Source organism: Anopheles coustani, chromosome X (genome assembly GCF_943734705.1).
Source record: "Anopheles coustani chromosome X, idAnoCousDA_361_x.2, whole genome shotgun sequence".
Lineage (NCBI taxonomy): Eukaryota > Metazoa > Arthropoda > Insecta > Diptera > Culicidae > Anopheles > Anopheles coustani.
Genome location: NC_071290.1, coordinates 4,502,417 through 4,572,600, shown reverse-complemented (window position 1 = coordinate 4,572,600; position 70,184 = coordinate 4,502,417). Strand labels below are relative to the sequence as shown.

Here is a 70,184-nt window from a genome sequence, read left to right as displayed (position 1 = left end):
AATTAGCTTTGTTCAGCAACGATGTAAAGCATGTGTAAGACAATATTTCATATATATATCAAATTATTATTTTTTTAAAACGAGGCAAATATTGGAAAGATCACCACATTGTTATCCTCTTTGTGCAATTCTCAAGGACGATAGCTCACGCAAATGTACTTGTTTTTATGTTGTTGTAATTGTTTTATGAAATATCAAAGCAAACGAACGGACTCTAAGCCACTGTGCGTCGTGGAGTTGGGCACAAATTGATGAAACGTCAAATTAACTGCAAAACACTAGCGACTCACGCAAAAACGACATAAAATTCGTCATATCTGGAACCGGCGAGCGGTTCGGACATCTGTTGCTGCACATCAGCTGCGCGCTGCAGGTCACCACCTCGCGACAGAGACGGTGCAATAACAATGATCTCATCATCTCGGTCGCAACCCCGCACCGTCCTCTCTACCGCCAGGGAGATTCGCTTCGATTACGAATTCTAGTAACGTTTACTTCCACTCTGCACGCGAAAGGGGAGCACGTAGTGGGTAGGCTGTTGTGTCACAGCTGTCGTACCGACCTGCCGTGGACGTGCACGGGGGGACACAAGTGGAAACCGAGTCGCGGGCGGCGAGGGCAGTGCTTCTCAAACGCTGACCCGCGCCAACGTTACCGGCTGCATACAGGTTGGCATCAGGGAGGTAACAAATGATCGCTATCAGCACGCTTCGTGCGTGGTCCGCCCGGGTGCATACTGTTCGCCGAACCCTGAAGGTGCTACACTGCTGACAGCCGGTCACGACACTGATGGATGACGCGGCGACCATCTTGGAGCCGTCGGCGATGTGGCGTAGGTCGAAGCTGTCAGAAGAAAGCGGTGCATTTTTATTTGCATTTTCTCCTCCCGGGAGGTGTTCTGCCTGAGGAGGGCTGTGTTGTTTTCTGTCCCTCTGGCAAACCGACTCTTCCAAGTGCCTTCAGTAATTATGGGTACGACTTTCCCGTGTTTGCTCCTTTATTTCACCGTTGGTTTGGTTTGTCAAATCGGGAGTGTATAATTTTTGTTTCTTCAAATATATTTATATTTTCCGCTGAACAACCACGGATGGAAAGCGGGACGCAGGTTGGAGGAGCATCACGCAGACTCACACCTGCCACGCCACGGTGCCACTTGAGATCGTCGGGGGCACTCGCTCGGATCGGATCGGATTACTTGCGCACACCTCGAGCCAGTTCGCTCACACAGAACCAACGCACCAACCAACCAATCAGACAGACAGACAGACAGACAGACAGACAGACAGGCGGGCAGACGGGTGCGGGGGGTCACTGTGTGCAATTTAGGCAGCTGGTAGGGAGCGCCACCACCCGCCGCAACCACCGTGGTGTCATCGCCAACACGAGAGAGCGAGAGTCTATAAATACTATTAATTGTTGCTGACATGTCAAACATAACGCAAACAATCTTTTCAAACTTATGAGCAATTGGTAATGCAGGTTGGTTTTCGGAGCGCTTAGGGGGGAGGGGGGAGCGGCAACAACGATGAAGCTCCACTTCCGTCGCGCCAAGAGCTACAGCAACCACGGATTCAACCATATGTGCCAGGGTAAGCAAAGCAGTCTGGGGAGTCTACGGCTCCATCTCTGCTGAGGAGCTCCAGCGGTGCCATAGGTGGGACCGACTGCCGGCTAGGTTCGACACCTCCATTACCATTGATGTGTTCCACAACTTCTCTGCTGTAGGGGAGCGTGGGGCAAGATGCATCGATGCAAATTTGACAACTTCACAAGTTCACTACAACGCTGTTCTAGGGCAGATTTTGAGTTAAACCATTTGATTACCAAATTTATTGAACCAACGATTTTCTAAAATTAATAAAAAAAAACTAGGATATCTAACTACTAAAAACACAAAGGACACATGCTAGTAACTATTACAGCCTACAGCTTTATAAGTCCACTACTCTATTGATTTAATGGCCTTATTAATATTGTTGCTGTCACCCGCTTTTTCGGCGACACGTCAGTAGACATTTTAATGAAGTTGTTATCTTATTTCAGCTACAATTGTTTACCTCAAGAGATTTAAGAGAGAATTTAATGTAAGAAGAATTGTGGTGACTACTTTGCGTCAATGGGCTCCGTGGGAAATCAATGTTTTACCCCATCTTACCTTATATAGGAGTGAAGGTAGCTGACTCTTGGGAAGACGCCACCGTCAACATGTTGTTGCTTGGTTTTGGTTGCTTTTACTCGCTCAACATTGTTTGGAATAGAACCAAAGAAGGTGCTTAGAGGTTCAATGCGCCTATTTGTAAGCCTTTAGAACTACTGACTGCCGTGATACAAGTCATGATGACAGCGTCTCCAGATTTTGGGATCGTAGTGGGATCACCAGCGACGCCTTATCCAACGCTCGGCGCTTCCTAATCCATCACCAAAAGGATGGAGTGGTACTACGTAAAACCAAGAAGTATAGTTGCTAGACAACGCGAAGGTAAAGCAAAAAGAAAAGCGGGATGATTTTCTCGGTTTTCGAAAATAGAATCACCACGCACCTAACACACACACTCACATACACACGCACACACAACGTGATGCAAAACACGATCGACGCGATGACCGAACTCCCGAGTGGGGTACCTTCGTTATACCTCATCTGCCTTCAGACCACTTTCTCTTTCCTTCGTTCTCGCTCACTCACTCGCTCTGTCTCTTTCTCTTCAACCGCACACCGCCAACCAGCCCGCCAGTAATCCCTCTTGTTAAGCGCTCATCAAGCTCTAAGTGGTGCGCTGTGGTGCTAAATTTTGTTTTATGGCTAACATATTTGGCCTTAGTGGCCGTCACATACATTCTCCCACCACCTTCTCTGCTCCGCCTTCTTTCTCTCTCCCCCCGCGATCCCCTTTTACCTTAATGGTATCGGAAGTTCTGGAAGAATCGCTGCACCATAAATGGCTTTTGTAGGAAACAAACAAAGTTGATTAATAAACAACCATCGATTTATTCGTGTCTAACTTTTACTTTTCACACTTCATTTGCAACATTTAGTGAATGCCAAAAAACCACCTGCAATCGGAAATGTTTCGTTTGTGCAACTCCCCGACTTTGGTTAATTATTACGTTGCATTTTTTTCTCTTTTGGCAGCTCTCACGAACCAATCGATGCGACGTTATTTGTTTATATTGCTTGTAGAAGTCTTTTGTACTGCTTGCTTGCTTTGTTTGGGTTGAAACGAAGCAAGTTTCTTCTTATGCATGATTTCTTCGTTATTTTCTCCACTTGTTTCGTTCGTATATTAATTTTTCTTCTTGAACGAATCATTTTCACTCGTATTCAACTGTTTGTAGGAACTCGAAGCTAATACTTTTCCTGCAGTTAAACAAAACGGCGCATGAGCGACCAGGCGCCTCCATCGTAGGTAAGGCAAGCTAGGATCCAGGTGGAAAACCATCTTTCGGTGCCGCGATAGGGACTGTTCCAAAGAAGACTTCGTTTGTGATTGTTAGAGAGTGAGAAGTAGGCTTTGACAATTGAAATTTCCCTGAACAAGTAAAGCTTTCGTCCGTAAAATAACCCCTTCGCTTTGGTACAAGGATAAACTTCCGGTTTGAGGTTGACTAACCTTAAATAAAAAAACAAAAAAAAACACAACTCAAGCTGAGTTCTATTTGGTATGAAATGACTCTTTGACGTTTCGCTCAACGCTGTGTATTTGTTTAAGTATCGGAGCAATTGTCTCTTGGCGGCCATTATCGAATCAATTAGAACCGCGCGTGCCTCATACCCTCCCCGTCCCCCGTCCCCCCCCCTAGCCGGGCGTTTCCACACGCGTACGGGAACAATCGTGATCACCGAGGCGGATCTGTTGACAGCTGTCATAATTCGCTTGACGGGTGGCGCGTGGTTAGGAAAAAAAACACACACACACACACTCACACACACAAAACCTCCCAAATTGCAGCCCTGCAGGAACGATGATCATTAACCGTGGGGTGGGGGTTGGAAGAGGAAGGGAAGGTGGAGTAGTCTGTCATCTAGAACCGCCCTCCACCCCCACCTGCCTCCCCAATCCTGTGCCAAAAGTCAACGCCAAGCCGGAGTAAGGCCAGGTGCAGCAAACGGCTGCCATCGCCACGCAGCAATCTCCTGGGGTCGGCAACGTCTGCACATTCGATTCACATGTCGATTTTAAGGAACTTATTCGACTTTAGGGAATATTTCCTTGCGAATTTAGAGTATGTGAAAATGTGTATAATTTGTAGCGTTTTCAAAAACAAACAAAAAACTGTACTGAAATTAACGTTTGGGAACCCCTGTAAACCCGAAACGGCGAGCATTGGACATCGACGGTCGGGGCAGACTTTATGGGTCACGATCGTTGCTCTTCTTCCATCGCTCTGCTTCTTGCTGGCTTGGTGTCGTTGTGGTGGTTCGCGAAACGGCTAAAGGGCAATAAATAATCTACTTTAATAGACCGCCACCAAACAACACTTCAACTCGACCGTCGCCCTGACGCTGATGCTGATGGCGATGATGATGATGATGATGATGATGATGCCGAGCCGTTGGGCTCCCCTCACTCGCCCTCACTCGCCCGCTCGCTTGCTCAACTCCAGCTTCGCTTTCTCGGAGTTAATTTATATCCCATATCCCAGGGGTTCATCGTCGCGCGACAGTGTTTTTCGTGTTTTCTAGTCGTTTTCTTTCCTCTAGCTTGTAGGTGCAGGCGGGAAAGGTTCAGGGGTTGGCGGGTTTCGGCATCATCCTTGGAATGCTCATCAATAACTAAAACGGCGTGTTGTCGCGCGCGCGCGCGCACGCTTACAGGTTGGCTGGTGCCACTCCTCGGGTGATCCACCCCCGCCTCCTACCCACTTCCATCCTACCCCAACCCCTTCCCACAGCGAGAAAAACGGAACCCGTTTCCCGTGAACGCAACGATGAGCAACGATTGTGGGTGGAGCGAAACCTGTTGGTGGAGGGGAAAAGGAATGCTGGGAGTTGGGGGGGACATCATTTTTCATTTCACCACCATTACCATTAAAAATCTGCCAATCCCTTGCGTGAAGAGCGCGGTCCAACGGTTCGGGAAAGCCGTCGCAAGATATCCGAAAAAGAAAAACCGGCCGGAGGTCGGAAAATTCAGCACGAAACGGGTAAAAAGGATATCGTAAAAAACCTACTGCGATAACCCGGGGACCGGTGGGGGAAAACGGGGTTCGAAAAATCCCGCACCAGTCCCGAAATGACAGATGTTTCACCAGACGGCGGGGACACACGCTCGGAACAGCGTGTTCCTCTTACTCCGCGAATACGACGGCCGATAAAAACGACGCAATTATTTTTCCCAACAACGATCCTCTACGGGTGTGCGTGTGTGTGTCTTTTTTTTCTCATGTTTCTAACCCCATCGTTGATTTCTGTTTTTATTATCCTTACGTCTTGATGCCACGTTCCCTTTCGACTTCTTCTCTACTGCTTACTTACGTCGGAAGAGTCTTTTTTTGAAGTGGTTTCAACGAATACTTTTCTAAGAGGTGACTGCGGTGTCACCCAAACAGCGGGTGACAGTAGGAATCCACAGCAGCCCTTAACACTAATTCAGTAGTGGACATTTATCGGCGCAGGTTATATTTATTAGACGTTATGTACGTTTTGGGAAGCTTTATCTTTGCTTGGTTTTCGAAGACCGTCGGTTTTATAGATTTTATGTACAAATTCTGCTTATTCTAACACTTTTTACTAAAACAGCATGACAGCCAAAATGTTGTCAAATGTACACTGCAAGTTACAACATTTCTTAACGGCCATGTTTCACTGATCAACGCCAAAGAATGCGACCAGAATAGCTAAAATAACTTCAAAGCACTAATCGCAATAATTTTTCGTTATCGTTTTCGATTTTGTTTTTGCTATTTAACTTGTTTTGGTTGAACTCATTCTACAGAATAAGTCTTTGGTACGACTAGTAGCGATTTTTATGATGTGTTTTATATTGACAAAATACTTACTAATTACAAATTATGTAACTTTGAGGTCGTATTTCTATTTTACTGCACATTTTCAAAAAGATACAATTCGTTATTAGTTGCTAGTTGGTACATTTGTGGACTATCTTTTGACGATTTTAGTTTTACTATGCATCCCTCCATCCGAAGAGATAAAGGGGAATAGGTCGGATAAGAAATGTTTTCATTTTCATTTTCCTTTTTGTACATCTGTTTACCTCAATGGTTATTACAAAGCCTAGCTTAATGTTAAAATAATGGGCAGAGACTGAAGTTTTATTCTTTACCGAAGTAAGTAAGGCGTACATGCTTGACCAACTCTCGCTTTAGATGTAAACATTCAATAATAGTAGGACGTTCTTGTAATACCAATTTGAATTCAGTTTTACATCTTTCGTAATTATTAAATGATAATTCGAAGGCTAACAAACCCATACCAACCTTAACATTAATAAACAATCTGGCACAAGGCTGTATCATCTGATCCAATGCTGTGTTGTCCTCTGAATGTAGGGTAAATAAATTGTGAAAACCGTCCGTGGATCCTTTTCGCACTATGGTGCGACATTTTTCACTTTCAGTAATGCTGTTAATGAAGCAAAACTGGTAAGAGGCTTCTTTATCAAACAAAATGAAAGGATAACTGAGTAAATAATATATCACGAAACGTCGTAGCAGCAGTGACAATAATTATGCTGGAAGAGAAGTTAGAAAGTTTGAATCATGATGCGATCACGATTAAGTAAAACAATATTCCAAATGTTGTCAAATATAGAAAAAAGTGTAAGAATTGCCTGTTGAAACTAAAAAGCAGCTCTTGTTTGCTTATAGAACTTGATCAAACATCCGAACATCGCAAATTTGCTTTCCTGGGACAAAATTGCGACGCAAAATAAAACCCGGCGAAGCGTTGTGAAAAATCTCCAACATCATTGAACCCGTGTTTTTCCAATCGCGCGCCGAAGGGGCGAATTGATGATGGGAATCTGGCAAGTTCTGGCCGAGGATGGCCGGACATCCTCCTTCCTTTCCCTGTTGTAGCCACCTTTTTCTTTTACACCTCACGCGATAAAACATCTAAATTTCGTCTGCCGAAACGGGAACGGAAAACCGTATCGCCTAAGTGGTTATGATGGCAAATAAGCGGTGACGAAGTGTCGGAACGCGCCAGAATAGCGCACACACATACACGAACCAGGCGGAAAAAAACCAAACAAACCAAAAGGAAAACTCCTCCCCCAGCGAACGATAAAATTGACATTGGTTTTCCAAAATAAACTGACAAACGGAAGCACGCGCGCCACTTCCTCCGGAGAAAGGGGTTAATTGGGCGACAGAAATTCAACTCCCCCTCTTCCCTCTGCCCCGCTCCACCGATCCCGGTGGCATTCCGCTGCCTCCGGTGATGATGATAATAAATAGTAGAGTTCATTTGCTGCCGCTGCTTCTCGCTGGGAAGTAGGTTGGAAAAGTGTTTCCCTTTTTGTTTTTCCTTCCTTTACTTTGCGATTTATACACTCGCGTTCCTCCCTCCTCCTTTCCGTAATCCTTTCACTTCCCTTTTTGGGGTTTTTTTTACGACACCTTCCACCCCCCCCCCCCTCCCCACCTCCAAATTGCAGCGCTTCTCTGGCGACTTCTTTTCGTTTGTTGTAAATACTATTTATAACATCTGTTTGCACGACGTTTGCAATACACCGGCGCATTTTGCTTGGGGTAGGGAGAGAAAGCGGAAACGTACACACACACACACATACGATATTTGGGTTGGGAATATTATAAATTAAATCCACTCCCAAGCATCAGCCGGGTGAGGGGCCTGGGTTTTGAGAAACTCATCGCAGATTCGCAGGTTGTTCACAACATTGCTCTAAAGTCAAAGAACGAAACGGAAAACAAGCGGAAAAGTATAACTAAAATAAAGGTAGTCTAATGCTTTATAAAACAATTATTTTGGAACCTCAAAACATGCAACGAGCACTCAACGTTATCTAAATTGTTGTATTCTAAGGTTTTCGTGGACTCAGGGTTTCGTGAACTTTAATGACGTGAGCTGTAGTGGAGTATAAGTGCGTAATATGGCTGCAAAGAGTGTCTCAATTGCAATTCTGCCATATAGAATACAGCTTGAAGTATTGAATTGTTACGGCTTCCGATCAGGTAGCGAAGTTCTCGCACGAGAAGACGCTTGAGACGCTCGCGGAAGTTGCATTGGCGCCTGTCACGAGCAGTGGATGTCGCCAGCTCCCAAGTGCTGCCGGAAGCCGGCGGCCTTTAACCCAATAAGGGCTCAATTAGTCACGTCTGGCCGAAGTGGCGATGCTCGTGTGGCCGTACGCGATTGTTGACGCTCGCCAGGGTAAGGCCGTGAACCAGAACCGACCCGGCGCACGAGGTGACCGCTGGTTTCCCTTAAGTACCGGGGCGGCCAGTGTCAACATTGTCGTGCACGGGCGAGGTTTCTCTCGTAGATGCAGAGGCTTCCCATAAAAAGCCCTCCAACCTCCTTTCTTTTCCTGGCGGCCTGCTCTCTCTCTCTCTCCCTCTTTCTCCAGGCCATGTTGACCCTGGTCAATATTTAGCTAAAGGCGTCAATATTTGACCAATCGTGCACAAACAGACGCGGGGTAACATTTATATTTTACCTTTCTTCTTCCAGCATCTTCACTGGCGTTTGTGTTTGCTTCGCTTCCCACCCCCCCCCCCGGTGAAGCGGTGAGTTCCCCGATAAGCGGACCTTGGTACTTCACGGTGACGAAGGTGGCTTATGTCTCTCGGATCGAGGGACTGGTGCATGGAGCAGGAGGGCAATATGCAAATCACATGCATTGCTAGAGCCTGCCCATAAGAATGGTTCCGATTTCGGTTCCCGTAGGTTTTCTGTCCCTAGCCGAAGGGTGTGTTATTGACTCAATGGTAGTCGTTTCGTCAGGAGAAGACCACCCGGAGAATCTACCGTCGGCTCTGCACACACTTTTGTCGCGCATAGGCTGTTTTCATGAACAACCGGACTTATGGACAAGTTATATTAATTATTCTTGGCTACCGAGTGTCATTAAAATGATTAATTTGAGACATTGCAAGACGGTATCGATAACAACGACTCTGTCGAAGCGTCCTGTCAAAATCCTATACAAAAAGTAAACATGAACTCAAACCGCGTCATTTACTACCCACTAATTGTGTCGGCGTGTCGTTGTTTACTATGTGAACGAGATTTTGACAAGAGGTGACGAGCAAACTGTCGCGAACTCATAGTAACCTTAATCTTCTTATCCCAAAACGGGAGCTCACAGCGCAACAACAGTTTTTACTACGCACCTTTCGGTGGAAATGGACCGGGAAGGTTCGTCACGCAACCTGGTGGACATGGTTTCTGCAGTGGGTCACTTGGAGCATGGTTGCGGTTATCTGGCGCGCGATATGCTGAGGCAGATAAATCGAATCCGTTCGTAGCCGAGCTTGCTTGATAAGCCTGCACAGCCGTACCCGGCCCCGCGTACCCGAGTTCGTTTCGATCCGGTTCCAACGAATCGCTGGAAGCAAGGGTCACACAGGCTTACGTCGGTGATTACGCGTACGTCGACGTCCCTTCTGCTGCGCCTGAACGTCTTGGATTCGCGAAAAAAAACTGCATTCACGATGCACCGACACCTACGTCAGTCAGCACTCCCACTGTTCTTGCCGCCTCCCGAGTTCCCCCTGTCACCCCTGTAAATGAAAAGAAAGGGCGACAGATAACCTTATCAACCTTCCCCCATCGGAGCAGGGGTGCAGTTTGTCTATTCATTGCCCGTCAGCTGCTCCACAGCGAAAACACTGCACCAACCGAACTGCGGTGACGTGCTTCGATGACGATCGACGTGAAAGTCAATGGGTGGCGACAATCTCTTCAGGTAACTGACAATCTCTTCAAGCGGCCTCAACTCGATTGGATCCGGTGGAAGTACACCGGAAGCAACACAGCAACTGAGGTGGACAACAACGAGAAAGCACCAGCAGCTAGTTGGATGCATACGAAAATAATAGGTAAAGTTCATCAATTTGCTGACAGGTAACCTTATTTGGCCGTCCGGCCAATCGATCTGTCATCCGCCAAGATTGATTGATTGACGTGGGATTGATCGATTTGATTAATAATACCGCAACTAAATCAAATACACGCATGCAGAAAAACAACAGCCGCAGAATAGAGTGAGGGCAGGGTTTGTTGGTAATCTTGGAGTCGATTCCGTGATGTACCAGATGTTGAACATACACTGCAAGCTTCCACAAATGAAGTGTCGAATAAGAAATTTCGAAACATAATTTACTATGAACCTCTTCAAGTGTCTGTTTACTTTTCGAATGCTTAATTGGTCTAAGTAACCAGCCACCTGTAGTAGATGGGTTTGATTGTGCAATGGAAATGTAATGTATCCATTCATAAGACAAACAAGTTCGCTTCGTGAGCGTAAAGAGCAGGAAAGGCAGCCAGGGGAAAAACAGCAGAGAACGGGATATGGCGGCTTCGCCTGACAGTTGCCGAGTGGAGACGCATTAGATCTATTATTTAGTAGTTTAGTTTTTGTAGTCAACTAGCGTTGGTATGCATGCGACTAAGCTGTGGCGCTTTAGAGCAGCTAATGCGCAGGTCGTTTGGGGGATTGATTTACGAGTCTATGAACCAATTCTACTAGTCTTGGACACCCAGAACTCACTCTTACGACACCGTATACAAACGACGTTCCACCCTTGGGACCCCCCGTAGGATATATGCATGCTAGTTAGGTTGAGCACCTTCGTGTGCATCCCGGATGTGCGCCAGGAACCCCTTCAGGAATCTCGGCGAAGGTTGACTTCGTTGACATTTCATCCGCATAGCAAAAGGTGCACACTTGCACCGTGATTTACAGCGCTCCGTGTTCCGTTTTATAGCCTGGTGAATCTGATAGGGCTGACGGACGCTGTGGTATACCACTGCATTGCACAGATTTCCACCAAACGAAACGTTGTCTAGAGCTCAGATCTTTGTCAGAACGTTCTAGTGCTTTTGACGAGTTCTTCTTGGCATCCCAGCAGCAAGATCCCAACCGGTCGGGTTATAGTTTGATACGCCGCGTCGATGTCAGCCTGGCGCTGATGTCACGGATCGCGTATCGACCGATATAAATTTATCCCTGCCGGCGTTCACCTTTGCCCCGATTGTTTCAACTCCGTCGACGCGGCATCGAACACGGTTCGGGGCGTGCCAGACCCCGGAACACCGGGAATATGATTCACATGTGATTTAAATAATTTATGCCGATAGCTAGCCCGACCACTCCTGGGTCTCCAAGATGTTTGGCTCGCGGTGGCTTCGGGGTGTGACACGAGACTCTCGGAGATATTGAAGTGCAAAATCCGGGCTTTTTGTTGCTTTGGGTCCAAGAATCGAACAGCTGCAGCTAATCAGTATCGAGCCTGATGGCAGTGAGGCTGCGTACAATTTTTAGCTCACAGTGACAGATTTCTATTCTCAAGCAGAGAGCTCCCTTAGCGACTGCAATCGTCAAGTATCCAGCGTTCCTCGCGTTCTTTGGACAGCAACCATTCGTGGAACGATCCAATTTGATGCAAGGAACGAGTTTCTACACCTCAACCGTGCCCCGTTCCCCTGGTATATCCCTCCAAACGCCTCCAATTCACCCTTTTGTGCAAAACCCCGTTCGGCTGACAAAGATTCCGCGCCTCCTGTAATGCCCAGTTTGGGGCAGAACTGAAGCAGAAGAGATCGTCCGAGGCGTCCGGCCGGCAGAAATTACGACTAGATCGTTTCCCTTTCGCGGTCGCCCGGCCGAGTTCGAGAGCAATCCCATTCTCGATCCTCCGGTCCCAAACACGGAGCCCTAAAACGGGCCATACACGGGATCGAGCCTCGGTCCAAAAACGGCACACACCACTAGCTATGGATGCCGGCTATGGAGGGTCTCGAGGGTCTTGGGGATATGCGCCGAGCACCTTCGCCAACCAACATCTTGCCCACTGGCGGCATTCCTGAGGTCCCGGGAACTCTGAGGAGAGGTGTGCGTGTGTGTGTTTGTGGAAGATGGGCTCGATCGCTGGTAATGAAAAAGATAGAAGGAGAGAGAGGGAGAGCGAGAGAGAAAGAGAGAGCGTGAAGTCCTACGTGGGCTAGAGCGTGGCGCTATAGTGCGTGGATCGCAACGCACGCAATCACAGAGCAACGAACTTCATCGGAGGCTCCATCCGTCAAACCCACGAAGGCCAACCCTTGGTACGCCCGCGCAACCCCACACACACACACACACACACACACACGCGAAAGTGACTCCCGGTGGGTGGAGGGGGGGCTGTGATTGAGGGAACGGGAGTCGGTGGCCAGGTCCGAGGTCCGAGCGGAGCTTGGTATGCACGGCAAGCAACTCCCGACGAGACCGGCACGGTCCACTTTTGGGAAGCCGACCCCGCGTTTTCGAGCCATTTTTGGGCAAAAAGTGTCGCCACCGTATGGTGCGGAGCAAGTTGCCGTCTCTTGCGCGAACTGCGCCGTCCATTTCGCTCCCACCCAGCTGCCCAGTTGCGCTTCAGTACACTGCCCGCTCCCCACCACAGCCCTCCGTGCCTTTAGTAGCGGCCGATGCATGTCCGCGATCCGCGGCCGGTCGCTCTTCAGGCAGCTACTTCTGTCACGATAAGGCAAGGTGGGGCAATATGCACCTCTTAACACGTTGACTGCAATGGCTTCCATTTTTGAAAGCCAGCTGTCATTAGTTCTAAACCATAAATAAAAAACAACGACACGGACCAAGTGCGCCAGTCCAAAGGATAGTCCTTGTTAAAGCTCAAGTAAACAGGCTGATATGAAATGCGTACAACAAACGAAGTGTTTGCGTTTTGTTGTGTAACATGCGAAATATAGTTTGAGTAATTAGTACGTCATCGCTGATCTACATAACCGCAATATTTATATCAGCTATCTTACCTTACAAAGTTGAAGAAGCAAGTTGAATCGTAATAAATTTACTTGGATTTAGAATCAAAATCAAACAAGGAGTCATAACAAAGCGTGGAAAATATGTACATTGTAGGGGTTACTAAAATAAGCCATGCATCATTCCTTTAGGTGTTATGCAACCACTATTTACTTGTTGAATGATAGTACGGTTTGCCTCCTCACCATGAAGAGCGTTTGATGTTAATGCATAAGGGTTTATTAAACAGTTTCGTTTCAGCATTCTTTACGCAATACATTGAGGTGCTGGATTAAAGCCTGCCTGGTTGAATCGTTTTATTTACGTGTTCTCCAGCCTCAAGCTCTTTTATCTCGCTTTGTCTATAATACGTTACCGTAGAGCCATATAAAAATGATATACTGGACACGCTTATTGCGAAGTTTAGTCAAACACATGCCGGTGCATTATACCCCCACTTCACCCTACTCGGTTGCAGTACGGCACACTCGATTCCCCTTCGCTTTTGACTCTGGAACATCATGCGCCAGCTGTATACGGGACGCCAAATTAAAGGAACATTGCCATTGCTTCGGATATCCTGCTCTATTCTGATTGCATTTATGCTAATCCACAATGTTTTACCTTGTGGTTCAGAGATTTGGTTTTTAAGGTTGAAAGTATACTAATCCAGATGAAGGTAGCAGCGTTCATTTTCCCATAGTCCGCCCCTCACATTCCACGCGTTTCAAACTCCGAATGGGGGGAAGGTGGAAGTGGGTGTGCAGGAGCCGAAGTGTAGTGGTAGATGTTGTCGCCGCGTACATTATTGTTACTGCGTCGCCTCGCTTGGGGCCAGGTACAAATAAAAATAAATATAAATGCGTCGCCCTACCTTGCGCACTGCGTTGCGCTTCCTACTCCGGTTTCGGACGGAACGGTCCAAAAAAGGGACGCCGCAGCAACGCTCCGTGGCTGGATCGAGATCTGTGCGGCTTCCCTGTGAGCGCATCTGGAGCAGAACTCCGATGAGGCTTTGGCAACGACGGGGTGAGGAACTGAATGACTCGCAAAGGGGAGGCTTGGGTTGTCGTCGATCCCTCGCCGAAAGGGTTACCAGCCGGGGGCCGGTTCCCGCTCCGACGGACGTCCCCTAGGTGTCCCAAATTCCACCGAACGGGCGGGGGTTCCCGAGCGTGCTGTGACGTCGCATGTTTGCACCATTAATCATCGGCCACTAACGAGGCCGCCGTTCCGCCTTTGCGCGAGAGTTCGCCGGCGGCGCCTCAAGGCGACGGCTAGCTGCGAAAACGAAAACTGTAACTGTCGCCAGGGCATTTTGCAAGCCGAAACACCCCAACAGCCACAACGCAAGCGACAGACGGCGCACGGCGACGAACGAGACACGCGAAAAGGCGAAAACCCTTATCGGATTATGCGCTGTCCGGGGCACGCGCGCGCACTCCGCTTCGCTTAACTTCGCAGGCCCAAAACCGGCGGGCCCCCGTCCGAAGAGAAGTACGTGTTTGCAAGCCCGTTGCCTTCGACTCCACGATGGTGGTTAAATGGCCCACTGGCGCCAGTCCGGTCCGGCGTGGTCGATCGGTTTTGCTAAAAGGGCATAAATTGCGCGGGAGAGCTGAGTCGGGCTTGCATAGCCGCAACTGCTTGCGCTGCTGGGTCCGGCGCCAGCGTACGGTCAAACTTTCTACACTTTCGGAAACGGTTTTACCCCAACAGCGGCTAGAGAGTCCTGCGGTTCGTAACGTAATCCGCGAGGCTTAATTGATTTATCTGTGCGTGTCTGCGACACGGCATGATTAGGGATCTGGCGCATCTGTGACGCCTCCCATGGACATCTGGTACAGAAGTGCGACTTTGGGGGTGGGGGGGGGGGGGGGGATCGCAAACCCACTGCTTCCTCCCACTGCACTCTGTCTGCGACATTGATTTGTGATACAACATTCGCGAAATAATTCGGAGATGTCAAATTCCCAGATGGAACGCTAAGTACTTCAAAGGGACACCTCCCTAGAGTTCGTAGACCAAATGTCTCAGAATGTCGAGAATTAGTCTACTGCATCGATCCGAGAGCCAGAGGTGTCTACAAACCTTCCCGCAGAATAAATTTCAATACTGTCCGGGGTTTTCGAAACCTCCCAAACTCCGATTCTCGGCAACTTCTGCATCCGCACTCATGCAATCGGACGTGTCGCACGCCTCATATGGGCAGCGGCTACAACACACCCACCGCTCGGGGACTTCCATTAAGATTCGCCTGAGATAGCCGCGAATGATCGGCGATTGATTGTGCATGCGAAGAAGAGAGCGAACCACCGCTCCTCCACGGTTGCCTTCAGAGGTGTCAACCCGCCGTTTGGAACAGTGCGTGGGTCTGAAGACGGTACTTTTGACGAAGATGCGACTCGGAGATATGGATACACCGGCGATTGGGATAGCCACACGCATACACCGGAAACTCACCCACGTACACGGCACGGTGTGTTGGGGACATGGCAGGTTTGTTTCAGTGTCTTATTTCGCTTTCATTGCTTGCTTTTCGGTTGGAGGTTCTTTTCACTAATTGTGGCTGCATTTGTTGTTTCTCAATTGAACCTCAGCAGACTTAAAACCATGGGCAGTACTGCGCTCTTAAACGAGTTGGTGTCGGTACTCAGCTCAATTGATCACCTTTTTTGGTAAATTTGAAAGCATACTGTGTAGAGTTGTGTAACTCCGATTCAGAGTCATGAATCGGAATGAGTGTTTCCTTCGTTTTCCATGTTCATGATTCTTTTAGTGAGCGATTCATAAATCCCAAATATTCAAGAACTGAAAAGTGAAGACCAAACAATCGGTAGACCGCGGCGTTTTCTTTATCTACGTCAATTAAAGAATCATCAAGATTCGTGAAAGATTCAATAAGGTTTTGAAAGGTGCATCAATGTTTCAAGGTTCGAATCCCCAATAGATGCATGAATCAATTTGAATGAATCTTAGGTTAAAGATTCCTATGAATGAATCTCGCCTGAAGATTCATAAGGTACAATACTTCAAAGGGGCCATATTTCCCGAACAATCCCAGAACATTTGTTATTCCATACGCCAGTTGTCGTCCAGAAGCACTTTTATCGTGTTTTCGGAACAGTGAGTTCGGAATCGCTCCTTTCGAAAACCGGTTGCTAAAATCTAAATCGTAAATGTTAGCATTAAAGCTTTCTGGTGGGCTGTGCTGGAAGTGTGTGGGGGGCTCAAAAGAAATGAGTTCCAAGAAAATCGAAAAGAAAAACCCCATTACAAGCTAAATGCTGCTCGCACAGGCTGGAAACCGGTAAACCGAAAACCTTGAATTTAAACGATAATCTTTATCGAATGTAGATCACACGAGGGGATTGAGAGGATGGAAGGCACGCAGGAGGGGGAATGGAGGGAGTGGGAGTGCCCGAAAGGGTGGTAATAGGTCGCACACAAGACAATGGCAGAGTTGGTGCTCGGAGACGTTTGAAAGCGAAGTGTTTTTTGATTAATGGGCCCTGTCGCGGCGCTAGTCAAACCAGGTGTTCCTGGAACTCCATCGCCCTCCCCCATACACGCACACAAACACACACACACACCCATTCCCAGTTCCATCTCCCCGCCTATTTCTCTTTCTCTCTTTGTCCCGCCTTTCCATTTCAAATGAGTCCGGACGTGAGGTGAATCCTGGCGCCCGGGGCGGCATGGCGGATGATAGCTGTTGATACCAGCTGGCGCCGCCTTTGCCACCTAGCAGCCAATCCGCCCAAAAAACATCCGCTGACAGTTCAATCCACGCTCCGCGCGAGTGGATCAGTGGCGCTGATCCATCAATCATCCGTCCCCGCGAGGAGCGTGCCGAGTCCAACGTCTTCATCCTTTCCAGGACTCCTCGCTCGCGAACCAGCACTGGCTGCACACTCGCACGTCCGTACGTGTCTGCGTTCTACCCTTTTGTTTTCCTCTGATAACGATGGAGTACGTCTAACTGAGGCATCTTTGTACGAAACAAAGGCACAGCGATAAACGGGCGTCTAACCTGTGTACACTACCACCAAACCAGAAGCAAAGTAGTCACCTACCATGTGTACTGATAAAGCAAACTTGTCTTTAGCCAATATGGACAAATTGATGTGGGACTTTCAATCGGGAGAGAGACCTCTATGGCCTATTAAAGGGCGTTATATGCGCCTGAGATTAGAACCCACGATATCCAGCGGCGCCATTTAAAATTGGTCCGAACAAGACAACTCCACCACTGGGTGTTGCTAGATCACAACAACCACGCCTGAGTGGGTACGGCGGGCTGACCCCTTTAAACACCCGACACGCGATCACGGCCAACCATCTGGGCAGATCTCGCTGGGTGTTTTGCGCTGCACGTCAAGCCAAAATTTACATTCACTGCAACCATCCCGTGTGAGTTATTGCGGCGAAATAAGCCTCTTTACGGCGAGCTCATGTAATCCCGTGCCGTTCTTCGGCCCGAAATTATGGATGGAAAGATCGCGGCGTGTCTTAGCGGCTCTAAAGCTGTTCGGTTGATTAATGTATCGCATCCCCGAGTCAGAAACAGCCGAAACCCCAAGACTATAGTGCGCCACATCTGGAGCATTCCTCACGCGACCAGCGACGGCTTAAAGGCGAGCTCCCAGGCCCTGGTTGCGGTAGCGAAACGTCGGTGGCGGCTAACATTCTGCCCCAACACCAGGTCTTGCACGATAAATTTGCTAAATCCCGCCTAATGCCGCAACAACACGAAACCGGGATTGTTTACGGCAGGGATGCACTCGGATTCTTGGCAGAGTGTGGCAATCGGGCAACAGTTTCGTTGCAGCGCGAACGGAACCGGTGTCGGTGTTGACGATTCGAAGCGAAAATTCTAATAAACGCAGCTAACAAATCGGCCAATTTTGAGTCCCTTCCAGAATTAATTACAGCGATCTCTGGCCAAATCCTGACTCTTGCCTCGATGAGAATCAATAAGACCAGGTGGGATCATGGCCAAAACAAACCAAAAACCAGCTCGAGGGAATGATAGAGCGATGGAGTGGAATTATCTAGAAAATGAGCAAATTCCAGAGGCGCAGTTTCATGAAGGAGAATCAGTTTAGGGTCAGTTCCTCACCCTTGAGTATTGAACGGATTACTGGTTCGGGCGTCTACCTCCGGTGAGATTTTCTCACTTCTTAGGGCATCGCGGGAAATTCAGAGGACATCTCCAGCCATCTTTGCAGCTTGTGCCCTGTGCCTTTCGGGGGAAATCCCGCGCACAGTTACTTGCCCGACAGCGCACGAGCTAATGCAGGAGCTCTTATAGGGCACGGACTGGGAGGTAGCGAAGAAGGCCCTCGAACACCCGAGGGGTTCGGGTGCTGCCTGCTCGATGTCGGGAAATTCCGGAACTAATGCCCAACAGCTAATCGCTACCCGCCGCCCAAAGTACCGTGCCGGAGGGCTGACTTTAGCAGTCGGTGTTGGGTCGGCCGGTAGGTAGCCGATGCTGAAACACCCTCTCGGGTGCCCTATTACGAAAAACAAACTGTCGCAACCGCATAGGAGAGTGCGTAGCGGTGCGGTGGACAAAAAATGATGAAGTATCCGCCAAAAAACAACACTAGAGGGTGTAGGTACCAGGCTACCGTACCGGGAACGCTGTGGGACTCGCGTGAGGATAATCTCTGGAACTCTGGTCAGCGGCTCTGGACCGCTGCACGAATCTGTATTCTCTTGTGCTCAAGGACTACACCCGCACCAATGCAATGTTTATTTAACTTCTTATGCAAATGTTACACCTTCCTTTCTGTACCTACCTGACCTGAATATCGCTAGATTACCTTAGGCTACCGTCCGGGGGCGATCTCACATTCACCAAACGTATCCTTATCTGTCGGTATGTGTGTGTGTGTGTGTTTATTTTGTTTATTTGTCCGGTTCGTTAGAATTTCGAAAAGCTCAAGAAACGAAGTAAGGTGACCAAAAGTTGCTTGTTGGTTTTTTCCGTCAAATAACACACACACACACACATATATACAAACGGAGATACCCGCAAGGGAAAACAATTCTGTATACCAGCTTCTTGTGCGAATGAGAGGAGCTGGAGAGGGTTTTTTTTGTAGTTCAGGTCCCCGGCATACCTACGCAAGCAACCATTAGCCTTCATTTACATGTCCGGAGGCATGTATCCTTTACCTGCCTTCCGACACGTATGTCCCGTAATGTCCGCTTGTGTGCGGGGGCCCTGCCGAGGCCCCGGTTTTTGTTGTTAAATGGAAATCACTATCTGCTTGCTTAGGAAATTGAGCCACCTGGGGTGCTCCTAGGTTTACGACCGGAATTACCCACCGGACGACGGGCTGCGGGGATCGGTGTTGGGCTAATGGGAAAATGGGATGCGAACTGCTCGCCAATCGGTGTAGGTTTGTTTCTTTTCGTTTTTAGTTAATTTAATTACACACTTCGGTATTTATTTTTCCCATCGTTCTGCTGGGCTCAATGTGTTGTTTTTTGTCGACTGCCTGCGGGAAACCCGCAAACACCAGGACCAGGAAAATGATGTAACTGTCCACGGAAGAATCAGCACGTAGGAGCATCTTATTAGTCGAACTACGGCTGGCTGGCGTCCAACCGCCTTGCCTCAAGCTGAAGAACTCCCGAGGAAAGTGATGGCAAACTAATTGTCCTCTCTTATGCAGATGTTTCTCGTCCTTTCTGTAGCTGGCCTACGGAGGAGCCTAGTAGGAATGCGTCTCTCGATGTAAAACCGACACAGGTCTATCTGCTCGCTCGCAAACCAACGCTCTTGCGTAACTTCTCGCAACTTCTAGTCCGCGGAGCAGTTGAATTGGAGACCCGTCGCGGCGTCATCGTCAACACTCGCAGCCACCGCAGCACATCAATCAGCGGCGACATCCTGCGCCACGTCGGTCGGTGGAATGCCGGACCGTGGTCGTAAAGCCGAAGAAAATGGCACCGGATGGGTAATATTGCGGATCAGCGGAGTAATTGTGCAGCCAACGTCCGGCTCGTGCTTGGCTGTCAAACTCGTGTGGCGGAGGAGGGTCATCCTGAGGGTTGAAGTCCGAAGAAAGTGCGCGTGTCGTTCGATCGAGTGCCCCTTCTGAACCGGCAGGTGGACGATCGGCGCTCGGAGGATGTAGTCTTAATATGATTTTAAATCCCGTGAATGCCGGACGTAAATAGTACGGAGAAGTAGAACTTGATGAGGTCGCGAGGTACCGGGAGGTTTCGCTGCTGAGCGGGTAAAATAAGATGAGAGCACTACTCCTCCGACTGACGTGTGCACTACGTCAGCTCTCGCACGCAAGCTCACGAGACAAACGAAGCAGTCACGTTTTTTGGTCGCGAATGTCTCGGTAAGGTTTGATTTCGAGCGTTCCTAGCGTGAGTAGCTCCAGAATTTGCATTCATGTGAGGATTGTCTATAAGAATTTGCCTGTTGGTACTTCAGTACACCATGGACAGACTATGGACAATCCCGACTCACGACCAAAGTACGCACAGGTATCAACTTCTAGACCTCCCAGTATATCTCCGCATAGGCAGTGGCTTCATCAGGTTCGAGGACGCGAGGGCACAGTTATAGATGGTTTGCATGGATACGCTAGCGCAAAGGAACTTCTTCGTCTCTTCAGACACACACACACACACAGACGATCCTCGAAATGTTGCGTACGTTAATTTCTACACAGTCGTTGCGTGTTTACTTCGCCGAGCAGGTCGGGATGTTTGCGTAGCGACACAGTCACAAAATCCGGCTGTTCTCGCCTCGCAACCCACCCTCGAGCGGGACGCGCTCCCACTCCCGCGATCACGTGCTTCGTTCAAAACACTACCGGTGGTAGTCCCATCGGCGGAGGACGGTTACAAAAAAATCGTATAATAATAGCTGCCAGCGCGGGTTGAAAAAGAAGACGAGAAATGTCAAACGTTGCGCGAACGGTGAAAACTAAATCACGCAAATGAAAACGATAGGAATGACAAACTAGAGGGGTGAGCGAGGGGGTGAAAAAAAAGTTAACAAACATTTCTCGAGCCGAGAAAAAATGGCAGCCTGAGAACATGAAACCGGCACCGCCGGCAGCACCCCCTGCTTCCTCCCCGCCCACCCCCCGCCTGGCCGCGAGCAGCCCTCGAGTTCACGCGTGCGATGGTGGTACGTCGCGAAATCGGCCTGCCGCTGGCCAGTAGCTACCATAGTGCAGACCTGTGCGCAACAACAACGCCGGCTCCGGACCAGGGCGACACATCAGAGGCTGGTCGGCTGAGTGCTGAACACACGAACAGACACTGACTCTTTGCGGCGGTCCTCGGAAAACCTCGACCAAGCTCGGATATCCTGAGACGGGGTAAGGCTCCAGGTGTACGCCTTAAAACAAACAAATAACAAATAGCAAATAGCAAATAACATCAACAACTGCTTAACTTCTTGCTTCCGACACATTGCAGGAACTCGCAGCATGCGCCTCGATTGAAGCGATGATATTTCAACCCCTGTGTGCATCAGTGTGCGAGTGTTTAGTGCCGAGTGGAAATCCGCGCAGTTCCGCGTGACGAGTAAGCCAAAAAAAAAGCCAAACAAACAGTTGCGCCAGTCGCAAAGAAACTTAATAAAAACGAACGAATCTCTAGTGGTAGTGAATGAGAAAACATAATGAAAACATAACGAGCTGACCGGAACAAACGATCTAACGGACGTTTGTGTACGACGAAACAAAACGCAAGAAGAAAACGATACAGGAGAAGTGTGCAAGGACATCGAAAACACAACGCAAACCATCTGAAGCATGTGATTTAGTGAGCAGTGTTCCTATCGACATCCAAACGAATAAGTTAATGAACAAACGAGCCATATTTGAAAATAGAAACACCAAAAATAAACAGTTTGTGCGCAGAGTAGCCCGACGTTTGACAAGCAAAGTGTTAAAACGCGTCGAGTGCAATTGTAAGTTGCAAGTGAGTATACATAATTTTCCCTCTCAAGCATCTCTCGTCGGATTCGGGCTTGTGCATGTTAGAATTGTTTTGTTTTATTTCTCTGCTGAAAGTGAATTGCTTTTACTCTGTGTAAATTTTTCATTTGTCGGCCTTGAAAGAGTGGCTGATCTTTAATCATTTATATTCAAATCTAATTTTATTTACTTCTCTCGATGCGTAACACCATCCGACTGTATATTCTTCTTTCTCTCTCTCTCTCTCTCTCTCTCTCTCTCTCTCTCTCTCTCTCTCTCTCTCTCTCTCTATCTTTTTTCATTGGCTCTCTCTTTCTCGCTCCCATCCGTCAACGATATATATATTTTTTTCGTTTTTTACGAATATCTCGCCTTTGCCGCAGCCTCCAACTTTGTTTGACAGATCAAGAAGGCGATCGTCTCATCATCACCTACTCTTGGTGCACGAGGGTGCGAAATCATTGCAACGCAATCTTACATCGGCTGCTACTACACTCCGGTGACAGCGCAGCCTGTGAGAACGCATCAAACAAACAAACTAACGAATTTGAACAAACGCAACGAATTGGGTAGTACCTAATACTTTTGAATTATATGAAACACTCCTACATCGAGGGAGGTGGCAGGAAACGTAAGGATAATAGAAGTACTGCACGGCGCAATCTGATGTAAGTATTTGAGGGCTTGTCATACATTTGTTTTTTTACAAATGAAAGAAAAACATACACTGCACGAAAGTGATAACGAAACCTGATCGCAACCATCATCCTTCAGAAGCATCGTCCACCGGGTTGTGGACATACACCAGCGGCTGTCAGATCGTGGTTGAAGACATCGACGCCAACACCAGCAGGAGCAGCGACAGAATCGGCATCTGAAGCGATTGAAGGTACATTCATCAACGACATCAGAGCGGCAGACAACAACGAATTGTGACTGGGAACGGTCAACGTTGCAACGCGAATGATTTTCATCTCGCACACAGGTATGAGGGAGGGATGGTCAAATGCGGGGGGATTTGGGTTGAGTTTTGGGGCAAACCGTATCATGCTGAGGCCGTATTCCTCGTGAATCCTCTGGACATCCTCTTAAGCAGAGCAGTGAGATTCAGATGTTTGACTCCTAGGAGCTCCAAAAGGCTCATATGCAACTCTTCAGGATGGGATATAGCTACAATTATTCATACAACAACACACTGCGCAGAACGGGGATACCAATAAACTACGCAGTTTAAGTCGTTTCGCTTGTACATCAAAACGAATGTGCTCACAAATGGGTCCCAAACCTGGCTTTTGCTGAACTGTGCCGCCATCGCGCAATTGTTTGCCGCCGTCACCTTAAACGCTTAGCGATTGGACACTCAAGGAGTTAAGTTCTAAACGGTTTAGACTCCTCAAATTTCTTGAAATGTTGAAATGTTGATGGTCAAAACGCAATCGGTTGCATCATCGTTATATTGCCGAGTGAGACTGTGAGCCAACCAAACTTCTCTTTCTCGCTCTCTCCCTCTCCCCCTCTCTCGCTCTTTCTTCTCTCTCTCTCTCTCACTCTTGTTTATGTTCCCACACACGAATGCGAAAATTATCATCGATTTAAGCCGTTCGCGCGGGTCGCAAATCGGTCGGTATTGGATTGATGCGGAGAATTCGGGATAATCTGGATCTCGTCGCGGCCCCGTGTGCAGAATCTCCCCGTCGCTAGTCGGTATCGGAGCCGTCGCCCCGTCGCGCGTAGATGTTCAATTCCTGTAGCAGGCGGCTGCGCCATATCGCGGTCGGCAGCTTACCGCCTATCAAAAAACGATTAGCGATCGATGGCGCCCCGGGGTGTGCATATACGGTCGTAAACGGATGCGTAGCTTGCTGGCTGGTTGCGATTGCGTATGCAAACATCTCTCCTCCGGTTGGGCTAACTTGTCGTGGGCATCGCGAACATATTTAAAGGAAGTAAGAGCGAAAATGATTACCTTTGCTTATGGTTAACTACATCTCAAACAGTTCAATTCCGAGGATCGTAGTGATTCGCCCCAAAAAATTCCTTCACTAAAAAGACATGAGAAGTAGTGTATTAGATCGGTAGTCTTGTAGTGCATTACTGTGTCAGCACCCTGCCAGATTAAGTGAGATGCGTACAGCAAGGAATGTGTCTCAAAACCTGCGGGAACCCACTTCCGCAAAATTCCTCGTTGTTGTTAGTTTTTTTTTTTTTTTTTTTGTATGCCTTATGCAGTCCAACCAGCACGCATTTCGCGTTGCACATGCATTGCATCTGCCGAGAGAGTGACGAATGAGAAAAGAACTACCGTGGAAGAGAGATAGAGAGAAAGAGGGAGGAGGATAGCCGATGCTCGTAGCATAGATAAAGTACCAAGCTTAAGCTCGCGACTGACCAGTGCGAGTGGAACGGCGAGAAAGAGAAGAAAATGAGAGAGATTACAGAGAGAGACAATGCTGGATAAACCAAGTGTGTGGGAGTGAGATGGAAACAGCTAATAATGCAAGGCGATGTTAAGAATCTTGCAAAAGCGCTAAACGGTGGGCTTTTTGGTGCCGGCGTTTTTGGGCTCTGCTATGCTTGCTCGAGCGCTCGTATGTATGTAGCTGGAGCGAAAAGCCAGGCGCTAGTAGGTGAATGGTGAGCAGGATAGGAACACCCTCGGGTGGCTCGGGTAGCGGATGCACCCGCCAACAATTACACACTGCACGCTGCAGCATCGCGAAAGAGCGGAAGCTGAAAGCTCCACAGAAGGTGAGCAGGAGGCGGCTTAAGCCGGTTGCGAGCGAGTCGGAACGACTCCTTGCGTGGAGCGATTGCATGTTACATAAGTGCGAGCGAGAAAACCGGGGGGGTTGTGAGCAAAAGATAGAGAGAGAACTAGTGAATAAGAGACCACGAGGGTGCGAGAGAACGAGACATAGATAAAGAGTGATCGAGAGAGATACAACTGGCGCCGGACAAAAGAGAACGATAGAGAGAGAGAGTGAGAGAGAGAGATAGAGAGAGAGAGAATGAGAGAGAGAGAGAGAGATAGTGTCGGCCGGCTTCGAGGCGGCTCAAATGTTGCGCATCGCACTCATTCCCTCATGCCATTCGCTCTCGCTGCGTAGCTCATCTCGGAGCGATTCCGAGCCGTGAGATCGAAAGAGCGAGAGGCGAGAGTCCGGTCCGCAGCGTGCGAGAGCTTTCGCGTGCGACCGGGAGAGCGCAGCGGCGCACGAAACAATCCGTCAGCCCGACGAGAAGAAAAAGGTTCGATTTCCCATCGAGCGGATCGCACAATCGCGCGGTTGCTCGAACAAGTCAGAACAGCGTGCACCCAGCAGCAAACAGGCAACAGCATCAGCATCAGCATCAGCCAGCCTTAAGCAAGCAACGCATTCGGTAGCCAAGTGAATAGCAAGCGCAGCGAACTTCCTCAGGTAGTGCCTCGGACAGGGTCTCGTGTTAAGGCTTGTACAGTGTCGCTTCGTGCTCAGTGGTTGTCGTCCGTGTCGTTCGCCGCGGGTTTTTCTCGCGGGTTCTCGCGTGTTGCAAAGGGGGTGTGTGTGTGTGTGTGTGTGGTTTTTTTGTATTTTGTTGAACGATATATACTGTCATCTTTCGTCACGATTGCCTCCCTCCCCCCCCACCCTCCCCTTCTCCCCTACGACCCCGTTGTACCACCTTCACTCACTTACACCTTCCCTTCCTCCCACCCTCCCAGCCATCATCCCTACCTTTACCATTTTGCCGAGCCGCCGACGGCCATTGTGGGGGTGACTAGACGTAACTTAGAACGGAAACGGTGCAACGTACGCGAACTCTGTTTAAAATAAGTTCCGCACCACAACCTCTTCGCCTGTGTATGCGTGTGTGTGTGTGTGTGCGTGTGTGTGTGTGCATGTGTATTTCTCACCTCACCACCGCAAACACCCCCCCCCCCCCCCCCCCCCCCCCCAGCACCCCTCCGGTGCGGGGTGCGTAGCCTTAGAGGCAGATAGAGAGGACGAGCCACCGCAGGTCTCGCTCGTATCTGAGGCGAAAACTCCGCCGACGACCTTAGGGCGGCGAGTCGCCCGTGGCGAAGGGCAGTGGGCCCCGACATCCACAGCGCATATATCCTGCGGGACATTCCACGCGTCAACGCATCACGCAACTGTTTCAAGAAGCTGGGCTTCAAAGAAGCTCATCAAACATCAATCCACCGAATCGAATTGCCAGCCCCACACACTCGCGGTGTGTGTGTGTGCCACTTTGTGTGTGTGCTTTTTTGTGTGTGTGTGTGTATGTGTGTACGCGAGCATTTTGCAACCCTGTTTCCACACCTTGGTGCAGGTCATGTTGTTCGCCATCAGCCCCCCAAGCAACCAAACCACCGATGACACCAGATCACGCCATCAACACCACGTCCCTTTGCTCGGATATTGCGGATTCGCATGTGATAATAGCGCACGAACATCAACTCTTTCTCCATATCCGACTCCGGCGGTGTCCGATGTATATATATATAAAAAAATATAGTTATATGGGGCATTTTAACACATTAGCATATCCACACCAAGCCACCGAATTCCACCTTGCCGGTCGGAGAAATGCGAATGCGGTGCGAAGTAACACCTCTTGTTTCCAGCGCCGATCCAATCGACCTCGGTTTTTTTGGGGGGGTCTCCTACCTCTGGATAGCTTGAACACCTTTAGAGCGCTAAGCGAGAGACTAAGCGCGCCCGTGCGTCAATGGCGGCTGCAATGGCGGCAACAATGGCGACACCGATGGCCGCCAGTGCGCACTAATTGCGGATCATCCTACTTACGCCCTATCCTCTTGTTTGTTTCTTCCCTTTTCTTCTCCTTCTTGTTCTTTCCGTTTGTTCTATTTGCTGGATACGCCATCGTGTTGGTGCGTACCGGATGTCCGAAGTGCAGTGTCCACTGGTGAAGCGCGAAACCATGTAATTCGCAGCGAACGCTGTGCCCCAATCACCGTCAACGCCGCCGCCGCCGCCGCCGCCGCCACCGTCTTCAGCAGCGCCAGCCAACGAACGAACGAACGAACGCCACGAACAACCCAGGTGCCCGGGAGGACCGGCCAGCGCGGGAACGTAGCGCAGTCCCCTCGGCGGATCGGGCATGAGTATCGCCGGGCCCGGCCGAAACAGACGACACGGAAGCGCAGGAAGCGCAAGCTAGACGACGGCTCTCGTCCCGCCCGGACGGGGGACGCCCTACGGACCACTGGGCCAGGCTCGCGTGAGTACTCTTTGGAGAGTTGCCTTAGAGACGCAGGCGGCAGCTTCCAGTCCGCCCTAGTCCTGGTACTAGACGTTGCCGAACCGTGATCGAATGAGACTTTCCTTGGTTTGACATAGTGAAATCGTAGAACGCAGTTCTGTTTTTTTTTTTGCGGGATCACCCTAGATCTCGACGTGAACAACCGCCGCATCAACAAGAGACACAACGAAAAACCAATAACTGGCGCGCACAGGATAATTCCAATTTCGGAGTGGATAGCAAATACAGCGACCCGGAAAACAGGAGTTTCCCCGCGCACAAACGCCTTCGTGTGAAACGAAAAACATTAAGCAAACAGCTAGCAAGAGTGTTTTGGCTATTTTGTCCCCGCTGCGTGCGTGCGTGTTGTGGGGTTTTCCGCGCATTTTCGGCAGCAGGGTAGAAAAAAAGGGGTTTGTCGACGTTCGAACCCCTCGGCCTGGAACCTGCTCCTTTTACCTACTCGCCTGGAAGTAGTGGATCGGGATAGAGCGAGAGGAGCGAGCAGGAGAGGGAACGAAAAGGAAGGAGAAAGAGAGAGAGAGAGCAAGAGGGGTAGGGAGTGACAAGTGTGCGCGAGAGAGAGAGAGAGAAAGAGAGGGATAGAGGTAGATAGGGTCCTGCGCTTGGCCCTGCTGACATATACCTCGCCAGGCCTAGACCGGCCGACGCGGTTCTGCGTGTATGCGCGCGCACGTGTGTGTGTATGTGTGCGTGTGTGTGTGTGCATGAAAGTGCATTAGTGTGAATCTGCCCCGTGCTACAGGTGACCCGTGGTAAGGGCTCCGCGTCGCCAGGACCGTTCAGTCGTTAGTGAGAAGCTGCCTCGTACAGAAGCACAAACAGCAGCCAGCAAGTGCAAGCATCGGGTGCATCGGGTGACCACGTCTGTTGAGAGCAAGCAAGCAAGCAAGCAAGCAGACAGCCAGCACCATCATCACCCCCAATTCGGTCAATCGCTACCGAACAGTCCGATCAGTCAATCAACAACCTCAACGCCGCGAGCACCTCAACAGCTCCTGAGCAAGCAAGTCCCAGCAAGTGTGTGGCCAGGACTACGCAGGTCTGCGCAACCATCTGTGGCTGTTCCACCCAAAAAGGCAGTGCTACGAGCAATAGTTTTTTCCCCCTTCCGCCCCCCCAAGTGATCTCGCGAAAAGTTCGTGCAGATGTGAAGCGTCAAGCGTGACAGCGGAGGTAACGTGTGTAACGCGTGGTGGTGTTTTGTATGTAGAATAACCCAGAAAAATCAAACCACCGCACAAGAGGAAGAGCAAGGTAGGCGGAGTTCAAAGATAACAGCGCTAAGATATAGGCAGTGCAGAGCCTGCGGTCACCGCAGGAAAACTACAGCGGCAAACTAGTGTGAAGTAGCTGAGAGTGAAGTGTTCAAGCGCACACAACAAGTCGAAAGTAAAAAGTAACAAGTAACAACAACAAAAAAGAAACCGCCCCGCCGCGAACCGACGATGGCTAAATTTATCGCAACAATTTGTCTCCTGTGGCTGACGATTCTGACGCTGGTCGGGTTCGCCGCACGACCGGCGATGGCCCGCCGGCACCCGTTGCTGATCGAGGACGAAGGAGCACGCCGCAATCGGCCCGCAGGTAGGTGTCCCTCTCCAAATCGTGACCATTTTATGCTAGAACCATCCGAGGACCACCCCGGGGAACATTCCAGGAATGTCACTTAGGAGTACTAGGTACTCTTGTCCGAGTATCCACAATTGCCCGCCATCAAAGGTTCCAGAATGAGGTGTCCATTAAGTTCCTCCAAGTTCTTTATAACAAAGATGATATCTGCCAGTGTAAGCATAGTTCAGACGAATCCTTCTGATACCAGAAGAATCCCCCCCCAAAACTTTGGTTTACACCAGTATTACACCGTATACGTCAGGGTTCAGAAAGGCTGTAGCATACACCGTGACATTAAAAATTCGGCGCACTATCGGCCTGAGCGATACTTACCGACACCGGCGGACTATTTGGAACGTACGGTAAAGGTTTTACGCGCACGCGGGAATGGCTGTGTTGCGACTTAGACTGCCCTGGGAGGCGAAAGCGGCGCCCAGCGGAGGGAATGAAACCACGATCGTGTCGTGGTCGAAATCACGTCAGATACCGATCACGAGCTATCTATTTTCGCCCTGCGAAGGTACGGTTTGTGTGCCCTTTTTTTCTTCTTCTTCTTCTTCTTTTTTTTGGCGATACAAAAGTCGTATGCGCAACGGGCCACACCCTCCTCGGGTGGTGTGACCAGACTAGAAAGAATAGAAGAAGCCGGGTACCAACAAACGAAACGCAAACATGCAACAACCACCACCCCCCCATCTCTCCCAGCTAGTCGCCAGTTGTGCACGTCGCCTTGCACTGTAGGAGTGTTGTTGGTAGTCGCATATGGCGGACCCCTTAGTGTCCTCTGGCAGATAGACAGCTGAGTCCCACCAAAAAATGGCAGGATACGTGGCGGGCCGATAGGGATCGGAAACGAATTCGTGAGATTACAATGTTCTGGTGGCTTAGGTCGTCAAGCCGAACCAAGATTGCGATGGATTAATCAGTTTTTCAAAGGTGTCATAGCTGGCGATTGGCCCACGAGTCTCTAGGCTGTGGTTTTCTGTATGATAAACACATTTACCATCGGATTCCGAATGTCTTGTCAGAGAAGCATCTCATTGTACTGAATTCTAATTAGCTATGATATTAGGGCATAAGATATAGCACAAGGAGGGAAGTGTTGTTTTGATAATTAAAAATTGTGATTGCTTTCACTCGACGAGTTATTAGTTGGAAACGTGTGTCAGACCATAGCGCAGCCTAGACAAATAGCCGCAAAAATTGGATGGATAAACAAACGGCTCCCAAACGGCGGCTCAGTCCTAATTTGGCAAACACATTTCAGGATGGTTCGGGTTTCCGTTTCTGTTTGTTCGCGGGGAAGCCGCATTACCTTGCCTGCTTTCGGGTCGGAGGATCCTTCGGTAGGGATGATAATCGCCTCCGAAGCGCTCGGAAGATCGGTGTCACCGGCTGTGGATAAGCCGTGTGGAACCGAACCGAACCGTACCGGCTTCCTTTACTTTCACCAACTCCTCCAATCCCGCGTAGACACTGCGACTGCGGCACCTGCGACCGTTGTCGTTCCGTCGTTTACCTTGGCATGCAGGAAGAGCCTTGACGCTCGGACCCTCCCAAACAAACACGCGGGTGCGTACGGATACACCTCATACATCAACAGTGCAGGGTGGGTTCCTTGAGAAAGCAGAGATTCCTTCACGCGGGCGAATGAGCCGATCGTTCTCCGACATGCGAGGAGAGTGCGGTCACGCATAACCACCATCACCTCCCTTTTTTAACACCATGTCCTTCGGGGAAAACGAAAAACCCGAACCGAGGAGCTGTCTACCTGATCGCCGTCCCAGGGCTCGCACAAAATTCATTCTGGTATTTCCTGGGCCCAGCGGTACGCGCGTCCAGGTGCATGGGTTACGGGCTGGATGTGTCCCATTATCCGTCTGTCTTTTCGCACTGAACCGTCATAAATGCGGAGGATTTTTTCCTTTGAGAAAGCATCTGATGGACCGCACCGCACCTAATCCGCACTCTACGTGTGCGCCCACCCTCGGGGCTACCCTGTGCGAGAGGGATGTGTAGGGTCGCGCCCCTTGCAAATGACTTCTCTTGAGTCTTGAGCCTTGCCCTACCTTCGTCACCGGGGGTTTTTGGAACGATTTTCCACCGCTTCGGCACGTCCTCGCTCCGGGTTGTCTCCGAAACCGATAAATCATCATTCTGTGGTGCTTCCGTTCACAACACAAAGTATGGCCAAACACCCTGGGTCTCTTCAGGCCGGCGGAAATGACAGCTCCGGCGGGCGGAAACAAAGCTGTTGGAACTCGCATCCCCGGGGTGTTCCGCCTTTGTTCGAAACCATCCGGTTTCCGGATTTTTGGCGCGATACCGGTACCTGAAGCAAACGTGCTTTGCCGTCCAGAAGACCCAGCCCTGTGTCCAGGTGTGCGCCTTGTAAGGCATTTTTCTAGGAAGTAGCACATTCCAGAGCAGGATCACTGCCGATCCCTTTTTCTGCCTGTGTGTCCTAGACTTTAGGACCTTATGGCTATTTGTTTCCACCAGGTTGGGCCAAATGCCCTCTGGCATTTCAGAGTCGGGAACAGCGCCGTAGGGCAATTGAATGAAAGTGTCCGAATGGCAGTTCCAATGCTCCGGAGGTCGGTAACCGGAAACGTAACGGAACACTCGCGCGTCAACCCGAACGCTGGCTCAATAATTTGCGTATTGCGCATAGTAAGTTGCTCGCAGGGCTCGGCCTATGAGGCGTGAACCTCAATATGCCTCCGTGTTAGTGTGTGTGTGTGTGTGTGTGTGTGTGTGTGTGTTTTTGCATTGGAATGGACGTGCAAGAATCTGGCGAAAAGGAGCGCAGCAACAAAAAACCGATCCGGTGGGAAATGGAAATGCAGAGTGCAGCGCGCCATTGACACCGAACGAGTTTCTGAGGCACGCAAAGGCGTTCGTCCACTTTTTTGTTGTTGTTAATTTTCTAGCCTAGGCTGCAAATTCGCAACACCGAATGCAATTGTATTCCGCGCGGTCTAACGGGACTACGGGACCCGGCTGTTTATTTTGGACGCCACGCTGCGCTACTCTGGAGGCCACCGGTGTCGGTGCTTACCGCTTGGTACATTTTGACAGTTGGTGGCGAGTATTAACCTGGCCCGAAACCGAACTGTGCTAGCTAGCTAGCTGTGGCAAAACACAAAGTGCCGGCGGCTTGGAGCGGCGAAAGACAAGATGGAGTGGACGAGGTGGTGGCCTCCGGTTCAATGACCTCGCGCTTTGACACGCCGATCTTCCGGTGGGTGGTGGACGAAGGAGGGGCGTAATAGGGGGAGGGGGGGACGTCTTCATGAACCGAACTCGAGACCGCAGCGGCTGAAGTGCGACACACGCAGCATTCCGTCTGAGCGTCGTGAGTCGTGGACGCGCTGAGTGGGCGCGTCGGAAGGATTGGGAAGGTTAATCATGTACACATATATCCCAAGCAGCCCGAACGCGAATTGACCAGCAGGCATCCTCAAGTGTGAGGAAGGGGTGGGAGAAGGGGGTTGAATGCCGACTCTCGCCCGCCTGCGAGAAAACTGGGTTGATCGATGAGTTGGACTGCGCTCGTGGGAGGAAGAGTTGCATCTCATGGGGATGAAAAATTGGTTGGCAGGGGCGGGGGGGGGGGGGATGGGTGTTGGCGTCTCGAGAAATCGTAGGAGAAGAAGCCAGTATAGCAAACATCCATGCGAACGAAGCGAACGAGAGCGGGTGCGATAAGTTTGATAGGGATAGGAACAGCGAACCCCAAAACAAAAAGAAAAAAAACATGGCGGCGATGAAATGGCGATGATGATCATCACAACGCAACTATGCCAATTATTCTGAATCGCTTTCGCATCTCTCGCGCAACGGGGACAACGGGGGGCAAAAGGGGGCAGATAGCAAACAACAGAGTGGCCTCTCTAGGCGTCTGGCGCGGGTCCTTTTTCGCGTTCAACAAAAAAACAAACAGGAGGAACACACCGAGCACGAGCACGAGCGAAACACAGCAAACCGAAACACACAAAAGTCCAATTAATCGCCGCCTCACCTTTCCCGGTAGCCGCGTACGTCACTCTGGCACACACTTCTGCGTGCGGTAAAGAGAATGGTGCTGCCCCAACGAATGACAGCAGCAGCAGCAGCAACAGCAGCGTACATACACACAGCACGGGCGATGCCTCAGTCTCGGTGCCTCACCTCAAAAAACACACACCCCGTTGCGTTTCGTTCCCCCCCCCCCCCCCCCCCCCCCCCCCCACCGTTTTGTTGCGCGCGCCCGCGACGTCCACTTTTTCGTGTTGCGCCAAAATGGTCCAACATTCTTCTCGCAGGACTATTTTTAGTGAAGTCACACTAGGTTCGCCGACACTGGCCCCAGTTCGGGGCCCCGTTGAAAGGGCGCTGTCGCCGACGTTCCGTCAAGGAAGCGGTGCTTCAGGTTGACGTGTGTTTGCGGTTGTGTGTATGTGCGTGTGTGTGTTCGGGGGATCTCCAGCGAGGCGAGGTGCAGATTTTAAGGATTAGGTGTACGCTTGGATACACCGTCGCCGCTGTCGGGTGGCGGTGGTAACAACCTTCGACCGGCTCCGTTTCGTCAGCCCGGTATCCGCAGCTGTCGCGGCGACACCGGACCCCTTCCGCGTTGCTAGCCTCTACCCCCGTGGCGCCGCCTATAGCGCCATCTGAACACGGCTGCGGTGATCAGGTCCCGGTACGTTTGATTTATCGTTTGTTGTGCTCGTGAGACTACCGTCCCGTCCCTACGGTGACCCTACACGAGATCCGTGTGCGGCCTTTTTGCATCCTCGGCAACAAAGTATTGACAGGCGGTCGTAAAGTCGCGTTACCTACGAGTCGCGCCATACGCAGCGTCTATCACAGCTCGTCTATATAGACGCCCCCTTTAGACGGTTCTCTCGGCAACGGACACCGAGCCACGAACTCAGATCATCACCCCGATGCTGCGGCATCGGTTGGAACATTGCTGAAATGGAGCGGCAACAGTGGTACCTACACAAACGCACACGAGAACACACACAAATACGTACCGCTCAAGGTGTGAAGAACGCCGGGGGGGGGGGGGGAAGAAGGAACATCGCAATATCGCGTTGCGTTAAATGCGCGACATGAATTGACTTCGCACAATTAAAAGATCAACCGCATACCGCAGTGTTGCTATTTTTGCAAGCTGCACAGGGCCCGCTCACGTCACTCTGCGTTGAACACTCTGCCTGTGTGGTTATGTGTGTGTATGTGTGTACGTGCGAGGGGAAATGGGGCGGGTGGATCCTTGGGAAGCATAGGTGTGACATCGTTCGAGCATCCGCTCCATGGTATCGCCAGCGTTACGGCAGGCTGGCTGCTGCACTCTGAGGTCTTCAAAATGCCAGTTAGAATCCTAACCTCTCGGCCTTCTCGGACGGTGCCCAGACCGCATGCCATCGGATGGTAGGAATCTCGCCGCTCGCTCTTTCGTTTCCCCCCCTGAATTGCGTGCATATTTCGTTAATCGATCTTTCTTGTTCCGAGGCCGCGGAGTTGCATCCATCCGGGAGCCGCACGGGCGAAGGAGGAAGCAACGCCGAAAAACGTCAGGAGAGAAACATGAAACTGTCATTACCGGCAGTGTGTGTTCCTCCTCTGCTGGCGTACGTACGTGTGGCTCTCGTCGTTCTGGGGCCTGCACGCGAAATCGACCACGGGCCAGAATCCGCCGACGGTTATTCAAAGTGCCCTATTTGGTGCCCTGGTACACACCTTACCATCTCGCGGGCCCATCCTCCCCGTCAGAACTTGATGCTGTATGACGCGCGGGTTTTTCTCACGCATATCTTCACGTCGGCCCCAGAGCCCGCTTGGGCAGCGCCGGTTTTTTTTTTTATGCGCTCTTCCTTGTGCATCCTATCCTCTGTACTCTCATGCGCTGTGCCAACATACATATATATGTATGTGCCAAAGTGTGTTGGTGACGGCGCCGCATTTGGGTCTCCACCACGCTCACCGAACCTGGCATGCGGAATGGGAGCGTACGTACGAGCGTACCAGCCCGACGTGCATCGAGTGCAGCATCGTGACGTGCCAACGTGACGTCGAGCCGGTTAGAAAATCGGATACATTCCATTTGGATTTTTATGACTGCTTTTAGCCGGATGATGGGTCAGGTTTTGAAATTGGTATACAAGACGGTCGGCCCCATCAGTTATCAGGTTATGATAGCTGACGCTTAGCGCTAGGCCCTTGTTGATGCTTGTGTCATTGCACCAACGTTTCATCCGGAGCTCAACTCCTCCATGGCCCGAACAACTGTGCATTTGCACAAACCGGGAGGCTACCAATTTCCGGTCTATCGCGCGGTGCTTCCCCAGCTAGATCTCCAGGTTTCAGTACGTTAGGGTTAAAGTTCGCCACTGATGGGCGACTGGTTCCTTTAGAAAACAAGCGATTGGCGTTGGTATATCAAGCAGTCGCGATCATGCCAGAGATTAGCGGATCTCGCTATACTCTCGGTATTGAATTGTTTCTCAGAACTCAGAGCAGTATTGCTACAACCAAGGAAGTGGAATGCTCCACAGAAGATGCGCATAATTTCTTCGCAGTTCACGAATTCCTCAATGTCTGGTAGGACTCACCATTACAGCGCTTCAAACGCAAGCAGACAATGGTTTGACTTACCCAAAAAGGCAGGAAATGCGGCCAAGAGGGTAGGTATGCGTTAACAGCGCTTGTTAGAGGCTGGTGCCGCCATCGTGTCTGCTGGCCTACACTCCTCTACCCCAACCCCACAGGCAGAACGAGCGGGGTTCCGCATTCTTTCGGCTCTGTTCCGGACATTCAGCACTACATGCGATACCACAAACAACCACCATACCTCGGATCGATCGGTGTGTTTTGTATGAGATGTGTGTATATGTGTATGTGTATGTGGGTAGTGTTCCTGGGCTGTCGTATGCGGTGCGCCACGTCACGCCCGGTGCCATTGCCACACGAGGGAAAAGCAAACAATTTACTCCGTACGACCGGCGGCGCGCAGACCCGCTTCGCCCTCGGGACTCCACGACTTCCGCGGCCTAAACATCTTGATCGGTCGTTTGGTTCTTTCCTCCTCGTCTTCGCTCAAGTGTCTTCTCTTTCACTCTCCCTCCTTGTCTCTCTCTCTCTCTCTCTCTCTCTCTCCGGCAATCTCTTTCTCTTCCCAACGCGGAGGCCACAGTACAAGAAAATTCCTTATGGTCCAGGTAGACAGTGCGTCTCCTCGCACGCTGGTGTGATTTGGGAGTGTCTGGTCGCTGTCTAGAGTTCAAAATATCTGAACTCCACCACCGCTCGAGATTTCGGCCTCTTCCCAACTCCCAATGCCACCAAACCTCTGTCGTGTTTTTCCGGCTCCTCACGCTCCTCAAATGTGTTTCCCCGGAAATCGGAATGGATCGTGTAATCAAACTGTTTCTGTATAATCGATGACGCCGACGCCGCCGCCTTTGGCCGATTCCGACATAACCATTCGGTGTCTTCTAGTACCCTTCTTTTCCTTCCTCCCCCCCTCCCCCAAAGCAACAAACTACATGGCCACTCCTGGGTGCTCCATTCATCTCCATGTACTTGTCCCCCCCCCCCCCGCGCTCTCTCCATCCCCTACTGCAATGTAAACAGTGCCGTGCTGGTCCAACGTTTGACGTTTACCGAAGCTGTTTATCGAACTGTCAACGACCTCATCGGCTGCGACCGGACCCGGGGCGTGTCGAAGATTGATGCGCCCTCCCCTCATCCCCCCCCCCATTTTAACGCTTTCCCTACCGCTGGCTCCTAACCAGCCGCATAAGAAAGTGTTCAAGGTAGACCGAGAGAAAGAAACAGAGAGAAGGAAAGAGAAATGGTACGATGGACAACACGCGGTGCGAGGTGAGATCTTGATTTACAACCAGAACCCGTTTGCTTTTTTTTTCTGGAGCATCAAATATCGCTTACGCGGCCGGGCGGGCGGGGGACCGGATCCTTCTCCATCTCCATCACTGTAGGTCGCATCCCGGACCGTTTATTGCCGGTTGTTACTGCCCAAATATTGAGACCCTATCTAGTGCCAGTTTGTTTGCACGATCGTAAATTAACATCCATCGGAGGTCGGTTCGCTCTTTTTTTTTTTTTTTGTTGAACTCTTTGGAGCAAACACGCCGGTGAGAGTTGCTGTGCGTGGTGTTGCCTATCTTGCTGGCGGTGGTTTTTATTAGTTCGAAAGCCGATCGAAACCAAACACCACCGCTTTGGTGTCATTCCGTGTGCATTGCACCTATATGCTACCCCGTGTGTAATGGTTTATTTACTCTATAACAACACCAACTGCTTGAAGTTGCGCCGGCCTAGGCTGCATCTCTGCAAATAGGATTCACACCACACGCAAGGATATCACCCCGGAACTCCTCGAACCGCCGAAGTCTTTTTGACAGGGAAGTTCAGTCTGTCGGTGAGCTGGCTCCGATCAAAACAAGTAGGATGTCGCTGCTGTCATCCGACGTTCAGAGAGTAACGTCGTGTATGAACGCGCGCCATCACAGAACCGGTCCTACTCTATATTATTCCAATTAATTTCGACCGACACCTACCAGGCAGAAGAGGCCGGTACTGTGAAGCTCTCAGCCGTGCGCTAGAGAGCATCCAGTCGCGCCAACATAAGAAAATACGACCGCCAGCTGCTGCTGCTGTGTTTGCCTGCTCCCATTCGGCGCAGACTTTTGCGTAATTTATCTGTTCCGCGCCAGTACTGACCTCATCCATCTACTTCGCCGAAGATCCGTCGGCGAGGGAGGGACCCTGCCTCGGGTCTGCCAGATTCAGATGCCAGAGTCGGCCAGATGGAAAACAATATACTACGATCCTCGAGCACTCCTACTCGCAATGGGACGGGTGTTACTGTTTTCTTTTCTTGTTTCTTTTTTTTTGTTTGCCAGTGAGTTCAGTTTTGTTGCTGTCTTACGGGTTCCATCCGTCCTCTGTTCCTCTTATTGCTCTCGCTGTCTGTCCATCGCCAGGGGGTGAACATTGGTGCCGCGCTAGACCAGCGGAGTGAGTCATCGCATCTCGGGGACGCCCAGCGACTTTTCACGGCGGGTGTTTACTAGCGCAAGTGGTGGTGGTGGTGGTGACACGCACGAACAATATCTGCACCATTTCTGGGGGGAGCTGTGCGTCTACCGCACCAAGAGTGCACCAAACCCCCCGGCACACTCGAGTTTTATTTGCGCTGAATCGGCCAAACACCTCCATGCGTTATTTCACGCGGCTTCTGCTGAGCCGGGGAGAATTTGGGAAGGCGACGATGCGCTCCAACGAGAGGTGGGTGCTTTAGTTTCAGATTCTTCAGCCTGGTTGACTCTTGGACTATGTCGATGAGCGGTCCTACACCTCACTCCAGATTTATAAATTCTTCGCGAGTCGTTACGATTCATGGAAGATTGGAGGACCAATGTCCAGAGATACCAGAGAACCTCCGGAGATTCATGAATCGATTCCGGAGAGTCTCGGAAGAATGATTCACAAGCCACAACTCCAGTTCCAACGTTCATTTTTGGGGACTCCACCCATCGCTAGGGACTAGAACTAAGCGGTGTTTGTTTTCCATTCTGATGAAATAGGTCTACGATGGGCCAACCACCACGAGGTGGGTACGGGTGGGAGGTCTGGCATAACCGCTACAAAAGAGAGCGAAGAAACCGAAATGAAGGTGCCTGATGGATGACGGATCGGTAAAACTGAATACCGCTGCACGCGGGGAGATGACATTTGTTAAATTCAAATTTATGCTAAAACCATCAATCCAAGATTCCCGGCGCCCGGCATCCCCCGCACACACATCCCCCCCTCCCCCCTTTCCACGTCGTCACCGTCAGGGTGGGTGATCTTTTCATTTTGCTTTACCCACCCTTCCCATCACAACCGCTCCATAACAGTCGGTCTGATCAACCGTGAAGCACCTGAAGGGGGATGGTTGAGACGGGGGGTTTTTTTCCCCACTCTCCTCCAAATGTGCCAAACCGTGACGACGGCGACGCCTGCATTGATCCGGTGGATGGGCCACCACCCACCACCCCGACGCATGGTAGTTTTCCTTTCGCATTTTGCGGCCATATTCCTCCGCCAGTTGATCAGGTCTTTATAAATATTTTAATTACCCCTTCTTATTGGCCAGAAAATGGGGACATCACCCCAGTCGGCCGGGCGCTCGTCGTTTATCTCTCACTCTCCACCCCAGCACCCAGCCCCTTCCCTCACTCCCCGTCGTCCGTCGGCGGCGATCGGCGGCTGAATCTTGAGGGTGGGATATTTAGTTTAATTTGATGATGATATCATCGACGATCGTCGTTTTTGTTCACCCCGCGTTGTACCCCTTCTCTTTTCTCTCTCTCTTTCTCTCCCCTCCTCCGTTTCATCGAGAGCTTGTGTGTGTGTGTGTGTTTGTGCGTAAAATTTTTGGTTTCCCTTTTTCACTCGCCCGCTTATTGGAAGCCATTTTTCATGGGTAGGTTGATGTTTTTTAGAGGTTGTGGAGGAGAGGGTGGGGGAGTGGTAAGGGAGGTGGCGTTTAATTTCTTTTCCTTCCTACCTCAGTGCCGAAATGTTTGGTGTCAAATCCGGTGACCGCGGCAGACGGTGGAGAGACAGTCGGGCGGGCGGCGATCGATTGTGTCTATATTATTTATTTCGTCACTCGAAAAAAAAAAAACAAAAACAACCGTCGCATCCATTTGTTCCACTCTTCTGGCACTAACTTGTAATGTAAATAAACAATTAAACATGCGTGCACTCACTCACAAGTGACCGATGATTCGCTCCGATTGCCGAATCGCTCCGATTGATTCCACTGTTTGTTTGACGGGTTTCCCAAAAGCGGGCGCGTTTTCGATAGCGTTTTGTTTACCCTTTTTCGAGTGAAAGTCGGCCAAAACCTTAACGTCCCCTTTCGGTGGCGGTGATCCTTGTATCACCGAGAAATTAGTCCAACCACCACCACCAAACGGTCACCGTGACTGTGGCAATAAATTTCCATTACACACTTTTGATCGGCGGCGAACATAATTTGTGAAGAAACCGGACAGGAACCTTCCCCGGTGGCCGCCCCCTGGGGAGCGGGGTGGGGCGGGGGGGGGGGGGGGGCGGGGAGCACAATATAAGGTTGTTATTTTATTATTATTATCATTACATGTGGGTGTTTGTTGGTGTGGATGTGTGTTTCGCTGTTTTTCTTTTCGCTTCCACTCCATCGTCTTCTTTAATAAAACTTGTGCGAAAAACCAGGCAACCACGCAAAGCGAAGGCGCACGCCAAGAAGAAGTTTCCTCCCGACATACGAGCAGGCCATTAATCCTCCTCGCCTGTGCCATATAGGTCTTCCCGAGATCGAGCCGTTTCACTTTGCCTCGGGTATTAATAGCGTAGGAGGAGCACCAACTTCCAATATAGGCGAGCGCGTGCCTCCCAAACACCTCGTCGGAGGGAAGGAAAGGAGGAGGCGAACGTGCTGGAAGAGGCTTGAACCCAGCCCCCGGGGACCGGGCGTTGCGTGGCGGGCTTCGCCGTGGCCCACTAGGTGGCCGGAGGGAGGAGGGAGAGGGTGACGACTGCGGGCGAGACTTGATGGAGCCATTTTGCCAGCGCACACGGCGCCTCGACAAGGACAAGGGGCCCGGGGGAAGGTTTGGGTGCGCAGCCACGCTGGGGGAGAGCGGGGGGTGCGGTTTGTGCGAGGTTCAGTTTTTATTAGAGTTGAATTGGTTGCTAATGCATATGATTGCCTTTAATTGACGAGACCTACCGCCTACGAAACACTTCTCATCTCTGTTGCGAGCTGAAACGCCGGCGAGTCGGGTGGAGCTCCTACTTCTGCCGGTTGGCAGGGAGGGAGGGAAGAGCGCAAGTGGGAGCGGGATCCACCAGAAAAACGGTTGGATCGGCGTTGGTGGGAAGTCCAGCACGACTTGGAGCTCGACTGGTAGACATGTTTCGGAACATGTTCGCCACCATTGGGATCTTCATTGGGAGACACCTGGAGATGGCGCACAAATGTGGCGGGCACAAACGGTGGTGGGGAAGAAGGGCGGGAGTGGGGTTTACATCTGACTATGGCGCAGTAGAAGATCTCTTCGGTCTGGAGCGATTTTATGGTTGCTGCACACACCGCCGCTCCGCTAGCGCTTGTCTCATCAGGGTTTTTGGGGAGGATACTGAGTGACGGCGAAGTAGCGAGCATCACATAGCGAGAAAGAAATAGGGATACAGGGCAGGGCAGCAACACCACAGGAGAGAAGTATTTTCATAGAAGGAATTCTGATGTTTCTTCCTCATCTTCCTCCTCCTCCTGGGTTTGATACTCACAGGCGCATGCACACACCCTCGCCCCCCCTTCGTGCTATAGTGTCTTCTGTGCCCGAGATATACACCTCAACGGGCGCACACACGCGGTCTCGTTTCTTGTCTTTTTTTCTGCTACGATCATTTTCTATTTTTGCGCATCATTGGCGGATGATTTGTGGTTGTTGTGCTTCATGTCCAACCCCCTCAACTCTCCCCACCATCATATCTCCCTCCTCAACCCAAGTGCGGAGGGTGTTGTCGAAGAGGGAGAGGGAGGCTCGACACCCCAGTACGGGACCCAGCATGCCAACCGGGGGGGGGGGGAGGGCGAAAAATCACATCAACATACGTGGTCCGGCGCGTGCTTGATGTGAGTGGTGAGCCGATATTTATATTGTTTTCACTCTAATTACTATTATTATAACGATGATGGACACGCGGCTCAGGAGTTCAGGACTGCACGGTGCAGTACCGAGCTGGAAACGCTTTGCGACGACATACCACCGACTCCTAGAGTTGTGTCTCATCCAAGAATCATTTGCACTAGTTCTTTGGAAGTTAAGGTGTGGAATTTCTAGACATTTGTGGTTCTCCAACTTCTTCCGTTTATCTTTATGATTCGCCAAACATTCGTAGATCAAGAGTACCTTCAGCGGATCGTCACGAATCTCTCATCCCACTGTTCAGAATTCATTGATACAATGCAAAGAGTCATTCAGATTCATGGATCAAAATCGGAATCTGCCAACTCTATGAGTACGACTTTCAACGGGTCAACTGTTGGTTGCTGGAAAACGAAGAATGCTGGCCTGCTTGTCAACCCCTTGTTCACTCCAGCAATGCTTTTTGCCCTTAGAGCAGCAGACGTGCAAGTTCTCCGAGCGTGGAGCGACTGGAGAAGTAGCACCCGGGTGTGATTCATATGAAATTCAATCTGAACACGGCACATGCAAATTGATCACCGCTCGCATACTGTGCCTGAGGGCTGTGCGGCTGAACGGCGGGATCTCGTGGTGCTCGGGAGTGTTACGGACTACCGGTCGCGCAGAATGGGCTACACTGTCTTGCCCTGCTCTGGCGAGGGAGGTGGGCAGGACCAGCGGTATGACATTGATTTCCGACAACACCCGCCCAGCTACACCAACCCTTGTGGGGCTGGACTTCTGGATCATCGGATTTCCAAGCGTTCAAAGAAACCACTCCGCTGTTAGGCGCAATGGTCTGTCATAGCATAAACGGCTATACCGACTCACGACGCTGTATCGACGACTAACACTACAGTTAGAACCTCCCCATTCCAACGTCGAATGTTTTATGTCGATACTAACCGGCGAATTGTGTCGTCGTAGTACATCATTTCCGGTCCGTTGACGGTGCGCTGAGTACTAATCTGTTGTCGACTCGGAGGGACGCCACACCGGCGGCGTCCGAGACTAGGTTGGGGTTTTTTTTTTTTGTTTCTTCCTGTCTCCGTTCAACTCGCCGCAAGCAAGTGGGAAACCGAAACTTCACAGCCGAACGGTTTCATGCTTCCCTGCCGCTACCGCCCCGGGTTTGACGTACGAGTGACCTTGATTGTTTTGCGATCGCTGGCGGCTGGCGGAGAAATACTTCACCAAACAAACCCCGGACAGCTGACCGGTTGCTGAGTTTCTCGGTCCGGTCGATGCTCGTCGTCGTCGGGTGCGTCTTACATCATCTCACCATGTCCTACGCCGTGGGACGCGTCCACGCCACGAGTAGCTCTATTTGCGACCACTAGCTACGAGGCTGCAGTAAAAACGTGCACCTCACCGCACGAGGACGATTCCCTGAAGCAAACGAAGAAAAACATTCAGCAAATAACAACCAACAGCAAAGCTGCGTGCGTTCAGCTCTCGGTACTGAAGAGTAGCAAACATGTATTTATATATACCAAAAAATCGAATGGTTTTTTGCACGCCTCTTTACGATACGCTTCGGTGTTCTGCTGGTGGTCCATGCGCGTCTCGACGTGACGTTCTCAATAGGAATTACATAACGCTCGCCAACGAATAACGCTCCGGAAATCACAGCCGGTCACCGAGCGGTTCACAGTCATCAAATGGATCGATGAACCGGCAGCCATAGCCAGAAACTAATTGGCATGCGGTATCAAGTTCTCGTGCTCCAACGAGAGGCTAGCTAATGTCATCCGATTTGTGATTCTCCATGTTACCATGTAACGCTTTGGAGTTACGCTAACTCCACGAAGGCGAAAATATTGTATTTTCAATTGAATATTGTTATTTTTTTCACGAGAGAACTCTCGGCAAACAATAGACATACCCTCATGTTGATTTCAACAACGGTGAAAGAGTCTGTCGGAGGCACTGCTGCTGGATGCTGGATGCAATCAAGGTGTTCGTGTGTGAGCAACGGAGCAAGAGCAAAGAGATAGCGGCAAAAAAATAACGAAATAAAATAAATAAAAAAAAAACCAAACCGAGTGCTAAAAGCGAAAGATTTGGCTACGCAAGGGGCAAAAGGAAGCCAACGAGCAGCAATCATAGTAAGCAAGGAGTCAACAAAACACACACACACACACAAATCCACACACAAAATCGATCACGATCGCGCAAATTGGTGGCGCCAGTTCTTAAGAGATCTTTTTATTTCTTTTCGGAGTGTGTATTATCTCTCCTCCACTCACACCCTCTGTTTTCCCCTTTTCCTTCACTATTTCCATCTATCTTGCTCTCTCTCTCTCTTCCTCTCTTTCCTTCTCCTCCTCCGTGCGTGATCTGTTTCAGATTTGAATCTTGAGCTTCTTTTTTGTTAAGTTTATTTTGCAACTTATTTTTTTATTTTTTGGGTTAAACCAAACGGGGGCTTCCACTTCCTAAAGTGTTTGCGTGTTGTTTCTTTTGCGCCCAGGTACCAGGTACACAACACAGACACACACACACAAAATTTATGTAAAGTTATATGTATATATTTGATTCGCAGTTTCGTCCCGGCGGGGAATGTACCGGTTTTCAATGCCTTTTATCGTGACCTTCTTTGTTTCTAATGCCGATGCCTAATCTCTCCCACCAATAACGTCCGTTTCTGCGCCATTTTTTTTTTGTTTTTTCGCAGAGTGCCAGTTTGGAAAGACCATACGCGAGCTGCATACGACCTGGTTCGCCGATTTGGGCCCACCGTTCGGTGTCATGTACTGCATCATGTGCGAGTGTGTGCCGGTAAGTATACGTAATTGGAGTTCGCTCCAAATATCCTGGTTTTTTCCAGAATAGCTCTAGAGTGAGCGCTAACCCTGCTTCACCTTCATTGCAGTTCCAGAAAAAGCGTCGCGTGGTAGGGCGCGTCCAATGTCGCAACATCAAGAACGAGTGCCCGAAGCCGAGCTGCGACGACCCAATCCTGCTGCCGGGAAGATGCTGCAAGATCTGTCCGGGAGACGCTCAGAGTAAGTACCGACCCCAACAGACCACAGGTCTAGCATTTAAGTTTCCTATATTCCTTACCCTTCTCCGGGAGCAACGGAGTGTGAAGGATGCCGTTTGGCAGATTTTCTCGCAAATCGGTATGTCACGATCGGATGCCGCGTGACGCACGGGACATGGCTAAAGGTGCAGATAGATGCCAGCAACTTCCATTCACCAGAAACATTCATTCGTCTTCATTTCAGTTGACCGAAATTTTGCGTTTAGAATGCTTAAGTTAGGTTTCACATGAGAGAAATTGAGCGTTTGACCGTTTGCTGTCAAGTGAAAGGCGCAATCGTTTAAAGCCCCTTTAAGGTACTAAATGTTTGCGAATCGCACGCCCTTGACCCTGGCCCTGGGCAGTGAAAACCCTCCCGCCAATCAAACCCCGGGCTTTGAGGCCCATGGAGGCGCCTGATGCAGGTCCGTTACCCATTCCGCGCAAACAAACGCTAGAGGACGGCGGGCAAGCGTCGAACGCCGGCGTGAAAACGAGACTCCTCGAGCACCTTTTTAACCAATTCCGCACATTCATGAAATCAGCACCGAAAAACGGTGTGACGGACGAAAGGGGACGACGAAACGGCGGAAGGAAAAAAAAACGGTGCAAACCGAAGAAGAAAACGAGGAGGCGAAGAAACAAAAGCCGAAGCGAAAAGAGCAAGAAGAAAAAAGAGACGAAAAGCAACAACAATAACAACAACAACAGCAGTAGAAGCAGCAGGCGGCAATAAGAGTAATAAAAACAATAACAATAACATCAGCAAATCACTACGCAAATGACGTAGTCTCGTGCAAAGTGGCGCCAAGGCGCGCAAAGGCGGCGCCAGCGCGTGTTGTGTGTGGCGTTACAACACTCTTTCGATTGCGCCCGCCAGAGTTTTACGCGCATTTTTTTCGTTCTACCTCTCCCTCACTCTTTCTCTTCCACTCTCTCTCTCTCTCTCTCTGTCTCTTGCTCTTCATCTCTCTCTCTCACTCTGTTGTTCCTCCTCTCCTTGTTGTTTGCAACACGGACGAATCCCTTTCGTATCTCCTGCGTGCGGCGCGAACCGCCGGCAGACGGCCTCAGAGTAGAAGAGCTCTCGTAGCTGCTGTTGTTGTTGTTGCTGCTTGTTGTTTTGTTTTCCTTTTTTACGAGTTCCCTCGCCCCACGCTATCGGAGGCCCGAGGCGGCACCGTAACACCTTTTTCGAGCCTCCACCTGTGCCGCCGCAGCCGCCACCGCTCGCTTGGACCACGTCTCGACACATCCATTCGGGCGCCCTCCACCCGCACACCCGCACACTCGGCAGTCCAGTAGCAACAGGTCAGGTCTGCCGCGCTCTCCTCCAGCAGTAGCCTGGCGCTACGTGCACTGGACCGTGTTGACCGCAATCGTTATCACCTTCTCGGGGCGCCCGGCCCAACGCCTGATATCACTCCGTAAATCGCATCTACTACCGACCGCCATCACAACCTTCCCCGGTCCACGTCCCCACACACACACGAGCTGGTTGAGCGCCCGCGGTAACGCTTCGGAGTTCGGAGATCTTTTTCGTAGCGGCAGCGGCGCCTGTATATAAATATATAGGCACCGTCCGAACAGCCTTGAGGGGTGCTGACTGTACACCACACCGCCGCCTATACTCGGAGGTGTTAGTTACCCGTCGTTGTTATCGTCATTGTTGCTACTGACACAGCGGAGCCCACGGCAGGCACTCCTCCTCCTCCTTATCGCACCGTTACCGCTGTTGTGATCGTCACCCACAGGAGTTCTCTTAACCGTTCCTGAGGACCAAAGGATCGCGCTCAGACTTTGGTACTTAAATCTAGATATCTGAACTGTACTTGTGCCTTATGAATCTTACGGTCAGATACATTGGAATTGACCCCAAAAGCGTTGGAGGTTTGGTTCTCTAGGTCCATTGATGAATATCTAAACTTTTGGACATCCGCCTAAGATTCGCGTATCTCCAGATATGGATAGTCCTGAACGCAAAACAAAAAAAATGTGTGTTTGCCAAGCTGACACCTGACAAGTGCATGTGTGTACTATTCCTACTATCTTTGGCACTTCCGATAGCCCCACCCCCTCCGTCTATCCCACCAGCATACACACATACCGTATACTACCTCCATCGGAATCCGAAAAGGATGCGAAAAAATGGCGAGAGAGGACAACAAACAAACCGGCAACTCACCTTTCCGTACTACGTTCGACGCTGATTACGTAACGGAACGCGAGAGGCGGAACAAACAACCATTTGAGGCGCCTCGTTCGTCCATCCGGGCACACACACGCGCACACACGCACACACCCCACTCGGGGCAAATACGGAAGGTGGCGCCAGCCATTTGGCGACCTCGACCGATTTTTCCTCTTCTTGTGTCGCTTGTTTGCTTCCTTTTTTTCTTCTGATTCTCCGCCCTCCCCCACTCCACCCTTCATTCTCTTTTCTCTTTCTTTCGCTTTCTCTTTCTCCCTCCCTCTCGCTCTCTCTCTCTCTCTCTCTATCCACCATTGTAAGGGGTCGTGTGCATGGTGTTATTGTTTTATTATTATCGATAGTGCCTAAACTCCATTTTTAAAACCCCCTTCTAGGTAGTCTATATCTTACATTCCCTTTCTCACTCTCTTTCACCGCGCTCTTCCTTACGCCGCGCCCCACCGCGTGCCTGGTTTTAATCTCTTTGGGCATTTTCGATGCCATTTTCGATTCGATTCTCCCGGTCGACCTATAAGATGCCAATTTCCTGGTGGTTTTTTTCCCAGCGCATGCAACATCCCTCATCTGGTGCCATCATACATATCATTTACCATAACACTGCCGGCCCATTACCACCCTCATACTCTTCCATTTTAACATCGCCTACAAAATATGCTGATGACGGGTAGAACAAGCCTGCGAAATAAAAATGGCCTACGGCGAGGATCAAGTTCCCCGTCCGACTTGGCGTACGATTTTGGGGTAGGCATTGTTTAGGGTTGTTTCTTCTTCTTCTGCTTTTCCCCCTTTTAAACCACCCCCACCCACAACGCTCTAGAACAACCTACAAAACCCACCCACCCGCCCTGACCAACCCTAAACGCCTTTGATGGTGACGGGTTTTTCCTTCTTCGCGCTGGGTTTTGTCAGTCGGAAACATCGCGCGTTAGGTGCCTGGGCTCCGTTATCACAATCGGGGCGGTTGTGTTAATTCCTATTCCGATCGCGCGACTACTTCACCCTTGCTCCCCCTCCTGGATGCCTGGTTCTTTGAGCCCAACGTTGAGAGTATAGTCCAACCACTTGTCACAGGCTTGGTTCCGGGAAGAAACATGCTAGATATAGAGGAGCTCAAGCTTTAAATACCAATTCTGGCAACCACAGGACTACTGGGAGGTCCTGTAAGCTAGTCATTATACATCTGTGCCGAATTCCTGACATACGTCTCACACCGAATGGGGTTTTACCGAGTCACTGGTAAAAGTTTTCAGAGAATCATGGATATGCATCTCGTCTATAAGCTAGACTTCACGCCGGCCCATGACTTCACCTACTACGACAAACGGGTTATGTTTCTGTCGGGAAACGTTCGTGATTCACTCTTTGATTGATCGCAAGCTATGGATAGTTTTCCACGTACCAGATGACGGTAGCACTCTTGTTGTGTAACTCTTCTTGCCAATTGGGGGCTTTCCCAGTCGATCCCAGTGATCCCCCGGCCGTGGATCCGTTTACTAATCAAACACAGAGCAGACACCACCAGTTGGATGTGTTCCGTGGTTAAACAACAATGCCCGTTTGTGCCGCCATTGCCGATTCCGAAACCACCGCTGACGCCATCCAGGCGCCGTCGTCCATCGGAGGCGTCGAGCTCGAACCAGAAGTGGCCGGGGCCGGCGTGGGCTGCCCATTCATCTGTTCGCTGGTCAGGTCAATGTTTGCGGACAAACAGACACCCATCTCCGGGCGTGTGCAGCGGACGTCAATAGCCGGCTATATATCAAGCGCCGTCGATGTTTGCCGAACTTTGCGACTTCGATCACCTTCGCAGGTGACGTTAGTTGCATGCATGGATGTGTGTGTCAGTGTCCTGCTGTAGGCCGTTAGTTATGGTTCACCGCAATCGAGCTACAATGTAGGGTTAGGTTCTTTCCCACCGATGAGGGCATCATTGTTCCCGAACGCTGTACGCAACGGATGGACAGAGGGGATGTAGGGGATAGCTTAAACCAGTCTGGGGACAGTAACCACAAACACAATGTTCCGCACATCCTCCCTCCCATGGCTACCAGCAGCTGCAGTGGCTTTGGCTTTTGTCAATGGGCCGAGTGTAATTTATCTTGACAATTTGCACTGGAGGGTATCAAAGCGCGCGCGTGAGCTCGCACACACACACACACACACATACACACACAAGCACACGCGCCTACGATTGCCTGAGGCCGCAACCTAACATTAGCCGGCAAATAAAGCCAATAGGCAAATAAACAAACAGGCATACAAACAACCAACGGACAGGTAGACAAACAACAACAACTACGGTCCGGTTGTCCGGAGGGGGGGGAGGGGGTGTGTGTGGTTGCAACGTTGCGGTTTGGGAAAGAGGCCTACCTTCCCCCCGCCGTCTCCCTCCCGAGCCACACGTGAGAGCGACCGTCATGGCGGGAGGCAGTCTTCAGAGATGATGACGCAACGAAGGGTGAAACTTGAACCGGGGCCCGGTTTGACAGAACGGCAGCGGACCCATTCGATATTGATTCTTGAAAACGGTGCGGCGTTGCGGCACCCACTCACGCATGGATCAAGTTCTAGCGCCGCCATACTCCCAAGGTTGCCTGCTGGAACCGAACCGTGCGCCGGGGAGCATAGCATAACCGCAACCGCGAGGGTGTCAGTTGTGCCTCCCGAACTACGAAACCTGACGGCAAAGTTTTTTGATTTTTTGGGTTCCAACCTGCGAAGCACCTCATCGTCCCCGGGGCGCTACGTGGTTGTTTGACGGTGTTTCGCTCCACTACTTGTCAACGCCCTGATAAGCGCGCCCGGACCGACGACAGAGCGCAGAACGGTGTACAACCATGAGCCCGGAACCGCCGGGAGGTAGCGCAAGCGACGCGCACAGCGCGCCAGTGTGTGAGAGTTCCGACGTCCTTACCGGCAGAGAAAGATAAGCAGATAATAAAATATAGCCAAATAAAACAACAACAACAGCAGGCAGACGAGAGCACCAAGCGGAACACGGAAGAAGTAGAAGCTGAAGCGACAGAACCACCCAAATCACGCCAAAAAAAAACGCCAAACAAGTTTCGCGCTAAGCGAGACGCAACAGTGACACCTTTTCTTTGGCAAACCGTCGACGTCGTCGGCTTCTTGCTCTTATTTGTTGCCGTTTCCGAGAGGATGACGGCGAGAGCAGACCACCGCGAATGCACACGGTGTTCGCAGTATTGGTGTATTTAGTTTTCGCCCACCTTGACTTCGGGCGCCTTGGCCATGGGTTACTCCGACGCGGTCTTCAGCGATTCAAGGTTCCCGCAGGTTTCTCGAAGACACGGTTCGTGTGAAAGAACTGTTCATTTTGTTTTGGACTCGGGTGTCGCTTAGTAACCAGCCGTAGCTGCAACTACTTCTGTAGCAGTCTGGGCCCACAGACTGCAGAACAATGAGTGCCAATGTTCAAGCACTGCTCTTCTGATTGTCTAACCCTGGAGTTGGCATCGCAGTTGACCGGTTGACCGACGGAATCCAGTGGTGGAGGGGTTCAATCTCAAGAGGTGTCTCAACTCGAGTCGGTAGCGCGCTCCCGCACCGTAGATCGCTGCACGGCGGTGCTCTCGAACGGATTGCAGGAGTGTCTACACCGATAGGGGAGCCGATAGGGCGATCGATAAGGGATTAAGGGCGCCTCGGTCAGCCAAGTTCAGCTGAACCCAAGCTGGTGCTAGCGCTGGGAGTGCCTTGGGTGTTTTTGGTGTGGTGAGCTGCCTATATTATCCTCCGCTCCTTCCCTTCGCCATCCCTGAACCATTTGTAGATCTTTATCGGCGAACCTTTCGCTTTGACAAAAATCTTATCTAATCACGACTATGCTTTTTTTCTTGTTTCCCCTCTGTTTTCTTTCTTCCCTCCTGCCCGAACCCGATGTTATCCCCAGCAGGTCCTGACGTGGTAAAAGATCTTCCCCAAGCAACGATGCCGGAAGAGGAGGAACGCAGCAAACGTAAGTAGTTTTTGAACGCCAAAATCCCTTGTGGTGTTACTTATCCTATTATCTCTAACGATCTATCTCTCTCTCTCTCTCTACCTATCTCGCTCCTGGCGATGGAACAGATTTTGCAGCCTTGCTGACCGGACGCACCTCAGCGACCCTAAAGCGAGATGACGCGGGTACGATGTACTCTACGCTCAACCCGCAGAACATTGTGGCAACCGGGCGGTTCTCGTTCCACAAGAAGAACCTATACTACAGCTTCTACGTGTCGGAGCGGGCAGCTCGACCCCGTTCGATTCAGTTCGTGCACGCGAACGGCAACATCCTGGAGGAGCATACGCTCGCCATCGCGACGGACGAGGGCCGGTTCAGCGTGTACCAGAACACCACCGGTAAGGTGTGTGGCGTATGGCGCCGAGTGCCGCGCGAGTACCGTCGTCTGCTGCGGGACGAGCTGATGAGTGTGGTGTTGCTGTGGGGCGGAAGGCAGCAGGCCGAGCTTGCACTCGCCGGTCCGATCGCCAAGTATCCGGCGCTGGCACACGAACTCTTCAGCTCACTGCTGGAACCGGGCAGCTCGGAGGCGGGAGCGATGGCCGGCGCTGGTGGTACGGCGATCGTGTCCACCAGCAGCGGTGTTACGTCCTCCATTCATCTGACGGTCGTGCTGAACGGACTGTTCGCACCAGAGGACATCGCCGACGTACCGCTCGCCGTGCGGCTCGAGTCACTCGAGAAGCGCCAGCTGATCCTGGAAGACGTGCAGCGGGTGAAGAAGCCATCGCATGACATCAACATACTGGAAGTTTCGTCGCCGGTCTCGGTGGCCGATCTGCGGTTGCTGACTCGAGGCAAGCTTACGCTCACGGTCGAGTCACGCCGCAACCCAGATCTGCTACGACTGCAAGGTCCCGTGCGCGGACGCGTCGCCTGCGAGGTCTTCCAGACGCTGCTGAGCTCCCACGGTGCCGAGGCACGGTCCGATGGCAGTGGCCTAGCCTGGATGTACCAGGCCCGCGACGGCTCGCTCGTGTATCAGGTGCAGACGCACAATCTGCCCCTCCCTCCGACCGCCATCACGCTGCTCGACGACAGTGCGAAGCGGAAGCCAGAACTCGAGACCCTGACGCGAGTCTTCGCCGGAGAGCAGGCGACCGGCGCCCTGGATCGGATGGGACCTCGCATCCTGGAGCCGCTCTACTCCGGCGATCTGGTGATCCAGGTGGCGAGCGATCAGAATCTCACGCTGCTCCACGGCAAGTTCGTGACGCGTCAGGTAGCGGACGCACGCGACACCGGCGCCCCGGTCCTACTCCGCCGTGGTACGCCCTCCGGCGAGCAGCAGCCACCGGCGATGCTGGCACACGCTGTCGGCATGGCCTGGATGGCGGTCGATAACGAGTGTGCCCTCCACTACGACCTCTCGCTTGCCGGCATCCCAGCCGCCTTCCATCCGCTTCAGCTCATCCTGGAGGAGCTCCCGCTCGAGGCACCGAACGCGCCCAGAAGTCGCCGCCTGCTGGAGGACTTTGGCGGCAACCAGCTGGAAGGGTTCGCGCTCACACTCGCTCCCGCCGAGCTGGCGAAGCTCGAGACGAGCGTGCTCTACCTGGAGGTGCGCTCGAATGCCACCGCCGATCCGATTCTGAGGTCCCGCCTGCGGAACAACCCGCGCGTCCCCAACCACTGCACCGGCTCCGGCCACAACGACAACGAGGTGCAGCAGCAGTACCATCCGTACACGCCCAACGATCACCATCCGGCGGCCATCGCACCGCCCGGCAGCGGCAAGTGCTACCACTCGGGACGGTTCTACGACGATGGCGAGACCTGGCGCAGCACCGTCGAGGCCTGTACCATGTGCTCGTGCGATCACCACCAGTATCGCTGCGAGAAGATCAAGTGCCCACCGCTGAGATGCCGCAAGGAGGACGTCGTCCACAGCAAAGGCGACTGCTGCCCGACCTGCAGAAGTAAGTACTATATCTCAGAACACTCAATACATCCTGGAACTCGCCATTGCAATGAACTCCAGAGTTGGAGTCTACAGAGTTCGGTTCTTCTATATGTTCTCTGACTCTAAAATACTAATGATGAATTTCCTTTGTTCCGCTTTGCTTTCCAGCAGGTCCCAGCAACAACATACCTACGATGGCCCCCTCGACCTCCGGCAGTTCGACGGCGGCCCGCGGTTGCAACTTGGGCGAAGAGTTCCACGAAGCTGGCTCGAGCTGGCACCCATATCTGCACCCGAGCGGCTACGAGGTCTGCACCACCTGTACCTGCGAGCTGTTCACGCTGCAGGTGAAATGCACCCGCGCCCAGTGTCCACCGCTGACCTGCAGCGACAAGGTTGCCTACCGACCGGACCGCAAGGCCTGCTGCAAAGTGTGCCCAATCGTAAGTGTCTCGGAAGGACGCGAGCGCGGCTGGAACCGTCACTGACCAAAATATCTGTCTCTCTCCCTCTATATATCTGTAACCTGTAGGTAAAGGAAGTGACCAAGAAGGCACCTGCGGACGGCCGGATTCAGCACGATGAGACGCGCGGTCCGAACGGGACGCTCGGGTCGCCCCAGGCCATTCTGGACGCCGGCGGTTGCCGGCACGAAATGAACATCTACGAGAACGGCCAGGAGTACCATCCGATTTTGGCGACGCACGGCGAGGAGAAGTGCATCAAGTGCCGCTGCAAGGTAAGTCCTTGACACCGTAATACCTATATGCGAGCAGTCTCTCATCCGGTTACTCCTTCCCCTCCACAGGACGGTCAGCTGAACTGCAACCGGAAGCGATGCAATCGCGCCATGTGCAGCCGACAGAACGGAAGGCGCCAGCAGCAACCCGTTGACGAGTGCTGCCAGTGTCGGCCTGCTCGCCACCACCGGAAGCGACAGCAGCAGCAGCAGCAGCAGCACCAACAACAGCAACAGCAACAGCAGCAGACTAGCATCAAGAGTTGAACTGATTGACGCGCTTCGAGCTCTTGGGGGAAGTCAAAGTCCGACAGTCGGCAGCCAGAGTATTGCAGTGGGCCCCGTTTCTCGTGCCATGAATTCAGTGTGATGGCCCACGACTCTTTTTGCTTTTTTTTTGTTTTTATTCAACACGCCCGATACACGCTCCTCACACGCATGAACGACACCGTACACTTACAATAACAAGCACATTTATCCACGTACCATCCAGGCGTCGACCTGCTTTGCGAGCAATTCCAGGCGGATGCGATTTATATAATTCAAACATAGAAGGGATAAAGGGAGGACAGGTAGAGGGAATAGAGACAGAAAGATAGAGATAGAAAGCGAGGGAAAAGGGAGGAATAGGAAAAGAGAAAATATCCTTAGTAGTACACACAATCTCTTATCGGCCCTCCGTAACTCCCTTCTTGACGCTTCTTCCTCCTTTCCGAATGTAAGTCAGGTGTCAGGTTTGGAGGTTTGAAGGGTAGCACCTTCTCCTCCAAGCGCTTCCCTCCAACAACCCCTCCCCCTCACACCCACCACAGTTCAATCCCTCACTAAACACATCTACTTGTAAACCTTGTTCAACGCGAACGTCAATGTCTCTCCCCTTGCCGAACCTCCGGAGGATCCCGGGGTAGCGGGGTTCTTATTTTCAAGAATCCTTTCTACTCATAGCCGGCCCCCCGGCCCCCTACCTGCCCCCCACCCCCTCCATCCACACGCTTTGCTTTTGTTGTGCCCTTCGTTGTTGATCGCATCATGATTCTGCGCCAAACAAAGGGGGCGTCCGATCCTTACTGTCGACTTCCTGCTCGGATGATAGTCCAACTCACAGGGTCTACCATTCTCGCTCCTCCATTTGTAAGTTACTAGTTACACTGTCTATGTCTGTGTCCGTCACTGATAGTTCTCAGTGCTCTTCCAGTACTACCAAATCGGCGCCATCTTGATTGTTTACCTTTTTTTCCAAAATTCCCTGTGGGGACACTAACCCCTCCCCTCACTGGAGTGTCCTTTTCTATCAGCTCTAAGCAGCCTTAAAAACAAAACATAAACAAAGGGAACGGAAGGGAAAACCTGTACAGTGTCTGTGTCACTGATTTTCGTTGGCAAAGCAGGGATAGATGGGGTAGGTTCGGATGGGTTGGGAGAGGTTTTACTTGGGTGGGCAGAGTGTGTACCAGAGAAGTACTATTTATACATACAACTACCTATAAGCAAACATGATATACACACATTAACGTACAGTTTTTGTTACGACGATGGCGAATGGTGGCGATACATATTTGCATTGACATGCGTGTGTGTATGCACGAGTCCGCGCATCTCCCTCGGAGGGCGACGACCCGGTACGCGACTGCAAGGAGGATCGTATGGATATGATTTTCATACGCCTTAACTATATTATTATCACTAGTTTACACGAAAAATATAACTTGTACATGTAGGGTAGGGACACCGTCGATAACAATCTACTAACTTAGCCGCTAGGGAAAAAAACAATCAGTAGTAAGTTAAGGACACGTATTTATTTTGCAAAACGGAGAGGATATACACAAAAAAAATTTCGAAAAACAAAAACAAAACCAACCGTAGATACGGAGAGCATGCGGAGCGCGGAAAAACGGAAATGGGAAATTGCGTGCAAGAGGGCAGCAGAGTGGCAAACAGGAAGTGGAAATCCGCAGTCTCATTTCTTAAATGCTGGAGCTTAAAGAGCAGGAAGAAGAAGCAGCGGGGAGGGGGGAGTTTGTAAAAGGTTTACTGGAAATGAAATGCATACTTTATAGTACAGATTGACGGTGACGTGCTTTAATAAGGGTCCAAACGACGTGCGAACGAACAATTTTAGTGTTTTTACAATTGTATGAAGGAAGTAGAGAGCAAAACCCTGTAAAGTGAGCAACTGACTGGGATAGAGAGAGAGAGAGAGAGAGAGAGAGAGAGAGAGAGAAAGAGAGAGAAAGAGGGATGAAAAGAACCTAGGCTAGGACAAGTGGTTCGCATTTAATGAATAGTTTTTTTTCTGTCCTTTGACCGTACGTTCAATGAAAAACGAGATGAAACATGAAAAAAAACACAAGTAATGAGGGAAATAGAATAAACAATCAACCATTACAGGAATAATAGCCTTTAGTTCCATAAATTGTTTTATTTTTTCGTAGTTCACTTTTTGCTTGCGTCTAAAGTAGAGGAGTAGAGAAAAAAAAGGTGAAGATGAGATGCGGCCAAGAGACAAAGAAGGAGAAAAATAACAACACAAACACACTGACACACACACACATACACTACACATACATACACACACCCACACACACAAACACACGCTCTCACATAGGAATACGTTTGTCAGAGATCAAATGTCGACATTACGTCTAGAGGAAACATTGCTTGGCGAAACGCTGCGGTTAACATTTCGAATGCTACGGAATGCCGTTGGGGTTTGGAGAAGAGATGAAGAATGTTGGGAGGGGGAGAGAGAGAGAGGGTAGAGGGGCCTTACTGCTAGCTTACTATGGATTGAAAGGATCGTTCTAGGATGTTTCTGCAAGTTTAAGGCGCCCGGAATGAACATTCGCAGCCGAGCCGAGAGCCAACATTCGGCATTTCGGTTGTTCCAAATCCCGGCCCAGCAAAAAACAAAACCATCTTCCATCGAAACTAACAAACAGAATCGTTTTCAAATTATCCTCGCGAATGCTGGTCATATTGTGTTTTAATTCCGTGTTACTGCTGTTCAGTGCTAGTTCGATGTAAACACTAAAAGCAACAAACAAGGGAGATGAACACCCTTCAAGAAATCCTGTATGTATGAATATGAGGAAACGACAAAATTATGAAAATGCCAAATACCAATAAAGTACTGATCGGTGAAGATACAATAATCGCATCCGCGTTTTACGTTTAGGAATTGTTTTTTTTTTTTTGTAGTGAAAATCAGATAATCAATCAAAAGCTCTATCGAACAAACTGTCCCGTTCATTGTTTTGCAAGAGTTGTCTTTTGCATTCGGAAGAACAAGAACGGAAGAAGCGATTGAAGGCGGGAGTTGTCAAGTGTAGTAAGGAAGCAATAATACAAGCACTCTAAATAATTAACAAACACCGAAAGTTTCCGGAAAGAGAACACAGCAAGAACATAAAACCAAACAGGTGAAAAATTGGAAAAAAGAACCCTCGAAAGACACAAACCGATCTCTAGTCAAGCATCGCGCACAGTTTATGGGAACAAACCACATCGGAGTGAGTTCGATAGCTGCAATAATTTGCACAAACCTTTGTCATTTGAGCTACAGCAGTGAACAAAAACAAACACGTGAAGGTGGGAGCAACTGGCCATTCGTGCGGGAGACGAACAGGGCGACTAACAAGCGGCAACCGGAAGGCGTTCAGCTTCTTATACTAACGACTTTCGATACTGTTACAGCTACGTTTACTATGTTTAATGTAGTGTTGTAAGTATTATTATATATATCATACGTTGTAGGCCATCTATTTAACCGTTTGCGGATGGTTTTCACTTACTGTCCCTATTTATGCAACTATTTCGTTTACGATTGGCATCAGTAATTACTGCTTCTATTTTGCTATTGCTTTGTCTGTTTTTTTATTAGTCGGCAGGTATAAAGCAGCCCAACATTTTGCTTTTCAGTTTTTAATGACAGTAGTTTGCTTAGTGGTCAAACTGCAGAGTAGACCAAGGTGGGATAGTAATCACTTTGGATTAGATGGTGTCACATCCGCGACATGACAATCTAAGGCACTACACAACGACGTGTTATTGCTATCACACTTACTTTTCTCGTCAAAAAGTCAGTTTAGGTTAAAAAAAGTGGTTAAAGTGGTTCATATGCAGCTGTTTCTCAGCGTCGCAAGCTCCGGGATGTCTTCCCTTGATATCCGGTGCCATTAATCGCTGGACGCATTAAACAGGACACCGGTAGGGAGCTCCCAGAATCAGCAGACCGTTTGCTTACCGACACGAAACTCTCAAAATCAAAACACGAAATTGACAAAATCTGGAAAAGCGTTTCGAACGGGTTCTACAGCAAAAGTGCCAAGGGTGGAAATGGACGGAGAAAGTAAGCTGATCGAACGCAGGGACGTTCGAGCAATGAAAGCGTAGTAGTTAAAGGAGAAAAGTTGAGATCACTGATATCAAAGTGTCAAAAAAATAAAAAAAAAAACAACTTCAAAGGTAAAAACAGCAACAGGAAGGAACGTTGTGCACCAGGGTGGGAAAGTAAAAAACGAAAGTAAAAGAGGCGCAGCATACGGCACCAGGGAGCGATTGAAGCTGATTTCCTTTCCGTTACCACTAACCAAAGAAGACTGAATATGTTAACATTTTAAAAACAAACAAGAAATAACGAAAAACAAGCACCACAAAAAGAAACATGGAACGCCAAGCGCGTGCAATCAAAATCCATATATTAGGAGCTTAAAATAGAACGCCAAAACACAGACAGAATAAATACGAAACAGAGACGAGGGCAGGGCTGAGAAAATCGATCATTACACTGAACCCTACGGAACACCCATGAACAAAGTGGAACAGTTTGAGCGGAAGGATAGCAGACAGACGTTCAGGTACCACGTGGCGTTAGACGGCTCTCAAATGTGGTGAACAGGTGAAGCTGGAGGTGGATGTAGCTAGGGGTGCAAATGGAAGGAAAATGGAATAGTGACAGAGAAACATTGATCAAGGCAGCGGCACATGCGAGCAACATCTTTTTAAAGGAAAATATATATTCTTCTTGCGTAGACTCACATATGCTTTGCGTAATTGATTTTTTTTTGTTTTCCACTTCTACACGTGACTTCCGGCTGGACTCTTGGCGGGGTTTGTAGGAGTCTTCCGGAACGATTATTACCGAAACAAGCCCTTTGTATGCAATTTTCCCCTTGCACCCAACTTGTCTGCGTCTCGGCTGAATGATTAAACTTGGAACGTATTTGAACATGTTTGTTGGTGAACCGGGGGGCGGCAGGGGAAGGATGTGGTTTCCAAAGTGGGCGCAAGGACCAAACACCCATCCTTATGCGTATTTAATATTAAAATCCTACCGAAATCCGGTGTATGCTACCGAAGGACCGCTCAGCAGCGCCCTCTAGTGGCATTAGGCAAGAACGATAAATGTAAACTGGTCGGAAGCTGGTATATATTGCTATAACCCTCGTGTATATAAGCGACAGTTGGCCACCGGCTACGACCTGCATGTTTTCTAGCGCACTCGAGTGACACTTTGCGTTGATTGCGTTTGTTTCTGGTAGCGGCGATTTGTTGTTTGTTTTGTGGTGTTTAAAACAGATTTGCAACTTCAACAACTTTCGGTGCAATAGTGAACGAACAGGACTTCAACGGAGAGGTAAGTTTTAAATCCCGTACGCGAATTGTGCGAACGCTAACGATTTGATCTTGCTTGGTGATGTCCAATCTGCGTACAGCATCTGGTTCCCGTGGCGGGGTTCTGTTTCGAACCCAATAAAGCACAGGAAAACGATCCGTTGACGGAAGGCATGGCGACGGATGCGTTGAACGAACCGCTGCTGGTGAGCGGAGGCTACGACCACACAATACGAGTATGGCAGCCGTACTCCGGCGTCTGCCTTCGAACCATGCAGCACACGGACTCGGTAGGTAGCTGGCGGTGGGTGATACTGACACATGGGTTTAATGTTTGCCCTTCCCTTCCTTTGCAGCAAGTGAACTCGATCGACATTTCACCGAAGCGCAACATGCTGGCCGCCTGCGGCTACCAGCACATCCGGCTGTACGATCTGCACTCCAACTACCCGATCGTGAACTTTGAAGGGGTGACGAAAAACGTGACCAGCGTCGGTTTCCAGGAGGACGGCAAGTGGATGTACACCGGTGGCGAGGATGGGAAGGTGCGCATCTGGGACATGAGCTCCCCGAACCCGTCCTGCAAGCGCATCTTCGACTGCCAGAGCCCGGTGAATGCGGTCTGCCTGCTGCCGAACCAGGTCGAGCTGCTGATGGCGCACCAGGGCGGCGGCATCTACCTGTGGGACGTCAAGTCCGACCAGCACGATCACCTGCTGCCGGAGGTGGAGTGCTCGATCCAGGACGTGGCGGTCAGCCCGAACGGCACGTACATGGCCGCGGTCAACAACAAGGGCAACTGCTTCGTCTGGACACTCAGCAGCTCGAGCGCTGGCGGGGTCGGCGAGGCGGACACGCAGCTGACGCGACCGGAAGCGAAGCTGAAGATCCCGGCACACGAGAAGTACGGCCTGCGGTGCCGCTTCAGCCCCGACTCGAGCATGCTGGTGACGTGCTCCGGCGGCAGCACGGCCCGCATCTACCGCACCGACACCTGGGCACTCCACGCCGAACTGCGCATCGAGCGCTTCTGGATGTGGGACGCCATCTTTAACAACGACTCGAAGTACCTCTTTACGGGTAAGCGGGAAAACTCTCAACCGCACCACGCACTTACTCATCTCCCCTGTTTCTTTCCAGCTTCATCGGACCACACGCCGCGACTCTGGCGCATCGACACCAAAACGATCGAACGGGAGTACAATGGCCACTCGAAGGCAGTGACCGCGCTCGCGTTCCGCGACGAACGCATCGACACGCCGGCGACGGAAAGCGGCCTCGGTTTGTCCTCCACCCATTAGCCAATTTGGCGGCTTAGATCGGCTCGCAAACGAGATACTCGCTAAAAAACAAACCGTTACAAATAAAAATGCTGTGAAATATGCCCCGAGCGATTCGAAATATGCCACATTCGAACGCTAAAAAAACAGGCCGGTTAAATCAATACACTCATCAAATCCATTACTCGTCATCGGTGTTTTATTTTGTACCTAACTGAATGTCGTGAAAATGTTTCTCTAATCAACAGCTTATTTGTTATTCCTATTGTAGAACGACCACACGAAACACTGAAAACCAATGAGGAAGTGGAAAAGCGCCTTCACTTGTCATAAGTTGTAGCTTTCCAACCAATATCGATACCTGAAAAAGGAAGTTTCATCTCACACAATCAAATGATTCTTGACATGAATATCAATTTGTTAATGAAGAATGCAAATGATATTGACAAGCATAAAAGGATAACAGTTCTCTCCCAACTAGTTTAAAATCCGTACACTTCAGTTTGGTGTTATGCTTTTTCTTGTCTATTTTGGTTCATACAAACATTTCTTTCTTTTGTTCGATTTTTCGAAATGGCGCAGAAAGTGGTGTTCACCACCAGGATAGCATTAACTTTTCCACGAGAGAACTGACGCACGCAGAAGGATGAGTCGACCAAACCTTCTGGGAGGAAAAATGATCGAAAACGGGCCCCGGGTTACGCCGGTGCCGGTACAAAACAAAAAGCTAGAAAAAGTGGAAAATCGCTCTAGGGTTGCGGGCGCTAGATGGCCGCCGTTTCCCGTTCCAGCCAGGCCAGCGTTTCGGTGTCTTGCAGGTCGCGCAGCAGCGGCGTCAGCGTTTCGCGCACGATCCGATGGTAGGCGTTCAGCTGGTCGCGCTCCTTAGCCGTCAGCAGGCTCACGTCGATCAGGCGCGTCTGAATCGGGCACATGGTGATGGTGCGGAACGTGAGCGCGCCGCGCCCATCGAAGTTGGTACCGACGTTGGCCGTCACCACCTGCACGATGTCCTCGATGCGGATGCCGAACTGGTCGCGCTTGTAGTAGCCGGGTTCTGCAAGCGAGAGAGAGAGATGGTGTGTGTCATTGTGTGTGATTCAGGCGTTCGTCATCTCCCACGCACCGTTCGAGAGGAACATGTTCTCCTCCAAACCGGGATCGTTCGGCATCAGCCGGACGCCGATGCCCATCGGGCCCTCGTGCACGTTCAGGAAGTGGCCGATGCCGTGACCGGTTCCGTGACCGTAGTCGAGCCCGAAATCCCACAGCGCCTTGCGGGCGATCGTGTCCAGAAACTGGCCCTTGGTCTTGCGCGGAAACACGGCCGTCCCGAGCGCAATCTGGCCCTTGAGCACGTGCGTGAACGCGCGAATCTCCTCCGCGGTGGGCTTTCCGAAGTGCAGCGTGCGCGTGACGTCCGTCGTGCCATCGCTGGAAGAAGGAAAAAGAAGGGGGCACGAAATTGAGCAGAGACCAACACGGGCAAAGGTCACACACAGAGAACGTACAGATACTGAGCGCCGGAGTCGCAAAGGTAGAGCTCGTGGTCGGTGATCGGGCGGTTCGTTTCCGGCAGCGGATGATAGTGGATGATGGAACCGTTCGGGCCGGACGCGCTGATCGTCGTGAAGCTGAGCCCCTTGTAGTCCGCCTGCCGGCTGCGGAGCTGCTCCAGGTGGTCGGCCCCGCTGATCTCGTCCACCGGCGTGCCGTCGCGGATGCATCGCTCGAGCCACGCAAAGTATTGGCAGAGAGCGACACCGTCGCGGATGTGACACGCGATCATGCCGGCCGCCTCCGTGTCGTTCTTGACCGCCTTCATGAGGTTGATGGGCGTGATGTCGTTCAGCCGGCGCTCCTCGGGTACGAGCGCGGCCAGCGCGTAGCTCGAGCCGGAGCTGATCCACACGAGCGGCGCACCGTCCGGCGTGGGCTCGGCCAGCCGCGCCAGCATCGTCTGCACGTCCGCGTACGGCCGCACGTCCACCGACACGCCGTTGGCGCGGAAGTGCTCCTCCACCGCCGGGTGCATCTGCGCGGCATCGATAAACAGATGGAGCGCGTCGGGCGTGACGATGACGTACGAGAAGAAGACGGGATTGTAGTCGATGTCGCTGCCGCGCAGATTGAGCAGGTAGGCGATCTCGTCCAGCGCGCTCACCACCAGCACCGAGGCTCGCCTGTCGGCCATCTTCTCGCGCACGATCGCCAGCTTGTCGGCCACGGTGCAGCCGGTCCGGGAGGTTGCCAGCGGCAGCAGCGGGTTGTGCGGTACGGCCGGTCGCTCCGTCCACAGCAGGTCGACCAGGTTGGGCGCAACGGGCAGCAGGGTGCAGCCGGCAGTCCGCAGCGACGACTGCAGGCCGGTCCAGGCGGCGGCCGTGATGAGGTTCGCATCGACGCCCACCTTCGAGCCGGGCTGGAGCGTCTTGGCGAGCCAGGCGTCGATCGACGGCGTGGTGGGCAGGCCGTCCTTCATCAGCGTCCAATTGGCGTCCATCTGGTTGGTGGCCTGCTGGTAGTAGCGCCCGTCCGTCCACAGCAGGGCCTCCTGCTCCGTCACCACCGCCGTGCCCGCGCTACCATCGAACCCGGACACGAACGCGCGCCGCTCGTCGCACGCGGCCAAATACTCACTCTGGTGCGCATCGTTCGACGGGATGATGTACGCGCTGATCGAGCCGAGGTTGTTGGGCAGGCTCTTCATCAGGTTTCGCAGCGCGACCAGCACATTACCGGTCGGTTTCATGATGCTCGCTGGCTCGCCAGAACCACCGGAAAGGGGAGAAGACAAAGGTAGCGCACTGCGATCAGTCATAGCGGGTGGCACGGGGCAAACTACAGGCTGATACGCCCTGTTGACGAGCACTCGCTGCTCATCGGGGGCCCAACGGTTGTATCTTCCCGTCACCAGGCCCGCCTTTACAGCCACTTGCTGATGTGATGGATTACCCTCAACAATTGTTCTATTATGCACTATCTTATCTACCGCCCGCCACCTCAAACAGATGGGGCATTCCAAGGCGACCACCGTTCGCCGACCTACCTGGCTAGGCTACCCCGCTCGCCCTCGAACGCTGTGATTCGCTGATTGGTGATTCGCCCCGGGGTGGATCAAGAGAAACGATAAGGCAGGCTGCTGGCTGATCTTTGTTTACGAACTAGAGAACAACAATGACGTTCCCGTTTCCCTTCTTGTGTTTGGCGTATGCACCTTGTGTGTTTTCGCTTTCGTTGACACTTGTGCGAGCTGTACGTTGCCATCTGTCCACGGATGACATATTTCCGAAACCGGGTGAAACGTTTCACGCGTTACATGGTGTAACCAGTTACAATCCGTGGGTCATATGAAACGACCGTTACTAAACTGCTCCTTGCTGAAATACCATTAAAAGTGGGCGACAATAAAACGATTATTGCGCAGGAGTTTTATATTTTTATTCTCATAGAAATTGTAAACAAAGTACACCGAATTTAAATTATCTGCGTGGTACATGTGTTTGATCGCTGGTAAACATTTTTTTGTGAACAAGTGTCTATTTTTTAGGTTGTAAACTTTAGTTTGAAAGAGTTGTTGCTCATGAAGATGTGAAATATGTTCGTTCTAGCATTTCTACCTAATGCTTAGTGAGTATTGTGGAGTAATAATGCTTCTTCACGAACAAAAGATAAGCCGGAAATGGGTGAAGAAAGGAACTTTGTCCTTCTTCTACTTCTATTATGCGAGTCGGGGTATATCCTCCTACGCTAAGTCGAACAATTTGTTCCCTTACTCGTAATCAGAGGCGTACCGACTCTATCCGAACTCATATGAAGCGGCTCGTCCTTTAGGACCGGCTGTAATAGCCATATGTCTACCCGCCGCCCACGGGAGGGATAACTCCTTTCGTTTATCAGATCACAAGAACTCGTGGTTCGTTGGATTGACTCAGATGTGTGACAGCTGGGATTTTTCTGACTCTTGAATCCCAGTTAGGCAGAAGAAGGAACTCCCGATAGCTAAGCGCTTGTATCCTATAGTACATCACCTTTGTTTTCGTTCAACATACTTCCCATGTTTGATATGTGTTCGGTCTTCCGAGGGTGCACTATCTCAACACAAATTGAAGGCCACTCAATGTACAATGGACAATCAATATTTCAAAATCTTTACTTTATTAAACAATGCCTGATTGAAAATCCAACGTTTGCTTCCTGTTACACCGGATTGGATAGATTTTCGTTTGGAAATATCATCATTTATCTCCCGTTTGAAACTGCACGTGCTAAACTCATACACAACACCGATAGGCGATTTGTTTAGATAACAATCATGCGTTATTGTGGCGCTACAAACGATTTGGAAACGATTTCAGATGTAACTATTTCCTGTTTACTGGTGACGTCAAGTTTAGTTATGATTGTGGTTTATTCCCGATTTCGATTAACCTAAGCTTATGACATATAGTTAAAGTTTACTGTTTAGAAGCGTACGACCAAACAAGCAGTGTGTAAGGTCGTAGAAATAGAGCAAGATTCAACACTTGGAAGTGTAATATAAGTACATAACGGGTGTCTTGCCACCGAATGGTATACGTTCGAATCTTCAGCATGGACTTACATCACCAAACAGCCCTCAAAGGTAACGTCAACGCGAGGATGCATGGCAGTAGGCTGCCCGGGAATGTGGGTTTTCACCAGTCGAGTTTTTCTTTGGCCATCACGAAGCTGACGCTGTTTTCGGAGTAGAACTGACTGTACCACTTCCGGTACGCTTTGATGAGACGGTCCTCCTTGATCAGCAGTGGGTTGTCGATGAACTGCTTGTGGTTCCACACCATCATGTCCCGCTCGAACTGCAAGAGGGTAAGGGTTACAGGTGAAAGGAGATGCTTGGCGTAGACAGCAAACCAGAACCCACCATGACACTCTCGGCCCAGATGGCAAACTTCTGGAAGATGGCATTCCACGCGTTGCGCGGTGCGTAGAAGCGGTGAATGACTCTCTGCACGAGCGGCTCGATCGGTGTTACCGTCTGGAGCACCACGAACGGTCCCATGCCGTGGTTCATCATGAGCTGCACGTACCCGGGCCCAATCTGGAACGCGCGGACGTCGATCTTGCCGACCTCGAGTTTGTTGAAGATTCGGAAGGAGTGCACCAGGTCCATGGTGGCGACGTGCGACGCCTCACCATCCTCGGGTGCTTTCCAGCTAGCCAGGGCGTGAGAAAGTTAGTTAGAGGGTTAGTCGACTTAGCGCCACGGTGCTGAGTACGCACTACCTACCTGGCGAGCCACGAGTGCATGCCAAAGTCGGCCCAGGCGGCGCGCGAGTAGCGGATGTCGCTGCCGGACAGCATGTTGGGTCCGTGCACGGCGGCCAGATGGGCCACGTCGGCGCCGTTCTCCGGCACGTCCTGGATGTGGCAGTTCACCAGGAAGTCGTTCTTGCCGTAGTACACCCACCGGCCGTCCTCGATCTCCTGCACCACGTTGAACGACCACGGCTCGGCATCGGCGTCGACGTGGTGCCAAACGAAGATGAACCCGTTCACCTCACGCGACACCCACTTGCGCAGCTTGGCCACCTTCGGCACCGTCCCCGACCGGCTGTACGGGATGTTGGTGCACTGCCCGTCGCGTCCACTGAACGTCCAGTGGTGGAACGGACACTCGATGCAGTCGCCTCGGACGATTCCACCGACGCCCAGGTTAGCGCCCAGATGCGGACAGTACGCATCGAGCACGTTCACCTCGCCGGTGTGCGTCCGAAAGACGACCAGGTTCTGGCCGAGGCAGTCGACGCTCTTCGCCTCGCCCGGCGCTAGCTCCTCCGACTCCAGCACCGAGAACCAGCCGTTCGGGTAGGGTGGCGGCAGCCGGGACCCGATCTTGCGCTGTCGACGCGCCCGGTTCACGATGTCGACACGCTTCCGGTCGCTCTTGCCAATGCGGGCCGCGTCCAGGATATGATTGTAGCCGATCTCGGTGAGGTCCTGATGATTTGATTGAGGAAAGGATTGGTTGAGCGGCTGACTGGCGCGCAGAAATGGAGCCGTGAGGTGACGACCTCGAAACTTACGCGCTTCCAAACCATCGCGTGGTAGTAGAACAGGTAGAGACCGTAGCAGACGGTGAGCGCCAGCGCACCGAGCCAGAATGCCGGCGTCCAGGGCCACTCGATCAGTGTGTCCAGGAGCAGCTCCTCGAGCGTCCCATTGGTCGCCATTCCCGGCAGCACGCGCAACTGTTGCTCCATCCAGCTCGACAAGGCGTTCAACTCCATCGCGTTCGGGCTTGTCGACTCGACTGATTGCTTGAACCACGCGCACTCCCAAACGTAGACTCTCTGCTGTATGTCCGGACCGGACAGCGTACGTCCGGCAAATGGTAGCAGCAGCAACGAAACTCGACGCGTCTCCCTGTTCCTCGATCGACTCCCGCCCGGGCGTTTCCGTTCCGCCACGTCCGTACGTTCCTGCGCGGTAGGAGGTGTTGTGTGTAGGAGAAACCAAAATTTGTACTTTAACCATCCAGTAGCCTTGTTGAAGGCTGAGGTTACGACGAATGGGGCAATCCCCAGTAGGGGAGAGGAGGCAGAAATTAAAACACGAACCGCGGCGTGGAAAGGCACGAGAAAACCGACGAGAACAAGGATGGAGGCAACAACAAATCAGAACCAAATGAATTATATTTGCCGGATGAAGGCTGGAAGGCAAAGAAGACCCGTTTTTTCGATCTCGTCACTTCATCCACCCATCCTAAGGGTGGCAGGCCCGCCGGCTGTGCTATGGCCGACGGGGACGGGGTACCCAAAAAACCAAAAAAAACAAACAACCGAATATAGATCAGTTCGATCCAACGCCTAGAATCAGGGCATTGGCGTCAAAGTCACCCCGGTAATAAGGGCGGTCCGGTGACTTAATTCACGAGATGGTGTTCGCCGACAGCTCCGAGGCTGCCGAATGTAAATAGCTGAATCAATTGCACCGAGAAGAAACGCCTCGCATCGCGACTCCTTGCGACTCCACGGAAATCCTGCCCTATATGGTAAACGCACGTCGTTGAACTTACGCGAAAACACTACGTCTCGAGCTCGTGCGTCCTGAGCAGGGTACGCCTCAAGCACTACTGGGACTCCCTGTACGAGCTCACGTATCGCGCACAGTGGTTCGAATGAACGCGAAGCTTACCCTAAGCAGCCTGCCCCAAAAGGTGCTTAGATAGGGCGAACTAGAGATTACTCATCGGTTCATTTCGTTGCAAAAAAAGCGGCGACGATATGCAAGATAGTGGAAGAGGTGAAATTCGACATATAGATAACGCAGCTCGACGTTCTTCCGCCGGAAGTTTTAATCACGGCGGCCCTCAATGGACGATTGATAGTTGACGGTAGCGGTAGCTGCCTGCTGATGCGACCGTGAGCCATCTTCTCGTGCGCCAAGCCTTTCGACATCGAGATGTCTCAGCGGATGCGATTGCAGGCCGCATCGCGTCCGACGTCGTGTGACTTCGAGTTTCATAATTCCGCCATCTCACCGGTCGACAATTTCGATTCCCCCCGCCGCCGCAGAATCGAACCGACCGTGGCGAGCGCAGTTTTGCGTTCGTCATGCCGATAACCCGTACTCCAAACAACCATGCCCGCAGTGCGCGAGCTGGAACACCTGCACGTTTGACGTTTTTCGGGAGATCGTGTTGCGCGAAGGTCAGTGCAGCTCGCCCGGGATGGAGTGGGGCACGAGCGCGGCAGATATCGCTGTGCCTATGGGAGCGAGCTTATCGGGATTGATTGATAATAGGAACGGGGGGGGGGGGGGGGGGGGGAGGAGCCGTGATAACGTAACCGTAATGAGTGTCATCTGTATCATCCGCTTCTCATCCGAGGCCGAGAAAGTGTGGGGAGCAGAGCGTATCGGGACGGTCCTTACCTCACAGGAGACTGCCATAGTCGACGTCGACGGTCGATCCAGAATTATCCAAGGCGGCCATTTTGCACCTTGCTTGAGCAGTCTGTCCTGGATCGCCAAACGAACGCTGCAGATACGCGGTGCCCGGCTTTGGTGCATCTGCACTGCGTTACCGAAGGAGGGTTGACGCAAACTCACTCGTCGCGTGCAAAGAAGGGACGTGTGATACGCCGATGAGTGCGTGTTATGCCGGTTGCCTAACTCCCAGGGCCTACACGGAAGCGTTACACCAGTGATGGCAAACTCGTTTGACCTCGCGGGCGACATTTTCTTACAAAATTGGTGTGTAGGGTAAAACGATTTCACTTACCCGTCAATCATGGTTAACACTTTTACATTTGTTTATATTATGTTGCCTAAAATGTATGTCATGTTACAAATTTACATTCATCTATATCCAACTTTATATTAGCGGTTTAGAACCATCAACGAATCATTCAAATTATCGTTAGTTATTCATGATCTTAGTTTGGATTTACATAAGTTTGACTACAGTTCTGTAATTGCTCCACATTAGTTATTTTATTCAGAATGTTCTTGCAGTTTGTCAGATTTGTTTTCCATGTATCCAAAACTCGGTATAAAATAAGTTGGCGTGATGTGGATCAAAGGTGAGTATCACTTTCTTATAGAAATTGTCTATGTTGACAGTGGTTCAGTCCTCTTGCACATATGAACATTACAGTGTGTGAAACGACATTCAGAAAATATTTTTATTATTTAAACGACAGCCAATACTCAAGGATCCAAACTTTCCATAGATTGTTTCGAAGGAGATGCTGGCCGCTTGTTTGACACCCCTGCGTTACACCGTTGTATGTAAGAACGCGCTTGGCAAGGAATTTCACCACAGTTCTGATGAGTTCCGCATATTTGAAGGCCATTTTGGAGATGGTTCATTTCAGATAAAAACGTTGCTCTTTGATGTCCCTTTTCTGACGAATGGATAAAAAAGTGGAGGCTATCCAGCGTGTAACCAGTGTGCGTTACGTCACTTCGCGGTGATACTGACGAGTCAGAAAATACCAGAACTGCCTAAAATTAACATACACGCGGCGAACAGAGCCCTTTGCCACCCGTGACATCTTTGTGAAAGAATCCAGGTCACGAGCGTCTACAGTTCTAGCGAACCACGTTCAATTTAGGTTAAAAACTCTTCAGTACTCGTCTTAGGGATTACCTTACGGATCTTCGCTATAAACAATTAACGAACGTTCGATTATCTAGATCAATATCTGAGAGAGCCTCCTGATAGTCCGCCATTTAAGGTTTGCGTTTTAATAAAAATCTAACGCTAGTTAGTTCTTCTCCGACGCCCGAGCGGCGATTTCTATTTCGTCATCCGGCGCAACCGTTTGTTTCTCTTTTGGACATTCTCCCGCCCCCCCCCTCGGGTCCGCCCCGCTGCCTCCAGGTTGGGCCCAAAGCCTGTCCGTGGCGATGCATCCGGCGTGAGAAAAATCCAGAACGCAATAACCTACTTCTGGGACGCGGAAGGTTCAAAAACCTAGCCAATATTGGCCGCCCAAGCCCGTAGCCGACCGCTCCCTTCCAACCGTGCATGCTCGCGACCCCCGCTACTCATTTTACTTCGGTCACGAAACGAAAAATAAATGAACACATAACCGAGGCGTTCCTTTCTCCGGCTCCGGCTCCGGTTCTTCTGCGAGAACATTTCGGTGAGGCTTCCCAGGTCCGTTCTTTTAGCGTTGCTTTCTTCCAGCCACCACCACCATCACGAAATCAAGCGGTGCTAGCGGTAATCGTACGTGGCAATGAAAGCAAAACTTCCCTTTCGATCCCGTTCCGATGATGCCTGTTGAAGCCCTTCTCTCAAAACCCCCTTGGCGTCCGACGTCCCACGGCCTAACGTTCATTTTCCTTTGCGTGCGTT

The 70,184-nt window shown here is 51.0% G+C and overlaps 4 protein-coding genes across 5 annotated transcripts; 2 read left to right on the top strand and 2 right to left on the bottom strand.

Moving 5' to 3' along the window:
- The first annotated feature begins 28,632 nt into the window (after window positions 1-28,632).
- Window positions 28,633-53,708, top strand: LOC131269220 (dorsal-ventral patterning protein Sog). The gene is made up of 8 exons (XM_058271560.1): window positions 28,633-28,771; window positions 44,216-44,319; window positions 44,414-44,546; window positions 50,692-50,754; window positions 50,865-52,718; window positions 52,874-53,151; window positions 53,235-53,441; window positions 53,511-53,708. Exons 1-8 carry the CDS (start codon window positions 28,633-28,635, stop codon window positions 53,706-53,708), a joined length of 2,976 nt encoding a protein of 991 aa, XP_058127543.1.
- A 5,255-nt stretch (window positions 53,709-58,963) lies between these two features.
- LOC131269225 (protein LST8 homolog) lies at window positions 58,964-60,411 on the top strand. The gene is made up of 4 exons (XM_058271566.1): window positions 58,964-59,079; window positions 59,159-59,347; window positions 59,414-60,137; window positions 60,198-60,411. Exons 2-4 carry the CDS (start codon window positions 59,231-59,233, stop codon window positions 60,356-60,358), a joined length of 1,002 nt encoding a protein of 333 aa, XP_058127549.1. The 5' UTR covers window positions 58,964-59,079; window positions 59,159-59,230; the 3' UTR covers window positions 60,359-60,411.
- A 172-nt stretch (window positions 60,412-60,583) lies between these two features.
- Window positions 60,584-63,530, bottom strand: LOC131269221 (xaa-Pro aminopeptidase ApepP). Of its 2 annotated transcripts, XM_058271561.1 has the most exons (4): window positions 63,387-63,530; window positions 61,849-63,097; window positions 61,464-61,771; window positions 60,584-61,394 (listed from the first exon to the last, which is right to left on the bottom strand). In XM_058271561.1, exons 2-4 carry the CDS (start codon window positions 63,087-63,089, stop codon window positions 61,102-61,104), a joined length of 1,842 nt encoding a protein of 613 aa, XP_058127544.1. In that variant the 5' UTR covers window positions 63,090-63,097; window positions 63,387-63,530; the 3' UTR covers window positions 60,584-61,101. The 2 variants fall into 2 exon arrangements, with proteins under 2 accessions (XP_058127544.1, XP_058127545.1); XM_058271562.1 differs by lacking the exon at window positions 63,387-63,530 and having other exon boundaries at window positions 61,849-63,101.
- Window positions 63,531-65,013: 1,483 nt separating this feature from the next.
- On the bottom strand, window positions 65,014-66,606 carry LOC131268884 (cholesterol 7-desaturase nvd). Its single transcript, XM_058271174.1, has 4 exons — window positions 66,403-66,606; window positions 65,607-66,316; window positions 65,241-65,532; window positions 65,014-65,175 (listed from the first exon to the last, which is right to left on the bottom strand). The coding sequence occupies exons 1-4, from the start codon at window positions 66,604-66,606 to the stop codon at window positions 65,014-65,016; spliced, it is 1,368 nt and encodes a 455-aa protein (XP_058127157.1).
- Window positions 66,607-70,184: the final 3,578 nt, after the last annotated feature.

Excerpts from the sequence above, each read along its gene's own strand:
- LOC131269220 (XM_058271560.1), top strand. The coding sequence starts at position 28,633 with ATGGCTAAATTTATCGCAACAATTTGTCTCCTGTGGCTGACGATTCTG. Across the intron at positions 44,320-44,413 it reads TCATGTGCGAGTGTGTGCCG|TTCCAGAAAAAGCGTCGCGT; the intron begins GTAAGTATACGT and ends CCTTCATTGCAG. Across the intron at positions 50,755-50,864 it reads AGAGGAGGAACGCAGCAAAC|ATTTTGCAGCCTTGCTGACC; the intron begins GTAAGTAGTTTT and ends GCGATGGAACAG.
- LOC131269225 (XM_058271566.1), top strand. The coding sequence starts at position 59,231 with ATGGCGACGGATGCGTTGAACGAACCGCTGCTGGTGAGCGGAGGCTAC. Across the intron at positions 59,348-59,413 it reads CCATGCAGCACACGGACTCG|CAAGTGAACTCGATCGACAT; the intron begins GTAGGTAGCTGG and ends CTTCCTTTGCAG. Across the intron at positions 60,138-60,197 it reads CTCGAAGTACCTCTTTACGG|CTTCATCGGACCACACGCCG; the intron begins GTAAGCGGGAAA and ends GTTTCTTTCCAG.
- LOC131269221 (XM_058271561.1), bottom strand. The coding sequence starts at position 63,089 with ATGAAACCGACCGGTAATGTGCTGGTCGCGCTGCGAAACCTGATGAAG. Across the intron at positions 61,772-61,848 it reads GACTCCGGCGCTCAGTATCT|CGATGGCACGACGGACGTCA; the intron begins GTACGTTCTCTG and ends TCCTTCTTCCAG. Across the intron at positions 61,395-61,463 it reads GAACATGTTCCTCTCGAACG|AACCCGGCTACTACAAGCGC; the intron begins GTGCGTGGGAGA and ends TCTCGCTTGCAG.
- LOC131268884 (XM_058271174.1), bottom strand. The coding sequence starts at position 66,606 with ATGGAGTTGAACGCCTTGTCGAGCTGGATGGAGCAACAGTTGCGCGTG. Across the intron at positions 66,317-66,402 it reads ACGCGATGGTTTGGAAGCGC|GACCTCACCGAGATCGGCTA; the intron begins GTAAGTTTCGAG and ends TCAAATCATCAG. Across the intron at positions 65,533-65,606 it reads ATGCACTCGTGGCTCGCCAG|CTGGAAAGCACCCGAGGATG; the intron begins GTAGGTAGTGCG and ends CGCCCTGGCTAG.